The 71,070-nt window shown below is 51.7% G+C and overlaps 1 protein-coding gene and 1 pseudogene across 1 annotated transcript; both read left to right on the forward strand.

Moving 5' to 3' along the window:
* Nucleotides 1-3,520: 3,520 nt before the first annotated feature.
* DPT (dermatopontin) lies at nucleotides 3,521-33,472 on the forward strand. The gene is made up of 4 exons (XM_004779253.3): nucleotides 3,521-3,872; nucleotides 14,155-14,280; nucleotides 30,958-31,065; nucleotides 33,203-33,472. Exons 1-4 carry the CDS (start codon nucleotides 3,568-3,570, stop codon nucleotides 33,267-33,269), a joined length of 606 nt encoding a protein of 201 aa, XP_004779310.2. The 5' UTR covers nucleotides 3,521-3,567; the 3' UTR covers nucleotides 33,270-33,472.
* A 33,065-nt stretch (nucleotides 33,473-66,537) lies between these two features.
* LOC101677478 lies at nucleotides 66,538-68,410 on the forward strand (annotated as a pseudogene).
* Nucleotides 68,411-71,070: the final 2,660 nt, after the last annotated feature.

A 71,070-nucleotide genomic window follows, 5' to 3' on the forward strand; every position in this document is an offset into this window, starting at 1 on the left:
GAACAGTCACAAAAGACCACAGGATTCTGTCCACATGAAGTGTCCAGGTTAGACAAGTCTGTAGAGACAGAAGGTAGATCAGTGGTTCCCCAGGGTGGGGAGAAGTGGGGAGTCACTGCTAATGAGTACAGCAGTTCTCGTTGGGCGACAGGAGTGCTCGAAAACTGGCTGTGGTGATGACGGTACAATGTGGTTACAGCAGGAGCCATGGACTCACGTGGCTTAACTGACGAATCGTGTGGTATGTGAGCCGTATGTCAGCAAAGCTGTTCGAAGGAGCCGGAGGAAGAGGAAGAAGAGGAGGAGGAGATGGTGACTCATCCTCACCCTCACCATCCAGGCTCTGGAAAGCTCATCAGCTGAGTTTCTCCAGAATAGCTCGGGTTCATTACTACTAGGAAATGCGATAGTCCAGTCATTCCTGTGTGGGCTCTAGAATAGGACGAATGGTTTGGACTCAGACGGGCTTCAGCAGCACTCAGGACCTCATGAACCCTTTGTGCAGCGCGAAGTGCCGACGTTGAGTCCGTGACTGCGGTTCGGACAGAATAAGGAAAGGAAGCCCAGGATGGGTCCGAGCGACCGGCAGGTCGGACCCTCCCCGCTCCAGAGATCAGCCCCCGGCCCCAGATCCCTCATCTGTGGAAATGAACCCAGCGACGCCTCACTGATAGACGTTATAAGGTTGTGAGAGAGATAATAAGATTCCCTAGTTGAAAGTGCACGTTAACGTGCACATGGGTTTAACAGGTGCCTAATGTCCACTCGGGAAAACCATTCTCTGTGAGGCCTCCAGCAGCTCGCTCAAAGCCCTGGGCAGTTTCTGGACCCCCCGAGCCATCGCGTACGCTGGGACACTTTCAGTTCCACGCAACAGGGTTCGACACCAGACTGGCCTAAACTATCAGGATGTTTACCCGCACGTCGGGGGGGGTCCAGCCGGGGTGTCTCTGAGCGGCGAGGCGAGAGTCTGCCCAGAAGAGGGAACAGGCAGGCCCTGGAATGGCTGGGAAATGAATGTACCGTCACGGAAAGTGCTTCGTGGGCTTGCGCTGCCTCTGGGAGTTCTTTAAGGGTTAGGGTTACTCAGACGTCATATCCAGAATGCAGGAGAGACCTCTGAGCAGCAGGACGCTATAATTCAAAACCTCCAGGGGAAAGGGATGGAGGAAAACCGATCAGTCAGTCGCTCGATCCTCTCTGGTAGTGGTTCTCAAAGCTGGCTGCGTGTGAGACTCGTACAGGAGCTGGGGCCCTGCTCAAAAGCTTCTGGTCCGAGTGGTCTGGGACAAGGCTGAGACCCTGGTGTATTTTACAAGCTCCCCAGGTAGTTCTTGAGTGCTGAGTTTTGACAAGCGTGAGAACAATTGCTCCAGCATATTGAAAATCAAAGGAGTCACCCTAAGCTTGGAGGACCCCAGCGGCCAGTGGTGAGCAGTTACTTAGGGATGACGCAGTGAGGAAAGATGATGCTGGAAACAAAACTGAGGCCCCTTTCCCTGTTCAGCCCAGAGCCTCTTCCTCTCCCTTTGGTAACCATAACCTCAGAGCGAGCTGCATGCCCAACACACACACACACACACACACACACACACACACACACACACCCCTGCTCTCCTCCTGTGTGGGGTGTTCTTTCTCCTCCAAGGTCATCGTGATTAATCTCGCCTGAATGCCATCTGGTGAATGTGCTGTGGGTCGGACGTGGGATTTGGGATTTGTAGTGAGATTTCTTTTTCCCCAGCTCCATGTTCCTTTAGGAAAGTGGTTCTTTGACTTGATTTGAACAAGAATCACCTGGTAAACTGTTTTTAGCTGTGGTACTTGGGCGGCCCCTGTGTCTACTGCGTTCTGGGGTGGAGCCCAGGAATCTGCATCTTAACAAGCTTCACAGAGGGCCGACGGAATCATTTAAAGAAACTGCTTTAAGAACAACCCTGATGAAAAATGAGATACACTGTGCACCGGGAGACACCCAGGGGGCTCAAAAGATCTGAACAGCTAAGTCACCGAGAAGACATACGGTGGCTGATAAACACATGAAAAAATGTTCAAAATCCTCAATCATTAGAGAAATGCAGATCAAAACCTCACTGAAATACCACTAGAAACCTGTTACCCTATTAAAATGGTTACAGTAAAGAAAAATGGCAGTTTTCCAGGAGGTATAGAGAGAGCGAGCGAGCACAGGCGCAAGCAAGGGGACACGCAGGCAGAGGGAGAGGCAGGCTCCCCGCTGGGCAGAGAGCCCGATGCAGGACTCGATCCCAGGACCCTGAGGTTGTGACCTGACCCGAAGGCAGAGGCCTAACCGACCGAGCCCGCAGGCCTCCCTTGAAAGCACTGTTCTCAGGGAAAGGGTCAGACACAAAAGACCACTGGGTACGACTGCATTTACTGGGCGTTCTGGAAAGAGAAACTGTAGTGACAGAGTAGATCAGGGAGTCCCAGGAACAGAGCGCTGGGGAAGACTTGACTATCAAGGGGTATAAGTGGGATTGGGGGGCGGTGGACCTGTTCTATGTCTCAGTTATGGTACTGGTTAAATGACTGAATCCTAAATATTTTAAAAGAGGAGTTTCAGGGGCACCTGGGTGGCTCCATCGGTCAAGCCTCTGCCTTCGGCTCAGGTCTTGATCCCAGGGTCCTGGGTTCGAGCCCCACATCGGGCTCCCTGCTCAGTGGGGAGTCTGCCTGCCGCTCCCTCTGCTTGTGCGCTCTCTCTCTCCCTTTTTCTGTTAAATAAACAAAGGAAATCTTTCTTTTTAAAGATGAATTTTATTTTCTGTACATTATACTTCAAAGAAAACCACAAACATGGAGGAAAAGAAAAACTCTGAGGGACGAATTCAGAGGACTCGGATTAAAGTCACTACACACTTGGGAGCAGAGCGCAGTTTGTAAATGTGGCCAGTCCCAATCCAGCAGCTTAGGAGGTGCCTCAAGGGCAGAGAGCGTCCCGAACGTCCCCTCCCGCGGCCCACAGCACCTCCGTGTGTGACGACAGCTCCCAGAGCAGCCGTGCAAGCCTGCACGCCGTCTACACGCTGGCGGTCGAGAGACAGCGGGCCGAGAGCCTAAGAGAAACCAGGCCCCTCGCCCTGCAGAAATTGTAATGATTCCTTCCCTTCACGCCACGACGCTGCTGTTCTGGAATCCCTCCGGTGTCTGGGGGTCCCGAAGGCGAGTTGGGAGAACACAGGAGGGGCTTGCCGGGGGAGGGGAGCCCTCCGCGGGGGTGAAGCCTCTGCCAGTATCCTCTGTCTGCAGAGCCTCTGCCAGTATCCTCTGTCTGCAGAGCCTCTGCCAGTATCCTCTGTCTGCAGAGCCGGTCTCTTTCCAGGGCGTTTCTTTCATGTGCACGTTCTTCCGTTTTCCTAGAATTCCACCTTAAAACGAGCCGGATGGGCTTGCGGCCGGGATCTCCACGCCGAAGAGTCCTGCCTCAGCGATGACAGAGCAGCTGGAGCCCGTTCACCCACATCTGCCGGCCACATGTCGGCGGCCGCCGCATAAAACGGTCAGCCCGGCGGCCCAGGGGTTCAGTGCTTGCCAGCGCCCGGCAGCATGGACCTCGCTGTGCTCTGCGTGCTTCTGCCCCTGGTCCCCGCGGCCTGGGGCCAGTACGGAGACTACGGGTACCCGTACCAGCAGTACCACGACTACAGCGACGACGGCTGGGTGAACCTGAACCGGCAGGGCTTCAGCTACCAGTGTCCCCACGGGCAGGTGGTGGTGGCCGTGAGGAGCATCTTCAACAAGAAAGAGGGCTCGGACCGACAGTGGAACTACGCCTGCATGCCCACGCCGCAGAGCCTCGGGGAGCCCACGGAGTGCTGGTGGGAAGAGATCAACAGAGCCGGAATGGAGTGGTAAGGGCAGCCTGCGTGCGGCGGGGGGCGCGGCGGGGGCGGGGGGCCCGGCGGGGGGCGCGGCCGTGGTAGCCGTCCCTGCTCCAGCCTCTAGGGCCGGGGGCCGGGAGCTCGTTCTCTGGGGGGCCGGCCTGCTGCCCAGTAGCCTTCAGGACAGACAGAAACCCAGGACGGGGAGTGCCCGCAGCAGACGGGCTCCTCTGAGGTTCTGTTCCTTCCAGAATCAAGCCCTCCTCTCTGTCTGGTCGGGGACGGCCATGGGTCTGCGAAATGTTTCCTAGCCTGCGAAAAGATAAGTACAGAAATGGACACTTTACAAATTTCTTTTTCTTAAAGACTGTATTTATTTGACAGAGAGAGATCACAAGGAGGCAGAGAGGCAGGCAGAGAGAGAGGAAGAAGCAGGCTCCCTGCTGAGCAGAGAGCCCGATGTGGGACTCGATCCCAGGACCCTGAGATCATGACCTGAGCCGAAGGCAGAGCCTTAACCCACTGAGCCACCCAGGTGCTCCAAAGACACTTTAAAGACAACAATTTTACATTGTTGTGATGTCCAAATGGCGTTTTAATTTGGCAGTAACTTATTTACTGTTTTACGATGGTATTGGTCTGAGAGACTGTGGGGACAGTGACCAACGGGACACAGACAGTCTGAGACGCACGGACTTGAAACAAGTGACTGGGGAAGAGTGGACAAAGAAGCTGAGGCCAAGAGAAGGGAAATTAAGTCTCTGTTGCCCCAGGAAAAACTCGCTCTCTGGGTTGTAAGAGCTGAGATCCTCCTCTCTGTGAATTTAAAGTGGGTTTCACTGCCAGAGAATAGTTTCCTAAAGACTTTCAGGGAGAAGTGCTGTCCTCACCCGAACGGACTCTGCCACAGTCAGTGGTGTGAAGTGGTCCAGGCTGGGGCTTCGCTGTGGGTGTGACCGTCCCGGCCCCAGAGCTTGGTCAGGACCCGTCCCAGCACTACTGCCTGCAGGCAGCTTCGGGGGAGGGCCGGGGCCCCGGGGGCGGAGGTGAGGGAGGGGTCTGGGGGAGGCAGGTCCAGGCTGCAAAGCAGGGCTCTCTGAGGGTTCCAGAAGCACGTGGCGGAGAACGGGTTGGGGGTGGTCGAACCTGGGGGATCACGCAGCCAGCAGACCGCACCATGACGAGACACGGAGAGGGACAGGCGCCGACATGCCTGTGGAGGGGCAGGCAAGAGAGGGGACTTCTGAGTCGTCCAACGGCCGCCGTTCGGGGAGGGCTTACCCTGGGCTAGCACTGTTATCCCCTCAGCGCTCAGAACAAATCCTGAGTCGTTATGCGCAGCCAGACTGCGGTCTGCAGACCCCGGGGTCCCCTCAGCCAGCAAGTGGCCGAGCCGGGATTCAATCCAGAGCGTCTTAACCCCGAAGTGCATGAGCTCGGCCGCGGTGACGAGAATCGTGACCGCCTGCTGCCCCCTTGCTGTGGGCCAGGGGCCGGCGCTGGACCCAGGGAAGGGTGTCCCCCGGGGGCCGGGAGCTGCGAGGTCGCAGAGGAAGCTGAGGCTGCAGGAGTGGAGGCGGCGTGGTGACCGTGACGGAGGAGGGGCCCAGCCAGCTCGGGGGCGGGCAGGGCGCGGTCAAACACGCGGCAGCAGGTGTGGCCCTTTTCTGGGCTTTCGTTGTCTGCCCGACTGTCTCTGTTCAGTGGATTTAATGACCCAGACTCCTGTTAGGAGTCCCCCCGGCCTCGGCGACGCCCACAGCCAGGCCCACGGCTCGGCCTGGTCCTCCCAGCGGGGGCTGCTGTCTGCGCGGGGCCCCCTCTAATGCCCCTTTCTAGAGCCGTGTGGGAAAACAGCGCTCAGAGATGATTTCTGGGCTCTGAGTCAGAAGGCCTGCGTTTGGGTCCAGGCTCCAAGACCACGTGACCTTGCTCCAGGGGTTCAACTCTCTGGGCTCAAACCGCATGTGGAAAATCAATGTCACGCTGCATGACCTCAGAAGAATCCACAACCGCCGTAGCCCACGCTCGTCTGGCCCCGAAAGTGCACTTGGATTTCTCTGGCGCTCTGACCCCGGCGTCTCCCTGCTGGGAGAGAAGGCAACTGGTGCTTCGTCTGAAACGTGCCAGCTGCGTCCGGTGCGCGGAGCTCCCAGGCTGCTGCAAGAAAAGTGAGAGCGGAAGGGAGTGGACGGCCGGCGGGAGTCGAGGGACAGGCTGACAGACGAGGCGGGCTCCCCTGCCCCCACGCCGGGCCGACCCACGCCGGGCTGCCCGCCCCACGCCGGGCCGGGCCGACTCAACGGTTTTCCTCCCCCCTTTCTACCCTCCGCTGCCTCCTACTCGGCTAATCACAGAGTGAAAAATGCCCAAACATGAAAACCTCTGCTGCCCCAGGTCTGATACCAATTAGCACAAAAGCGCTTCTGAGATGATTATTGGTTTGAGTTTTGGCTCTGGTCTCAGTGAAAAGTCTGGAAGGAAAGGATTTGCTCCTCGGCCGACGCGCCGTCCCACTCGCCCTGGGCTTGTGATCTGCTCTGGGGGCAGAGCTGCGGCGGCTCCGGGACTCTGGCTCGGCCCCGTCCGGGGTCCCCTGGCGGGTCTGCTTCAGGAGGGAGAGGAGCCCAGGGGCCGATCTGACAACAGGACACAGGACCCGCAGAGACGCTTGCGAATGGAAGCACAGATTTAAAACGTGCTGCACAGGGTGGCCGGTGGCTCCGTCTCTTAAGAGTCGGACTCTTGGCTTTAGCTCAGGTCATGATCCCGCCATCGTGGGATCGAGCCCCGGGCCAGGCTCTGCGCTCAGCCCGGAACCTGCTTCAGAGGTTGCTCTACCCCGCTCACTCTCTCTCTCAGGTAAATAAATAAAATCTTTAAAAATAAATAACTGAATGAAAAGGGTGTCGAGCGTGGCTGAGCGACTCATACCCCTGCCGTTGGCTACAGTTTCTCGGGAGAAAACTACCTCTTCGGGTGCCGGACTCTGGGGCGCCGGCTGTTCCCCGGAGCCCAGGAGCGGAGCGCGCAGGACCGGAGCTCGGTTCCCGTCATCTGACTCTCCGCGAGACCAGGGCGCTGGACGTGCAGAGCGATCCCCCCGATCCACGGTTCTGAGCCCTCCGGGCCCACAGTGCCGCCTCCTCTGAGACTCTCAGACCACCTGGTCCAGACCCATGTTTGCCGCCTTCTAACCCCGACCTGCTCGCGGTTGCTGCGGAGGCCCCGTCATCACCTGACCGGTGTTTGTGGGCTGTCCGTCTCCTTCAAACAAGCTTTACGGAGGTAGGGACTCTGTCTTGTTTGACACGGCCCAGAGTATTCCCCAGGGCCTGGGGCATGCGGCGCACAGTAGGACCAGTAAATGCGGCCGCACCCCTGCATCGGACTAGCCAGTGTTGAGAGCGGTTCGACCCAGCCAGTGTCCGCACCTTGCCCAGCAGAGAAGCCTGCGGGTGCACCTGCGGGGAAACCGTTTGTTCGTAGTTTCGGCTCTCAGTGTCCTGTTGCTTATAGGGCCCGGCTTTGCTGTTGGCCTCACATTCTGGCTAGTTGTGTTGGTTGCCCTGAGACTCCCTGAGGTTCTCTGAAACATGCACAGAGGACGTCGGACTCACTCACCTCCGATGAATTCTTTATTGGATCTCCATGATCCCCAAACCTTACTGTCCCGGTAAACGTTCAAAAGTACAGTCATGAGCTCTTTCTCTCAAAAACCACAGGGGCCGAATGCCACATTCTGGTGTGGATCTTGGTGCACACACACACACACACACACACACACACGGAAGAAGACATTCGTGGGAAACATGAAACCCAGATGCAGTCTGGCACTGACATTTGCAGCGATCGAAACTCCTCGGCGCAGATCAAGGAACCAGAGTTCTGAGATACGGTCAGGGGACAACTCTTCTGTACATCTAAGATTACTTCAGTCTGAAAGGATTTTACAAACAAGGCCCCACACTGGTAGTTAAAGGCAAACAGCAGCAGAACCAAAGAAGCTGAGCCCAGGAGAGGCCTGAGAGTCAGCGCAGCAGCGTCCTCACGTCACGGAGGAGGAGCGAAGGCCCAGGGAGTCGGCGACGGAGAAACCCGTGAAACAGGTGTGCTCCGTGTGGGGCTACCAGCCTCGGCCTGGTCTCGAGGTGCGGGCTGGTTTATAAACATACGCTCCTTTGGTCTTTCACTCACACAAGATGTTTATCACAGACTTTGCCGGACTCCCAGAGCGTGACGAACGGCATGCGGTCTGTGGCCTTGAGTCACTCGCAGTCTAGTCTTACTGATCGTCACGGTGCTGCGGGGAGGCAGCACCGCATACCCCGTTGGCAGAGGAGGGGTGTGGCTCCGAGCATCGGGATGCCTGGCCGCTGGGAGCGGGTGAGCAGCAGAGGGAGAGGCTCAAGCCAGACATTTCGATGCCCCAGTGCTGCTGGCCGACGGGAAAGGTTGGCTTCGTTTCTGTTTGTGGACAAAGCCAGGCTCAAGAAGATATCGCAGCCCCAGAAGAGTGACTTCTGAGGGCAAGAAGGCAAGTGTGGAGAAAGGTGATGGCCGCTGCGGGGTTCTTGCCGACTGCCCACCACGGCCACCCTTCTTCGGAGTCCCAGGAATCAGCTAATAACTGTCTGGGGGACTCGAGTTTTGCAAAAATGGCTCTTGGCTGTGCTCATAAGGATGGCAAATGTCCACTAATCCCAGGAGAGGGTTTGCCTCTGCGGACGTGCCTGCCAGACATAATCTTGTCCTTAAATAAGAGGCTCCCCAGAGTTACGAGATCTTCCTCTTAAAGTAATGGAAAGATGATTTTTGCAGCCCAGCAGGACAGTGCTCCAGAGGCCACCGTACTGCCGCGGAGGCGGGCTGGGTCATCTTCCGAGCCCGTTTCTCCCTCCACAAAGACGGAAGGAAGTGATGTAACATCTAGGCGTTACCGGCAGTGTGTCCCTGAGAAGATCACGTAATGTCTCAAGTCCACGTTTCCTTAAGGTCGCACACCGGTGGCGGTGGGAACTGGCTAGGCAAGCCCGTGCCATGAGACGGTTTCGGTGACTTGAAGTCATGAACGGGGGGTCACGGCGTGGAGCATACACCGTGCGCGGCAGGTCCCTGACAAAGGTTACTTGTTTCTACTCTCGACCGCTCTGTGGAAACTCAACTCAGATATCACAGTCCATTGAAGAGCTGGAGATGAGATGTGAATTGGTCCATTACAAAGGCCCCTGGTGTTACCATTTTGCTTAGGGATGTGTAATTCAGCTATGATCTGTGAAGAGTTAACGTGCGTTATGAGTGTCTTGAATATCGCTCACATTTTCAGAGATGTTGAGGCACCATTTGATCTCTGGGTTAGCAAATGTTGTGCTAATTGATGTCCGTGGGCTCCTGTCCCCGAGCCTCAGATCCCCACCTGACCTGGGCTTGCTCTCAAGCCATAATGGACCTCAGGACATTAATATGTCACACAAGATCATCTGGATCTTCTCGGATGCCTTTGGGATCGTCTCTACTGGTCGCATTTTTCCAAAACGGGGCAGGAGTTTGTATTTTGAGGAGAACACGCTTTTATCCCTCTGTCCTGCTGTGTTTTTTTCTTTCATCCAGAGAAGCTACTCAGCAGGTCCTTGTGCGTCACCGTCTGGAAACCTGGTAGACAGGCAGGTGGACTCGAAACCAGACGCAGAGAAGACAGGAGAGTCTTCCTCAGAGGCGGGCGGTGCCGCGCGCTTCAGGCCGAGCGCTCACGTCCCCGCTGTGTGGCGGAAGGTACCTCCAGAAACGGCACCGGCACGCCTTACCCCAGACCGCCTCTTGCCGCTTCCCCTTGCCACTTGCTGTCCCCAGGTCCGCACCTGGTGTCTCGCTTCTCTCCTCTGGCTACGGTGCCGGTCTTCCTCCGACACCCGCATTGCCGTGGCAGGTGCGAGCGGGCACCGGGCCACGCACAGAACCAGGCAGAGAGTAGTTCCGATGAGGGTTTGCTGGAAGCTTTAATGAACATTCTGAAGCCCTGTGGACTGTGTTCTTTGAGTTGCACTCAAAGGCTTGTTCTGGGGAAAAGAGAATTAAGAGGCATCAAAACTTGATTCTAAAATAATGAATCTCTTGGTGGAACTTAAGCCCCCGCCAAGCTGGATCAGGAGGAAAACTGGGGAGAGTGAGGAGGCTGAGTCACACGGCGTCTGTCCCCCAGTGGCTCTTACTGCACCCCTGCCGGCCGGGTGGAGACCCGCGGACGGGCCTGGAGCGCGGCGCACCTCTGCGGGCCTGGAGGAAAGAGACCGCGCAACCGCCGTTCGATGTGACTGTGGAAGCTTGACCCAGAGGGCGCTGCTTTACCCTGTCCTGGGACAGCCCCGTCGCTCGCTGTAAGAGCTTGGGCTTTTTGTAAGTTTGGGCCCAAGCCAGCCGAGACTGTGAGGAGGGACTAACACCCCACAGAAGAGCTCACCAGCCCGACCAGACATGGGCACCCCCGCCGGTCCCAGCCTCCGTCACTCGGCCTGACGGACAGCCCGGACCCAAGGAGGACTCCAGGAGACAGAGAAACCCCGGCCAGGGGAGGAGCCGGAAGCAGAGGACGGTCTTGACACAACGCTGGGCCCCGAGAGCTCCCGTGCAGAGATTCGGCCTCAGAAGAAGCGGCGTCCGGGTCCTGCTCTCGGTTTCCCCGAGATGGGGCTCCGGTGCGGCTCCACGGCGGGGCAAGGACAGGGCGCGGGTGGGACCTGGTCGGCCGCTTCCTCGACGGGAGGCCGCCCTCTCATGGCAGGTCCCCGCGTGCTCTCGGGGAGGGCTCCTCGCTGCCCGTGACCCGCCGTCTAGAAGGTTTCCTCCGTCCGGTGGAGCAGGGGTTTGTGAAACCAACGAGCCTTCGGCGTCCGAAGGGCGGGAGCGGGAGCGTCTGCGCTCGGCCGGGCCACCCCGGCTGGGGAGTCGGCGCCCGGGACGCGGTTCTGCGGGCGCCTGTGCGGCGGTCCGGCCGGTCGTGCAGGAGCGCCGAGCGGCCCGAGACGAGGGCGGAGGCTTCAGCCAGTCTTCTCGCCACCAGCCCCTTCTTAAAAATGGAGTCTGAGTCGCCTCACCGATGCCGGCCCTCGGCCGCCCCGCAGCCCCCCCTCACGGCCACCCTCGCCCGCTTCGCTCCTGCGGGCCCCCCTGGTTGCGGTCCTGCCGCTTGTGGCCACGTACGCGAGCGAGTCTGGTCCAATAAGGAGCTTTTACAGAACAGTGATCGGAGGGGACAGGCGTGGAGCAGGCTTCGTTCCTGAGGGAGAAGGTGATGTGGGGCGAGCTTCAGTCACTCTGCGTCCTGGAAACTTCTGGGGGGAGCGGCAGGGCCCTTTCTGGATCGGAGCAGGGGCTCTCCTGTGTCACCCGTGCCTCTGGGGACGGCAGACTTCTGACCAGGCCCCTGTCCGTCCGCTCTCCCGTCAGACTCCTGCTAGAGCTGCTGTGCGGGGCACCGAGGGCGGGTTCAACCTGAGGTCGGAGCGGACTTTCCCCTTAGGGTCTTCACCATCCACTCACGTCTGCGCGCTGCCGCGGGCATGTGGGCTGGCAGCTCCCCGGCCTACCTCCGGGAGCTTCGTGCTGGGCGGTCAGCAGCTCAGGGCCACACTGGAGTCCGCCGGCTTTGCTCCGACTGGAGACGTTTGAGCAGGCAGCTCTGGCCCAGCTTTCACAGTCGCGGCTGTCGAGTGGACGAAATGAAAGCAGGTCACACTAACAAATGACGCTTCGAGCGCCAGGAGTCATGTGCCTCGTCTCGTTAAACGAGTGTGTGCTCTTATTATGACCGTTTTACAGAAGAGAAAACTGAGGCCAACACGGAGTATAAATCCTACACCCAAGACAACAGCCAGGGGTGACTGCAGCCCGGGCCAGCAGCACCGTCCACACTCTTCCTGCGTGACTTCCTGCGTGGGCCACAAGCCCTACCGAGCTCCGCGCTCGCGTGCGCTCCCAGAAGGAGAGGCCGCGGGACAGAGGCAGGAGGGGAGCCCCGCCCGGTTTTCTGGTCTTCACGGGCAGCGCCATCGGAGGTGGCATGCGAGGGAGCGACACACACACTCCCGCACAGGGTCGCGGGGCCAGCGGCCTGGCTCTCAGCCGGCGGGAATTCACGGAGCTGGGCTTGTGCCCCGTGAAACAGCTCAGCTTATCTTGCTACACTGATGTTTACTTAAGGGAACTCCCCCCCGGGAACACGGTCCCCACAGGACAAACCCCGACAATGGGACAAGAGCCACAGGGAAACCGCAGCCTGGCTCGGTCTCGAAGGGCTGTTTGGAGGAAACCAGAATTGCTGTGACGGTGAGGAGGAGGAGGCAGAAGCCGTCCAACACCTCCCTCCTGAACGGCTCGCACTCGCCCTGCTAGAAGGACGCGGCAGGCTGTCGGACCACACGCTGCCCCACACCTGAGCATCCGTTCCAGTCACAGTCCCAAGGGGGGCAGGTGTTTTCCAAAGTGGCAGGATGAGCCGTGAGCAACGTTAGAGCAAAGAAGGTTAGTGGGTCAGGGCTCGGGTCTCACCGCACGCTTGAACCCGCACTCCTGATCCCCCAGCGCTGTGTCTGGGGTCCGCCAGAACCTCTAACATCCCAGGGACAGGCAAGTCCGGCTGAGACGCGAGGCTGCCCAACACCAAGCCACTCCTCAGTGCCCTCAGCACGGCCGCGTGGTGACTGTGCAGGACCGCCGGGTGGTGTGTGGAGCGGATGGACGAATGCGTGCGTGTTTGAGTGCGGCTGTGCACAGACGAGTGAATGAGAGGTCAGATGCCTTCCGCTCAGAGACAGGAAGTATATTTAATACCAGTTCCGGCAAATCCACGGGGTCGTTTCCAGCGATTGCAAAGAAACCATCACTGGTTTTATAGTCTGTGTCTCAGCAAAGTCCCTCTCACCGATGAGCAGGAGAGAGACAGCAATTCTGGATTCCTTATTCTTACACTATCTGCTGTATCTTCCGGGAACTTACCTGTACTTGGGAAATGGGGCTGTGTTCCGGAACCGTCAGGCCATCACACGCAGACACCGTCCTGAGCGCGAGCTTGACCAGTGGCTGGGAGATGGGAAACACGAGAACCTGACGGAGCTGAGGGCTGGTTTCGGAAGGACTAGTGAGAGATCCCACCCCGCACCAGGCCGGGTGGACACAGCCTCCGCCCCGTCCAGCAGGAAGTGGCAGCCTTCAGACACTGGTGGGATTTGGGCCGGAGCCGGGAGAAAGCAGTCGTGGAGGAGGGTCGAGGGAAGAAATGGTCGCAGCGGCCGCAGCCGGACCGAGGAAGGTGCCGTGCGATGGCCGGGCCAACGCCCAGAGGCCTCAGCAGACCAGCTAGAAAGAAAGAGGAGGGTCTGTGGACCAGAGAGAAGGGTTTCCCCTCCTCAAAGAAACAGAACAGAGCGTCTAAGACAGGGAAAAGGTCCCTACAGGGAACTTGAGGCAGTCCGTTGGCCTGTCACCCTGGAAGAAGTGTGCCGTGTGCTGGGACCCACCGTGGGCGCTGGGGATAACTCCAAGCCAGCCCACCCTGACGACATACAGTCTAGCGGGTGGAAAGAAGATCCCTGCTAAGTGCCGAGAACCCGGGCATATAGTCCAGCTTCCCACGGGTGCCCCGTACGACGTGCCATCGTGCCCACCTGGGCTTTGGGGGTGCATGGGCTGGAGTGAATGGGTGTCCCGTGCAAACTCCTGGGGCTCTGTTCTTGAGCCAGAGAAACGTTGTTTGAAGTTCATCGATTCATTGTTTCTCTTTGTTTTCTTCTTATTTTAAATGCAAGTAAAATAAAGGGATTTCTGTTTCAAGTGGCAGGAATAACGTTGTGTTATTTTGTAAAAGATGCTTCTCTGTCCATCCATGCATGCACTCTTGTAAGTATAAGTTCATCGACGTCTCAGGAGCCAGGCTCCCCCGTTTCCTTCAGTGGAAATACTCTGAGTCGTCGGAGTTGTAATGGTGACCATATGTTATTTCAACAAGTACAGCAAAGTCTTTATCATCTGCATTACAGTGGACAACTGGTGCACCTGCGTGGCCTGGTCACGTAAGCATCCGACCCTTGATTTTGGCTCCAGCCATGCTCTCAGGGTCCCGAGACTGCGCCCCGTGTCAGGCTGCACACTGGGTGTGGAGCCTGCTTAAGATTCTCTCTCCCTCTGCCCCCCACCCAAGAGGCACGAATTGCTAGGAGTCTAGGTCATCAAAGCGGAGGCTGCCCCGGGAGCTGCGGGCACGGCGGGAGCGGGGGTCGTGGTGTCCTGGCCGTTTGCTCACTTGTTCCCTTCTCTCCAGGTACCAGACATGCTCCAACAACGGGCTGGTGGCCGGCTTCCAGAGCCGCTACTTCGAGTCCGTGCTGGACCGGGAGTGGCAGTTTTACTGCTGTCGCTACAGCAAGAGATGTCCCTACTCCTGCTGGTAAGCCTGGCCGCCGAGCGTAAGCCCGGAGACTCCTGGGGCTGCAGGGGAGCTTGGGAGGGCGCGGTGCGGTCCCTGTTTCTGACGGCAGACAAGCCTGGGCCGTCACGAAGGGTTTGGAAGGCAGCGGGCAGCAGTGGAAGGAAACGAAAGCGCAGCATTCACGAGAGGCTGGAACATTTCCGCTGGGAGGGACCTCCCGGCTCATCAGCCAGTGCCTCGACACCCCTCTTTTGGCAGGAAAGAACCCTACAAACCCACAGAACAAAGAGGTCACTCGTCCAGAGTTACGCGGCGTTCCATGGGGGCCACCCCGCCGCTGGGATGTGCTGACTCCCGGGGCAGTGCTCTCTCCCTCCACCACAGTAACGTCTCTTCGCAGCCGTGTCCTGGCCGGGAGCTGATTCTTCCCTTGTCACAGGTCAGAGCAGCAAACGTGGTCTATAATTACAGACCCGAGAGGAAGGCTAGTGTTTTCTAGACCCATTCGTAACTCCAGCCTGTATAATTTTGCCCCTTTTGTGCTCCCTGGGCTGAGGCCAGACATGGCCGACCCAGGCTTCAAACTGACGGTGGGGGCGGTGTGAACATATTTCTTTAGCGGGAAACTTCCAGCGGGGGTTGACAACACAGCTCGTCCCAAGTTCTTCAGTCTGAACATGAGCCGGGCATTTCTGCCTTGGACCGAGGGGTCCCAAAGTGTCCATGTTTGAAGTCTGGCTCCTCCAGGGACTGGGCTCTCTGCAGTGTGGTGCTGGAGAGGACAGCCTCGTGGGCCACACTTTCTCCTGCCACCAGACCGCGTGACCGCAAGCTGCCCGAGCAGGCGCCCTGACACTCAGCGTGGGCAACTCCAGAAGCTAAGAGTTTTCTGTTCAAAGTAACGAGAAACAGTAAGCGCAGAGCTCGAAGCCCCCGACACCAGTAGCTGTAGGACAGAGCCAGGCCTTGCCATGAAGTGGTCCTCGTCCCACGGGAGCAGGCGTGGCGAGGGTGTCAGGACCGCGACAGGTCCCAAAGCAAAGCCCTGAAGCTCGCACGTGCTGGGTGGGGTGGCAGAAACTCCGACGGAGGGGCACCGAGGAGCTGGAGCTCCCGTCTCGGCACTGACCCCTCCCCCTCCCCCTCCCCGCCTCCTGTCTGGCTGTAACTGTGCTAGAACGTCAGCTCCCTTCTCTTTGGGCCTCGAGTCCCAAGACGGCCACCTTTGCTGGGTCTCTGAGACTCTTGAGAATCCGATGAAAGCTGTAGGTCTTGGCCTCCAGGGAAAGAAAAAGCGCGTCACCGTGTTCAGACCAAAAGCGTACACAGAATCTCCAGGAGCCCTCAAAACCCCTGAAGGCCATCAAAAGACCTTTGAGGTTGTTTGAGCCCTAAAACTTCCTTGACGCCAAAGGTGCTTTTGTAAGAGGCAGTCCAGACACCAGAACTGCTTTCAAAGATGGGGAGAAGGTCCGTAAGGTGCCTGGACCCCACTGAGTGGGGAGGCGGTAGGAGCCTGCCAGCTGCCCCGAGAAGCACAGATTTCCCGGATTCCTGGATTTTCCTGTCCCCGATCTGCCAACAGGAAGCCCCTCCCCCACCCTCCGCTCCCAGGGGGAACCTGCCTCCCTCGAGGAGAGGCAGGGAGAGCCAGTTAAAATGAAAATGAATTCTCGGAAGGGTGAGAGTAAGCAACAGACTAATAGTCCGTCACCCCATTAGCAAGACGTCCCCTTAGGCTCCGGAGGAAAACATCTGGGCCTCCGTACCCCGTACCCCGGGTGGTCCAGAGGAGCAAGTTCTGGAGACCAGGGATGCGGAGATCAGCCCTGAGCTGCTGCGGGGGCGTGGGGCACCGTATAAGGGCAGGGGGAGGACCGGGCGTGGGGCCCTGCCTCTGCCCCTTATGGATGTCTGTCGGTGCTGGACTCGGACTGGCTGTAGACTGGGGGCATCTGGGCACACGTCGACTGTGCGTCCCCAGTGCCGTGTGTCATGCTCGGAACGTAGTGTCTGCTGGGTAATTACGGAATGAGTATTTGCAGACGGGATTCCGAAGGGCCGACACAAACAGGAAATATGATTCACTTAATTGCTCTAAAAGTTTTTTGTATTTTTTTTTAATCGCACTCTCCCACCCCTGTCCTAGAGTGTAAGCTCTGTGCAAGCAAAGACCTTTGTGTGGATTTGGTCCAGCCCTTAACTTGTGCCAAGCACTTCGTCGGCGCTCGGGAGCGTTTGTTGAACGAGCGATAACTTTGGCCTCTTCCTAATTCCATGAGGATAAAGCGAGATGATATATGTCCGGACGTGGCGCTGGCTGTGATCACACAGAGCTGACCCGTCCCCTGCGACCTTCCCAGCTCCAGGGTAGACCCAGCCTCCTCGCTAAAAGACAGGCCTCTCAAAGGCTGACTCTGCCCAAGGTCATCGCCATTGGGGTGGGTCGCAGAGCGGTGACTGGAGCTGGTTGAGCAGAGAAGCAAGAGACGGTCCACGGGGTAGTCTCCGGGGGGGGGGGGCGCACCCCTTGCTCCCCCGGCAGAGGAAGGGGGAGCTGGGGGAGCTGCACATCCCTGTGGGGACAACTTCTCTCCAAGACGGACAGGAGCATCGGCCCCTCTAGTGGTCACCCAGGCCCTGGCCCTGGCTTCTAGCCGAGCAGGGCAGCAGGGGGGAGTGGACTTAGGGCCACGGCTTTTGGCGATAAGGCAGGTAAGAAACAGTCTCACTCGTGTTGGAAAAATTGTCCAACAGCCGAGGTGGGAGCGAGTGGAGGTAAGGGGGCGCGGAAGGGAAACACCTCATCTTCCCAGAGCCCCGTATTCTGGGGCGTCTGGGGTCTGCATCCCTGTCCCAAACACCGCCTGACCTTCACCTGTGTCGCGGAGAGCCGAGACCCAAAAGACACGCAGGTCTTTACGTCCCAAGATGCCGGTCGCTCTCTGAGGCTGCCCCCGCCGTCTGTGGTCACCGGGTCCGTGGTCCCCTGTGGAGAGGTCCCAGCCCCCACCCGCTCCCCGCCACCGCCGGCCGTCCCTCCTCGCACGGCCGTAAGAAATGACCGTCAAGGTCCCCCACGTGCGCCCGCCCGTGGCGAAGACACGAAGAGCTGCGTGAGCCTGGAAACGCGTGTGGGAACCGAGTCCGGAGGTGAAAGATGAGCCACGTCTGCTCGGTCACCCGGGACACTCAGGTCCCTGTGGCAGAATGTCCCCAAGCCTTGGTCTGTGGGGCCCCCCTCGCCCACCGCTCGGCCACCGAGGTGTGTCACTGACGTCAGCAGAAGCCAGTGGGGAGGGCGAGGAGAGAATGACTCAGGAAGACGCGCGGCCGACTCGGAGTCAGGCCTCCTGAGGAGGACGTGGCTGGGCGGCCTCTGGCTCTGGCCACAGGGCGCTAGAGCCGAGGGCCACCGCGGTTGTCCAAGGAAACGGAGCTTTCTGGAAGGGGACTGGGAGCAGCCGCGGATGAGCCCGCTGCACCCCGGTGCGCAGCGTGTGACTCGCTCTCCCTCGGCTGTCTGGACGCGTCAGCGCCGTCGTCAAACGGCCCGTCATGACGTCGCATGTCCCTCTACATGCGGGCGAAACGGAGGTCTTTCTGCAGCGTCTCGGCCTTCCCGAGCCTGACCGCGCTGCTCCCCGAGAGCGACGCCGCAGGCCTGCAGGAGCCGTCGCGGTGTGGACCCACCCGTGAAGGGGACGCTTCGGCAGTGACAAGGGTCTCCTGCCAGCGCCGCTCCACTCGGTCCCTCCGACGGGCCCTCACGGTGCTCCCTGCGCCTTCCCCCTGCGGAAGCTGCCACCTGCGCGACGCCTTCCGTCCCGTCACTTCACCTGCCTGAATTAGCTCCCGGGGACCCGGCGGCGCAGCAGGGGGACACGTTCTCTCCCCCGCCGTGAGCCACCCGCGGCTCTGAGCCCGACCGTGCTGTGAGCTCGCTGAGCGAGCATCTGTCCCCCCCGCGTCTGCAACACTTGGGGGACACACCGCACCGCCACGCAGGGGGAGAGGACAGATCGCCCAGGCGGCGCCCGGGTGAGAATGAGGCTGTCGCTTGATGGGGACCAAGGTGCTGCCCTCACTTCGGGCGGTGAAGCTGCTCCTGGATGGTCTGTCTTGGTGGGACCCTGGCAGAGGCCGGATCTTGGACACACTCAGACGTGCTGTCGCCGAACAGGCCGCACCGGGCGGGAGACATGCGGGAGACACACGCTTACTTGTGTGTGAGGATTCCAGGGCTCGGTGCCATCACCTGCAAACCACAGACCCGTGTCACCGAAGAAGGCCCCCCCCAGAGCCTGCTGGTCCCGAGTCCCCGGTCCCCAAACAGCTGTGGCCGTGGCCGGCCCTGCGCAGACTGTCCCCGTCAGCGTGGGTGGCCGGCTGCAGACCCTGGTCCTGGGAACCGATGGTTGCGAATCGAGCCCCGATTTCCTTTTCCATGCACGGTTCTTCTCCAGACCCGTGGCCTTTCATCAGATTCTCTCCAAGTCATGTTTTGATAGGAAGAAAAAACGTTACTCTCCGAATCCACAGAGTCCCAACTTGGCGTCCTGTGGCCTTACGGGTCACTTTCTCCAGGGCCCGTCGTCCTGCCTTCCTGAAGCTCAGGTCTTACACCAGAGAACACGGTTCTTAATTCCTGGGTAGCTCTAGTCAGCGACGACAGAATCAGCGAACGAGAACAGCCTCCTCTCTCTACCCCAAAGCCTCAACCAAAGCTAATCTGTAACTCCTCATCTCAAGGTTCAGACTTTGTTTTTTACTTGTATATATTCTCTGGATTACTTTTTCTTTTTCTTCAATTAACATATAATGTATTCTTCGCCCCAGGGGTACGGATCTGTGAATCGACAGGCAACACACTTCACAGCACTCACCATAGCACTCACCGTCCCCAGGGTCCATCACCCCACGGCCCATCCCTGCCCCCCAAGCCCCGGCAACCCTCAGTTTGTTCTGTGAGATTAAGAGTCTCTTATGGTTTGTCTTCCTCGCTGGTTCCATCTTGTTTCATTTATTCCCTCCTTACCTCCCGCAACACTCTGCCTTCTCTCTCCAATTCCTCATAGCAGGGAGATCACATGATAATTGTCTTTCTCTGATTGACTTATTTCGCTCAGTGTAATCCCCTCTAGTTCCATCCACGTCGTTGCAAATGGCTATTGTGGACATTGCTGCTATAAACATTAGGGTGCATGTGCCCATTCGGACCACTAAAATGTCTATCTTCAGGGAAAATACCCAGTAGTGTGATTGCTGGGTCATAGGGTAGCTCTGTTTTAAACTTTTTCAGGAACCTCCATGCTGTTTTCCAGAGAGGCTGCACCAGCTCACATTCCCACCAACAGTGTAGGAGGGTTCCCCTTTCTCCGCATCCTCGCCAGCATCTGTCATTTCCTGACTTGTTGATTTTAGCCATTCTGACTGGTGTGAGGTGATACCTCATTGTGGTTTTGATTTGTATTTCCCTGATGCTGAGTGATGTGGAGCACTTTTTCATGTGTCTGTTGGCCATCTGGATGTCTTCTTTACAGAAATGTCTGTTCATATCCTCTGCCCATTTCTTGATTGGATTATGTGTTCTATAGGTGTTGAGTTTGATAAGTTCTTTATAGATTTTGGATACTAGCCCTTTATCTGATAAGTCATTTGTGAACATCTTCTCCCATTCTGTCAGTTGTCTTTTGGTTTTGTTAACTGTTTCCTTTGCTGTGCAATAACTTTTGATCTTGATGAAGTCCCAATAGTTCATTTTTGCCCTTGCTTCCCTTGCCTTTGGTGATGTTTCTAGGAAGATGTTGCTGCAGCTGAGGTCGAAGAGGCTGCTGCCTGTGTTCTCCTCAAGGATTTTGATGGATTCCTGTCTCACATTGAGGTCCTTCATCCATTTTTAGACTATTTTCATGTGTGGTGTAAGGAAATGGTCTGTATATGACTGTCCAATTGTCCCAGCACCATTTGTTGAAGAGACTGTCTTTATTCCATTGGACATTCGTTCCTGCTTTGTCAAAGATTAATTGATCATAAAGTTGAGGGTCTATTCCTGGGCTCTCTATTCTGTTCCATTGATCTGTGTGTCTCATTTTGTGCCAGTGCCATACTGTCTTAATGAGACAGCTTTGTAATAGAGCTTGAAGTCTGGAATTGTGATGCCACCAACTTTGGCTTTCGTTTTCAACATCCCTCTGGCTATTCGAGGTCTTTCTGGTTCCATATAAATTTTAGGATTATTTGTTCCATTTCTTTGAAAAATATGGATGGGATTTTTGATAGGGGTTGCATTAAACGTGTAGATTGCTTTAGGTAGCATCAACATTTTCACAATATTTGCTCTTCCAATTCATGAGCATGGAATGTTTTTCCATTTCATTGTGTATTCCTCAATTTCTTCCATGAGTACTTTATAGTTTTCTGAGTACAGATTCTTTGCTTCTTTCGTTAGGTTTATTCCTAGGAGTCTTGTGGGTTTGGGTGTAATTGTAAATAGGATGGACTCCTTAATTTCTCTTTCTTCTGTCTTGCTCTTGGTGTATAGAAATGCAGCTGATTTCTCTGCATTGATTTTATATCCTGACACTTTACTAAATTCCTGTATGAGTTCTAGCAGTTTAGGAGTGGAATGTTTTGGGTTTTTCACATAAAATATCCTATCATCTTCAAAGAGTGATAGTTTCACTTCTTAGCCAATTCAGATGCCTTTTATTTCTTTTTGTTGTCTGATTGCTGGGGCTAGGACTTCTAGCACTATGTAGAATAGCAGTGGTAACAGTGGACATCCCTGCCATATTTCTGACCTTATGGGAAAAGCTCTCAGTTTTTTTCTATTGAGAATGATATTCACTGTGGTCTTTTCATAGATGGCTTTGATGATATTGAGTTATGTACTCTCCATGCCTACACTGTAAAGAGTTTTGATCAAGAACGGATGCTGTATTTGTCAAATGCTTTTTCAGCATCTATTAAGAGTATCATATGGTTCTTGTCCTTTTTTTAAATTAATGTATTGTATCACATTGATAGATTTGCAGATGTTGAACCAACCTTGCAACCCAGGAATAAATCCCACTTGGTCATGGTGAATCATCCTTTTAATGTGCTATTGGATTCTCTTGACTAGTATTTTGGTGAGAATTTTCGCATCTGTGTTCATCACGGATATTGGTCTGTAATTCTCCTTTTTGATGGGGTCTTTGTCTGGTTTGGGGATCAAGGTAATGCTGGCCTCATAGAATGTGTTTAGAAGTTTTCCTTCCATCTCTATTTTTTTGGAATAGTTTCAGGAGAATATTTATTAAATGTTCTTTAAATGTTTCATAGAATTCCCCTGGGAAGCAGTCTGGCCCTCGGCTCTTGTTTGTTGGGAGATTTTTTTTTTTTTAAATAGGAACACATTTTAATATTAAGAGTCTGCTTTTACAACTACAGATTTCCCCAGGGAAAGACTTTTTTTTAATTTTTTCAATTTATTTATTTTCAGAAAAACAGTATTCATTATTTTTTCACCACACCCAGTGCTCCATGCAATCCGTGTTGGGAGATTTTTAATGACTGCTTCAATCTCCTTACTAGTTATGGGCACGTTCAGATTTTCTAGTTCTTCCTGGCTCAGTTTTGGTAGTTTATATGTCTCTAGGAATACCTCCATTTCTTCTAGATTATCAAATTTGCTGCCATATAGTTGCTTATAAATATGTTCTTATAATTGTATTTCTTTAGTGTTGGTTGTGATCTCTCCTCTTTCATTCTTGATTTTGTTAATTTGGGTCCTTTCTCTGTTCTTTTGGCTTCTATTTCATTGATTTTTGCTCTGGTCCTTATTATTTCTCTTCTCCTGCTGGGTTTAGGCTTTCTTTGCCTTTCTTTCTCCAGCTCCTTTAGGTATAGGGTTAGATTGTGTATTGAGACCTCTCTTGTTTCTTGAGAAAGGCTTGTATTGCTATATATTTTCCTCTCAGGACTGCCTTTGCTGTATCCAAAAGATTTTGAGCAGTTGTGTTTTCATTTTCATTTGTTTCCATGATTTTTTTCAATTCTCCTTTAATTTCCTGGTTGACCCATTCATTCTTCAGTAGGATGCTCTCTAGCCTCCATGTATCTGAATTTTTTCCAAATTTCCTCTTGTGATTGAGTTCTAGTTTCAAAGCATTGTGATCTGAAAATATACATGGAATGATCCCAATCTTTTGGTACCAGTTGAGACCTGATTTGTGACCCAGGATGTGATCTATTCTGGAGAATGTTCCATGTGCACTAGAGAAGAATGTGTATTCTGTTGCTTTGGGATGGAATGTTCTGAATATATCTGTGATGTTCATCTGGTCCAGTGTGTCATTTAAGGCTTTTATTTCCTTGTTGATCTTTTGCTTGGATGATCTGTCCATTTCAGTGAGGAGGATGTTAAAGTCCCCTAATAATATTGTATTATTATCAATATGTTTCTTTGATTTTGTTATGAATTGGTTTATATAGTTGGCTGATCCCATGTTAGGGGTATAGATATTTAAAATTGTTAGATCTTGTTGTTGGACAGGCCCTTTGAGTATAATATAGTGTCCTTCCTCATCTCTCATTATAGTCTTTGGCTTAACACTGAATTTGTCTGATATAAGGATTGCCACCCCACCTTTCTTTTGATGTCCATTAGCATGATACATTGTTTTCCACCCCCTCACTTTAAATCTGGAGGTGTCTTTGGGTCTAAGATGAGTTTCTTGAAAACAGCATATTGATGGTTTTATTTTTTTTTATCCATTCTGATACCCTGTGTCTTTTGATTGGGGCATTTAGCCCATTTACATTCAGGGTAACTATTGAAAGATTTGAATTTAGTGCCGTTGTATTGCCTGTAAGGTGACTGTTACTGTATGTTGTCTCTGTTCCTTTCTGGTCTGTTATGTTTAGGCTCTCTCTTTGCTTAGAGGACCCCTTTCAATATTTCGTGTAAGGCTGGTTTGGTGTTCGCAAATTTTTTTTTTTTTTTTTTTTTTTTGGAAACTTTTTATCTCTCTTTCTATTTTCAGTGACAGCCTAGATGGGTATAGTACTCTTGGCTGCATATTTTTCTCATTTAGTGCTCTGAATATATCATGCCAGTCCTTTCTGGCCTGCCAGGTCTCTGTGGCTTGGTCTGTTGCCAGTATAATATTTCTACCCTTCTATGTTTCAAACGTCTTGTCCCGGGCTGCTTTCAGGATTTTCTCTGAGACTTGTAAGTTTTACTATTAGATGACAGGGTGGTGACCGACTTTTATTGATTTTAAGGGGAGTTCTCTGTGCCTCCTATTTTGATGCTTGTTCCTTTTGCCAAGTTAGGGAAATTCTCTGCTATGATCTTCCCCAATATACCTTCTGCCCCACTCTCTCTTTCATTTTCTTCTGCAATCACAATTATTCCAATATTTTTCTGTCTTAGGGTATCACTTATCTCTCGAATTCTCCTCTCACGATCTAGTAGTTGTTTCTCTTTTGCTCAGCTTCTTTATTCTCTGTCATTTGATCTTCGATATCACTAATTCTCTCTTCTGCTTCATTTATCCTAACAGTAAGAACCTCCTTCTTTGATTGTACCTCACTAATAACTATTTTGCTTTCAACTTGGTTACATTTTAGTTCTTTTATTTCTCCAGAAAGGGGTTTTATTTCTCCAGAAATATATTCTCTAATATCTTCCACGCTTTTTTCGAGCCCAGCTAGTGCCTTATTGTCATCATTCTGAACTCTAGCTCTGACATATTACTAATGTTTGTATTGATTAGGTTGTTAGGCATTGATACTACCTCTTGTTCTTTTTTTTTTTTTTTTTGTGGTGAGTTTTTCTGCCTTGTCATTTTATCCAGGTAAGAACAGAGGAATGAGAGAACAAAATACTGAAATGTAGCAATGACCCTAGAAATCTATACACTAACCAAATCAGAAGAGACCTGAAACCAGGGGAGAGATGGGGGGGGGATTATGTGTGTGTATATATGTATATATATGTGTGTGTGTGTATTAGACTGGTGAATAGAACACATCCACATACTTGCTTTGGGTTTCATTTTGGTTTTAGAAGAAACCACCTCCCAAATTTTTAAAAAAGAAAAATTTATGTATATACAAAAATAAGGGTAAACAATATGAAGGGATGGATTATGACTGTAAAGATGAAAATTTTAAAAGATTCTAAAAAATAAATTGATAAGAAAGTTGGTTGGTTAAAAAAAAAGAGAGAGAGAGAGAGAATGTGATCATGCTGCAGATTGGAACAAAGCCATGTGCTAGATTTAGGCTATATTTTGACCTATTAGAAGAAATTGTATTCCAAATTTTTAAAGAAAAAACCTATAGGTATACAAGAAAATAAGATTAAATATGATGAAGGAATAGAATATGACTATAATAATGAAAAATTTAAAAGATTTTCTTAAAAAGGTATTAAGTTAAAATAATTAAAAATGTTAAAATAGGAAAGAGTTGAAAAGTTTAAAGAGTAAAATAAAAATATTTTAAAAATTTAACTTTGAAAGACTAAAGAATCACAGGAGAAAAGCCATGAATTCAATGTGCTACAATCGCCTTGCTCTGGAGTTCCTCAGTCTCCGTCAGTGACCTTGGTCTCGGCTGGACGTTCCCGCTGACCTGGGGGCGGGGCCTCTCGCGCGGACTCTCAGGCGTCTTTGCCGCAGGCGGAACCGCCCCGCCCTTGCCAGGGGCCGGGCTGAGCCACGTGCTCGGGTTCGCGCTCGGAGCTTTGGTTCCCTGAGCGCTTTCCGTACCGCGGTGGACGACGGGAAAGAAGATGGCGGCCCCCGTCTCCGCCGGAGGAGGCGAGAGCTCGGGCAGCTCCGCAGTGCGCCCTGGGGGAGACGCCGTCGGTCCCTCCGGTCCCCCCGTCTAGGCGGCGCTCCGAGCGCCCCGGCCGGTGACCGAGCGGTTCTGTCTCTGGCGCGGCCCGTGCGGCGCCTCCGGACCCCGCGGATCCTGCCGCGCGGCCTCGCCGCTCCCCTGCAAGAGGACGGAGGGTCCCCCGGCCCCGCCGCTGTGGGGTCCCCGCTGGCGACCCGTGGCCCGACGGCGCCTCAGGCCGCGGCTTACGGCAACCCCGCGCTGAGAGCCCCTCCTCGGCCCGTCTCTGCCCGGCCCCGGGAGCTCTGCCGGACTCCGACCCGCCGTCCTCCGGCGACCCCGAGCGACCCGCGACCCCGACTCTGCGGGTCCCGGTTTCGCGCTCGGGGCTCCCGCCTCGCCGGAGCCGGCCCTTCCCCGCGGCCGCGGACTCTCCCGCGTCCTGCCGTCCGGGACGCGCGGACTCTCTGCTCCCGGAGCCGCGGCTGCAGGGCGGGGGTCGAGGCCCGGCTCGCTGGCCTCCCGCACCGGCTCGCTCCGTGCCCGGCTCCGGTCTGTCGTACGGGCGGCGGCGTCCGCACACCCCGCGCAGAGGGACAGGAGCGACCTCACGGCTCCCCGGCGTGTCTCTGCCGGGCCCACCCCCGCCCGGGGCTGCTCGGCCTGGGCCCGACGGTCGGGGAGCGGAGGGGCTCCGGCTTCCCCGCGGGTCCCTCTGAGCGAGGCGGCGGCTGCGGTAGAGACGCGGACACCGCACGGCGCTCACCGGCCGCCGCGCGAACGCGGGTAAGGACGGTCAGTGATGCCGCGCCGTAGCGGTCCTCGTGCTGACGGAGCCCCTCGCGTGTGCTCGCGCGTCGCCGCGCTTCTCGCGCGGACCCGGGAGCTTGTCCCGACTCTGCCAACCGCGTCTGCCTGCCTCCCGCACAGACCCGCTGCACAGACCGAGCTCTCCGTCCCGGGCGGAAAGTGCGGCCGCGGGAGAGGAGCAGGCCGTAGGCCTCTGGAAGAAAACGGAGAAGGGGAGGAGAGATGCTGGAGGTGGAGCTGCCCCGGGAGCTCAGGACAGGGGTGACCATGATGTAACGTGGCTGACGAAAGCCAGTAGGAATGGGAACATGTTGGCTGAGCAGCCCCGGGCACGGGTAGAGAGCCAGAAACCCGGTTCCAAGAGAGCCATTTGGAAAATATGTAGAAGTTCTCCTCCTTGGAATTTCAGTCAGAGATCTCTCGAGGACTGTTCCCTGTGTGGTGACACGTACTCGGGCCGTTTGAAATCCAAATCGGCAAAGTACTGCAAGGAGACAGACAGGAGCTTGGGAGGTCCTCTCTCCTCCCCGCCCAGGGTCTAGGGTCTCTCCACAGAGGAGGGCTAGGGGACCTGGTCATTCAGCCCCGCGGGCCCAGTTCCCCAGCAGCCTGGGGGCCAGCCAGGTGGCTGCTCCTTTGCAGGTGCTTTCCTTCACGCATAACTGCATTGGGGTCTTAATTTTCTCCTTTGTGCAAAAACAGTTCAAATAGGTTCTGATGCAATTGCTATTGGGGGTGCCAGGATGAGATTAGTCCAACCGGAAACAGGCTAATTCCTGCGAGCGTCCCCGGAAGAGCGGTGCGCGAGAGGATAGGTCGCGGACAGATTCTGCTTCCTTACAAACGTCCCACTGACTTGCCTGTCCGCGAGGGACATACTCCCTGTAGCTGGAAGCAGACTGTGGGGCAGCCTCAACACCTCCACTCTACAAGTGCTGAATCTCTGGTCCAGGCCGCCGTGAACGAGACCATAAGGTTATGTGCTGCCAGCGGCCTCTGACCCCTTAAGGAGCCCAACAGATCGGTCATCGTCGTGAAAAAAGATGCTTTCATTGGGGGTTTTGTTTTGGTTTGGATTTTGGTGGTTTTCTTGTTGTTGTGTTTTGTTCTTTGGTCCGGGGCGGAGTCCCATTCTGTTTTTTTTTTTTTTTAAATCAAGTGCTACTTATTTGGTGCCAACAAGAACAGGACATTAGTGTAATATACTTAAAATAAGGTGGTGTCTGGGACATGGAGAAAATACGAGCAAAACAGAATTAGAGATTGGGCTGACCAGAAGCTTCTCGAAATTGTTGTTTGAATGTGCGTTGCTCAAAGAATGGGTCAGAAAACAGCCTTGGTTAATACTCGTTTAGAGAAACGCTGAAGCTTCCCCCCCTCTGGTTTGTTCATGTGGAAATGATGGGTGTTCTCGGAGTTCCTACAGCACGGAGGCTGCGGGGTGTGTCTCTCTGGTGCCCCACGGCGCGGGGTAAGGTTGAGAATGTGATTCTCGCTCACTGTGATCCAGCTCACTCTGCCCGCAGATCAGACCCGTGCTGTGAAGTTTGACTTTAGGTCTAACCACTCCGTTATCAATAGTAGCAGTGGACTTTGATACACTTTTACACTGAGTCACTGTCTTCTGAGGAACAGATTTAAAACCCTTTCTTTCGACTATTAAAACTGGTCCTCAACCAAACCTCTGACAACATGTCAACTTGCCTCTTTGGCCAACTAAGTTGTATCTCCACTCCCGTTGTCAAAATGGGTGCGAGAGGGACACCTGGGTGGCTCAGCGGGTTAAAGCCTCTGCCTTCGGCTCAGGTCATGATCTCAGGGTCCTGGGATCGAGCCCCGCATCAGGCTCTCTGCTCAGTGGGGAGCCTGCTTCCTCCTCTCTCTCTCTCTCTCTGCCTACTTGTGATCTCTGTCTGTCAAATAAATAAGTAAAATCTTTAGAAATGGGTGGGAGAGTGTCTCTCCAGGCCGCCTCTGTCCTACTCCCCCAGCACAGGAGCCGGGCGCTCTCCCTGGGGCGCTGCAATTCTGCCGGCAGCCTGCTCAGCAGCCCTGTCTTGATTCTAGTCAGATCTGTTGGTAACTTTAGTGCTCAGAGAACCTTAGATGAGAACATCTTCTCTTATAAATCGCCTCTGTTTGACCGGGTTATCTTCAGCTCCTAAGATTTATTTAACTTCCTTCTGTCTCATTCAAGCCCATCTGAGAAGCTGCACGAGTGGTTCTGTGTTATCACGTCCCACGGAGCTTGTCAGGTCTCACCTTTCTGCAGGTGACAGAAAAAGTGTTATGGGGTGAGAAGGTGTACCCAGTAGTCACTCATCTAGAAGTGATGGGGGGACCACACACACACACGAGTTCTTCGTAAAGGGGTACGTGAGGACCCCACAGAAGAGCTTCCGTATGTACCCGTTCCAGTGCGCTGAGTAAAGGGTCCTTCCCTTCATCTGACCAAGCTGAGGGCTTGTCCGATTGTTGTCGTTGGTCTAGGAAGGTGTGACCGTGTTCAGCAGGAAGTGTGCTCTGCAAAAGCGTGACCTGGAGTGACCTGGTACTCACACGGAAGCTGGAACCACGCGCAGCTCTGCTTCCTCGTAGCCTCGTTAAACCTCCTGACAAGGTCCTTTGTCTCTATCTCAGTGTCTAGCTCTGACAGTTCAAATTCCGTTTCTTCTCGGAGGAGCCAATACTGGGGCTTTCATTTACTAAGACATTTGGCGTGTGCCTGATATCATCGAGAACTAACTGAACGGAGACGCATCTATCTGATCCTAAAACTCAGGGTCCTGGATCATATGGAAACAGTGGTTCCCTCTGTGGATGGTCCTGGGAGGTTTGCTTTCTACTAACGATTTGGGCCATTTCCCTCTCTGTTTTTGGGTTTCATAAAGCAGGCATAATTTCCATCAATGTCCAGATTCCTTCCCTGGCCCCCTTCACCCAGGGTTCTGTAAGATGGTATAAACTTACCTCACAGTTTTGTAACAAAACCACCACCACCACCACCACCACAAATCAAGTAAAACAAAACCTGGGCTGGGACCTACATGGAAACGTACCGATCACCACGTACCAGACCTTCTCCAGGGCACTCTAGAAATCTGCTGGGTGGCAGGACCCCCAGAGAGGCCTCCAGACAAACTGTTAATGGGGGGTGGGGGCTGTATCTGATCACTACCAAAGGTAAATTATTGAATAAATTGTTCCCTTTTAAAGCTTAAAACTTCATTTTTTTACATGCAAGCCTCTCTCTTCCACTTTATTCCAAGTTTGTTGAACTCACCAAGTAATCGGACATCAAATCAGCAAACACTTAAAGAATAATTATCAAGACTGATTATTTCCAAATAATTTTGACAGTTGGACCTAGCATAGTGCAGGACTGCCGTATGAAACTTCTGCCTTCGAACAGAGAAAAATGGCAGCTAGCTTTTACATACTGAATCCCAGGAGTGCTTCAAAGTTCTGGAAAATATTTTGTATTCTCTGAAGTAAGGAAAACACCTCCCACTCCATTTCTTTTAATCCTAATCTGCATGATTCACGTTTACAACCAATGCCTCTTTTTTGGATAAACTTTAGTCTCACACGTGTGAGAATCCTCAGGGATCACGAGTCAACAGGATCCAAGTGAGGCCCTATTCAGTCCATTTATGAGTCATTTCACACTTTTATTAGAAAGAGGAAGTCCTTGTTCTGGGTCTCTTTAGAAGCACAAAGTGGATTTCGGAATTAGCAGAGCCTTATTTCCCTTCATGAACACAGTAAGTGAAAACACATGGAACCCACTCTGGGCTGGGCTTGGCATCCTCCGAAGCATCACTACGTCTTGAGAAAAGTCCCAGAACAAGCACAGCTGTGTCATGTGGAGGAGCAGCCATAGGCCTGGAGAAGGGGCTTCCAGGGCGCCGGCTAACTCCAGGCTACCGTGAGCGGACCGTCGAGCTTGCTGCATCCAAACGCTGAGATCCTAAGTGACCTCCCACGTTATAAATCAGTCTTTTTAGGATTTCAGGATAATCCTCGCAATATGGAGTAGAGTGGGGCATCTCTCTATCGTCAACATGTGCGACAACAACATGCAATGACCTCGTGAACCGAAATGAGCAACTGACACGCGGTAACTGGCTTAGAGATACAGGTGAAGACTGTGGCAGACCCGTGTCACTGGGAAAGGACTGTTTTGGTCCCAAAGATCCCCTTATGAGAATCAGGAGATTCTAGATTTATTCCAGAAAGACCACAGCAGACCTACTTACAGGCCTGGGATTGGCTTAATCTGGGAGAGGAAAGAAGGGACAGGAGAGGCGGGAAGAAGACACAAACCGCTGGTAGGATTCAACTTCCGCCGTGTGCGCGTCACGCACATCTGCACTAGTCCCACTGACCAACCTGTAAGGCTCTTCTGTTCTTCTACTGACCAGGAAACGAAGATTAAGGGACTCTCCCAAGGGTATTTATTCATTCAGCAAATACTACGTAGCAGGAACTATTTCAGGAGCTATTTTGTTGCCACAAAACAATGGTGAACAAAGAAAAGGCAGATTCTGTGGGGATTAAATATTACTTTGATATTTTCATACACTTTAATCATGACTCAAAGTAAAAAAATACATAATAAATGACCACAGCATGCATTATAAATGCACATACACAGTACATTTGAAACGAAGGTTTTACACACGTACATGAGAACTTACCTGATATGTCTCTACTTTTTCTTTTTCAAAGCTCATTTGGTAGTGACCAATGAGACTGATTTCATGATCCACTAACAATCACAGCCCACAGTTGGGAAGCCTGATTCCAGCAGACTTGAACGGCGTGGACTAATATCGATAGTAATATTTCCTCAAGGCCTGGGCACTCACCTCCGTCGTTTTCAGCGTGTAGTTTAGCGACGAGAAGAAAGGAGAAGCCGGAGGAAGCCAGCGGTTTGGCGGAGACCGTCGAGCTCCGGCTTGGGCTTCCCGTGAAGCGCCAATGCCGTCTCTTCTTGGTAATAATGTGTTTTATCCTTTTCCTCTAACCCTTTTCATTCTTCCCGCGTAGGCTGACCACGGAATACCCCGGCCACTACGGGGAGGAAATGGACATAATTTCCTACAATTACGACTATTACATGCGAGGCGCAACCACCACGTTCTCGGCAGTGGAAAGGTGAGCCTTCCCAGGGCAAAGACCGCGTCGGCCGGGGTCTCCGGGATTTTCCCTACTTCATTTCTACGTGGTCTAGAATAAGCGGAGAGTCGCCTGGGGGTTGGAAGGCCCTGGGCGGGGCGCTGTTCTCACAAACCCACTTCCCGGAGAAGCTCAGCCGTGGGGAGGAGGGCACGCCTCAGCGAGGTCCCTAGTGGTCTAAGCTCTGCCCGTCGCTCAATCTCAAAGAGCACATTTCTGACCCAGTGTCGGGAGGAGAGGGCAAAGCTGGTCGAAGGAGGATCCACTGTCTAACTGGACCCCGTGGCCTCCGACCCCCACCTGGGGTTGCGGGAAGGGGGGGGAGGGACCCCCATACTCGGAAAGGAAAAGATTTACATAACCTGAAGGCGGGCAGAATTCCTCCATCCCGCCCAGTCCTACCCCAGCCACTCCAACAGAAAACAGTAAGACCACGCGACGTCTTCTCCCAGCTAGTGTAGACGGCGCCCGCAGAGTCAGGGGCTTCCCGTCAGGAGAGCCCGTGAGCGCGGCATGGAAATCCATGAAAAGCCACCACAAACCTTTTGCAAACGGCAAAACTTACCTTCGCTCATTAAATAATGGACTTTGATGAATGTGAGCGTGACTCACCTCTCAGGGATATTTATGTTTGTCAATGAAATGACATCGCACTAACCAAAGTTAGCATGGCCCAGAATTTAAACAACCAAAACAATAGAAAAAACAACATTAAATAGCTCTGAAAAGGCACCCGACATGGTGCAGGCTCCACAAAGACCTGTATGTTTACCCCCAAGGGGCCCCTCATTTCTCACACATTAGTCCCTTTTATTGTACATCCGTTTCTAAGTAGCTTACTCAGCTGTTTTCTAGAAGCAGAACCCTAGAAACTGAACAGGGAAGAGCAGACATAAAATGGAACTCGTCAGCCGTGAGAACAGCGAAGTGACCGAGCCCTCGCAGAATGTATTTAAGAAAAGGAAAGACTTAAGAACTCGAAACCGGGGGAGCCTGGTGACAGTGAGCAGGTGTGTCACCCCCAAGGGCAGATTAGGGACAGTGCTGGGGGCATCCAGCATTCCTAACGATGTCTCCAAGTCAGTAAGAGTTAGTCCTGCATTGGCTGGTTAAGAAGGTGAGAAGGAACATAATAAAGGAAATACCATCCAAAATTATGACTCTCTTTCTCTCTATATAATGTATAAAATAAAATTATGACTATATGTAAAATAAAATTATGACTATATACAGTCATAATTTGGGGTGGTATTTTCTTTATTATATACATACGCATATGCCTGTCAAAATATCCAGTTCCCATTCGCTTGAAATTTTTCAGTTACGGGGAGTAACCCAGAACCTTGGAAAACTGAGATGCCGTGTCACGTATTTGTTGAAAATGAGCAGGCCTGTGCGGTTGTACTGCTGTCAGTAACAGCCGGTGGCTTAACGATCCACAGCACGTGTCCCTTCAGCTCTGCTGAAAGATGCTAAGGCCACCGGCTTGGAGAAATGGCACCAGCGCAGGACCTACTGGGAGGGAGTTTTGCGCATCCAGTGGGTTCCTCCTGGCACCCCGTCGCTCAACCTGAGCGCTACTGACAGAGAAGTTCTCTGCTGCAGAGACGACCCTGTCATTCCAGATGTTTAGTGGCAGGCTTGGCCCCAGTTGCTGGCTGGCAGTAGCAACCTCCCCTCCCCCATAGTTGTGACAACGAAAACTGTCCTGGGGAGCCAAAGCGCCCCTGCTTGAGAGCCACCAAAGAGTGAGTGTGACTGGGTCCCTCGGTCCTCTTAGGACCACATCTAAAACTTGCTCGGCAGCGATCAGTCTCTTACAGGAGACAAGGCTGAATAAATGCTTGTATTTCAAGCTGTTAACCTGTGTGTCCTCGAGGTACCCGTGGACAGAGCGGCGCAGCTGACCCCAAGGGACGGTCACCGGGTGCCCTGGGCCGGAAGGTGTTGAGGTTACGCCCCTCACCGAGGAGTGCCTGATGGTTTTCGAGAGGCTTCCTAGAGAACCAAGTGAGATCAGGCGCCCCTTAAGTTCCCAAACCCTCCGAAGGTCATTCAGCACTTAACGGGCAGCAGGGACCTTTCTCACTGGCCTTGGCTTTCTCTGTCCCCACAGGGACCGCCAGTGGAAGTTCATAATGTGCCGCATGACGGACTACGACTGCGAGTTTGCCAGCGTGTAGGTCCGCCGCTCGCCGAGTGCGGGGACACCAGGGAGCCGGGAGAGCCGCGTCCGCCCGCCCCGCCCGCCCCGCCCGCCTTCCCCACTGCCGGACCCTGGTGCGTCTTCTGCTCTGTTCTTCCCCCAACCTGGCTGGCGGCCACCGCGCCAGCTTCCCGGGCCTTCCTAACAAGCATCACGCTTACAATAAAATCCACAATCAAAGCGCGTTCTCACTTTCAACCTGTTCTGTAGGGACCGAGGTGTGTGACTGACCATGGCTTCCTTGCACGTCGCGTAGACATGCGCGTCTCACAGCCAGAAAATGGCCGGGTTCCGGGAGCCCCGGCCGGAGCCTCGCTACTGCTTTTGCCGCCAAATGAGCTGCAGGCAGGCCTGGGGCCGAGCAGTATCTGTAGGAGGTTCAGGCTAGTGGAGTGAGCGGCAGAAATTGGAGAAGGCGGCAGTGGGCGTTCTTTGCAGGCCCGTGTGTTTGAATGGAACCCGGGGGTCCTCACCAAGCCTTGAGGGGACCCGTGCCCACTGCCCCCCACCACATCAGCCTCGTCTAGAAGTCCCCAGTGCAGGGTTCTGAGCTCCGGGAGGGTGCAGACCGGGAGGTCGAATGCAGGGAGACAAGGGTCTGGGCAAAGCTGGACGCCTTAGCGCGGGAAGAGTGGCCTAACTGAAGGAAGGTTCTAGGCACCAGGAATGCCAAAGATGCAGAAACCTATGCAGATGCGGCTCAAGTCAGACGGGAACATGGGAGGAGAGAGACTGGGACTCGGGTTAGGAACCTGGGGGCAAGGAAAGGGCAGCTGGGTGGCTTTGGGAACAGAAAAGGGCTGGGTCCCGGGCACCTGGAGGTGGTCACAGGCTCCTGGAGGTGCTCCCGGGCACCTGGAGAGAGTCATGGTTCCTGGAGCCCTGAGAGTCACAGGCAAACTCACCTGCATCGGTGCCCATTTTCTGGCTGGGAAAGGCCGCCCGAGACTCCACTCCCCTTCTCTGCACAGTTCAGGGTGTTTTTTGCGGCGGTGACACTGCCCTTCCTCCTCCGCTGATGTCTCTGTCCCCAGCCCTCTGTGCCGTCTTCATCATAAAAGGAAGAGAAACGTTAACCTTCACTATGCTGCCAACGTGGAGGGTCAGTTTGTGCTCTCGGCCCCCCCCTTCCCATTATTCATCTGGAAAGTGGGGCTTAGCGTTGTGCTCTGGGCCAAGCCCCGGGCCTCAGTGCAGCGGTGAGGACAGAGGATGGTCAGCAAGTCAACGACCGAAGCAGAGAGCGCCCACGGAGGACCGACGAGAGGCAGAACCGCAGTTCGGGGCGTGGAACCGAACCTGATTTGCCGCCAGCCTCCTCCTACCCGCACGCCACGTGCATTTTTTAAAGATTGTTATTATGTCCCGCGGGCCAGCGCAGGGTGCGTTATTAGCTCTAGATGGAGCGTCCACGGCGCTTTTTGACACGGGCCCGTTCCCTTGATCCTCACAGTTCACCTTCTGTTTTCCAATCCGGCCGCCCTCCCCCCCCCCAGTGGACCCAGGAGAGCAGGGGCTGGACAAAACCCCGGGTCACCTCCCTTGTCCTGCAGGTGGCCGAGATGGCGGACCCTGGGCAGTGCAGGCGTCTCCCTGGCGACATCCTGGGGCGGTGACGGGAAAGGCGGGGCTCCGAGGTCTTTCCTCCTCTTGGCCCTGTAAGGCCATTTCTCACATTAGGGCTTTGCTCTACCGGCTCCATTTCAGCACCGGCCGCCTCCCTGGCAGTTCTAATTCTCAGCAACCTTTCCCGTGTTACTGCTCACAAAGGCAGCCATGAATATTCCAGCGTTCACGGGCCGGTGCAGGATGGCAGCCAGGAAACGGCCTCAGCTGGGCCTGTGGAGCACCGCTGAGAGGCAGCCCTGAGGGGAGCAAAGGGCTGGTGAGAGGGGCACAGGGGGAGGCGGTGCGGGCTGGAGGGCTGCGGCTGGGAGGGGCCGTCCCGGGGCCCGCAGGAGAGCAAAGCCCAAAACACAGCCGATCAAGCCATCCGGTAAGTGCCTGCACCAAGGACCGTGAATAGGTTTTTACTACGAAAAAGCTACCCTTTGCACGGAGGCCAAGGAATGACCGTCAAGACGTCCTCGCCGTGGCTCAAATCTGAGCGACGTACGCTCTGTATGGCACGTCGCCCGGAAAGAGCCACGCGGCGGCCGGGGGCTAACCCCGCGCTCTCGCTGCCCCGGAGCCCGGGACATGCCCCACCCCCATCAGTGAGGACATTTATTCAGGTAACCCTGGTGGTTTCTTGCAATTCTAGAATTCTGTACACTCTGCTGTGGGCCCCAAACTGTTTGGAAGGACCCTTGCCTAAGGGATTTTCTTCCAGACTGGAAGCCCCAGATGAGAGTTGAAAAGTGGAGTCTGACCTCTGACCCTGACAGGGGGTGGCCTCGTCCAATCAGACGCCGCCCCAGGCCGCCGTTTCCTCCTCTCCCCAGTGCGGACGGGAACCCCTGTCCCGACAGCTTCCCGAGACGGAGGCCACACAAAGTGGGAAGAAGAGACGCAGGATGTCCCCTCCCGGGGACTACGGTCCTGGAAGACGGACGATGTAGGAAAGTTCGCTGAGGAAGCGAGGTCTCCGCCTGGCCCCGAGGGAAGGGGACTGCGCAGGTAAGTGGACGGGCACGTGGGGCTCTGTCCGGCCGTCCAGGCACAAGTTCCCGCTCCGTGACTTACCAGCTTCACGACCTTGGCCCGGTCACCCGCCTTTCCCGATCGACTTTCTTGCCAGCGGAGAGTCACGGGGCCCGCAGCCTGCTGGGCTCGCGCGTGAGCGCCCGGCAGCTCCAGCAGGAGGAGCGGCGCTATCGCTGCGCGGTCGGAGGTAACGCTCCTCGGTGGGTGGATGTCAGTACGGTCAGCAGTGCAAATAGTTTTCCGGAGAGACGGAGCGCCCTTTTTGCTCTCGTGGACTTCTTCCCGTCAACGTGGTCAGTGGTCATCACTCGCCAGTCACTGTTCCAGGACCTCCCGGCGCGCCGGGCGGCCAGAGGGTGCGGGAGCCCGACAAGCGCGCCGCCGTCCTGTCCGGGTGGAGGAGTCAGGGACAGGCAGCACGTCGGGACAGAGGACAGGGTCGGGGGCGAGAAGGCGCTGAGGCATTTCAGGCAATGGGAGCGACGCGGTAGAGACACAAAAACACGGACGGGCTCGGCAAAGCTTCCCGAGGAAACCCTGACGCCAGCAGAGTCCGGCCAACACGCCGTCATGACGACCTAAGGAGGGACCAGGGGCGCCCGGAGCACCATCGCGGGTTCCACTGTTTGGGCAAATGAATGGCCATTTGTGGTGTGTCTGGAACTCCGTTTCGGCTGGGGCCTCCTACACATCCCGGAGCGGGAGTTCACCCCGCGCTCCCTCCTCGCCGCCCCCATCCACAGTGCCACGGCCCGGGGCCCCCCTCCACGCTGGGGCTTCGTCCCCACGTTCCGTCTTTTTGATCAACTGTCTTGACCCAGACACGAAACTCAACACTCTTTCAGTTCCTTCAGAAGACTGTGTCCTTACAGAAGCATTCGTGAACGCAAAACCCAAAACGGTAAACCCAGACAGTGCCTTCTTCCGTGGTTTTTCCTGCTCGCGCGTGAAGCCTCGCTACGCGGCGCTTCCTCTCTCCAGTTCGTCTCCGTCTGGCCCCGGCCTGCCCGGCTCGCCTCACCCTCCCAACCCTTCTCCCCCGTCAGCAAGGTTGCGTGGTGCGGCGCACACCCAAACAGCCGGGCCAACGCAACCGAAGTCACACAAAGCCAACAGCATCCACGCTCCCTACGAAGCCTCAGGTCAACGTCAGCGAACCCCCCCGGGCCGAGTTCCGTCACGTTAAAACCCCGTGCTGAGCAGTGACGGCTGCACCCGGCGGCCGTGGGGTCCGCGGCCAGGGAGTGAGGGAAGCCGTCACACAGCGCTCAGCCCGAGTGGGTGTGTGAGCCTTTGCCTCCTCAACTGCTGGGTTTCTTTTGATCAGTTCACTCCTTTTTGCAAAGCAAGGATAAGAAACACGCCGACTTCCAGAGCCATTTTTAATGACTGATCATACAGTCACACAGAGCTCAGATTTCACGGAACTTACGACTTCGGCACAGAGTGGAGATTCTGCCAAAGAGTGGGAGGTTTGTCCAATCTGTCCCCGGTCTCCTTAAAACTGAAAACCAGGCAGAACTCCTCACGTGCTTCAACCGCAAGTGTCAGAGCCTGCGGTGCCTTGTGAGCGCCGGAAACCTCCCGCCGTGCGACCCTCCTTCCTCCCTGGCGCGGCCGCAGGAGCCGCTATCGGTGCGAGTGTGCGTCTGCGTCAGTGAAAATCACAGACCCGAAATACCGGAAAATGCAGATTATTACGTCGTCTGCACTGTGGCATCTCTGTGTTTCCCACTCCTCTTCTGCCTTTCTCAACTTTAAAGACAATTGCCACTGACTGTGTTCATAGTCAAAAAAGAAAAGTAATTTTAATCATATCAAACAAAAACAGTCACCACGGCCCAACAGTTCAGCCCCAGGACCTCGTTCCGGCCAAAAGGTGAGCATTCGGTGGCTTCACGGAAGAGATCACGGAACCAGACCCTTTCATCTAACCAGCCGCCTGGTGGCTTCTACTTTAATATGCAGAAGTACCTGCTCTTTCCATGGCTGCTCACCACCCCCAGGGACAAGGGAACAGATGTCTGGTCTGTCAGGTGGCCAATGGAAGACGGTCACTGAAACGTCCTCCACTCACCAAAGTCCTTGGCGTCCTTCAGGGCCAAGCAGACACGCGGCTTCCTCAGAAAACTTCCTCCGCCTTCTGACATCGGCCCAGGGTCCTGTCCCTGCTCCCTCGATACCATCCGTCTCCCGTCTCTCTCCCGTCTCTCTTGTTCTCTGGCAGGTTCCTAATGCTTCGTGAGGGGTCTTACATAGAGCGGACATCCGAGACATGGATTTTAAAACGAATCTGCATTTCTGTCAGTTTTTATGAGCAAGACCTCTCCCAATGGGGGTTGATGCATCTCCCACTTTCTTTTTCCAGCAGCATTAGGTGACAGTTAATCTTACCCTTTAAAGTGCTCCTCACTAATGGTGAGTTGGAAAACATCCCAATCTGTCCCTGTTGTCACTGACACATTCAGAAAGTGGATGTCACCATCCTAGGGCCCGTGAATGCCAATTTTGCTGTTGTTCTGACCCCTGAACCACACGGAAACCAGCACGTGAGCGGTCGGCACCGGATGCACGTTCGGTGCTTGGCGTAGGGCCTTGCTCGCAACCCTGAGGTGACTGGGGTGCATCGGTTCAGGTCAGTTACATAGGAGCGGCCCTGTATGAACTCAGATGCTGTTCCTAAACCCGATGACAGTGTACCAGCCCCGGGCAGGTGGAGTCGTGATTTCTGCTTAATGTCCCTCCCAAACATCGGGTAGTCAATGAAGAGACAGAAGCAGACATGACCCGAGACGAGCCCCGACACAGACTGTGACCGCACGCATGTGGACCACGGGACCCCTGCTGCTGCCTGTTACTCCCACTAAGAGTTTACTTGTGGAATCTCACCCGAGCAGTAAAACTGGTTTCTCAAGAGTCAGAGGGTTTCCTGTTTCTGTGGCCGCCCGGCAGGCGATCACAGCCCACGCCGCGGTCGGCATCTTCCCGGTCTGGGGCCGGTGGATTTCCGCTGGTCGGAGTCTCCAGGGCCTCCTGTGTTGGCAGACTCGGAGGTGAGCTCGTTGGCCCTACCCCAGGAAAGACGCCAAACTTGCTCTGAGTCACATCTGCCTGTCCCCTACAGAGACCGTACAGTGCCGCACAGATTGGCTCTGCCCGTCGGCCTCCAGGACAAAGGAATGGACAATCTTGCGGGGCCACAACAGCACAGCTTCATCTGGAGAAGGACTCGCTCAGCCCCATGGGAATTCAGAGCGAAGCAGCTCTTCGTGCACACAGGTCGGCCTGCGAAGCAGCCTTTCTGGGCAGAGGGCTGTGGGTGAACCAGTAGCTTATTGGTGCAGAGGGCACGGCTCTTCCCGGAGTGGGACTGGTCGCTCCTTGTTCTAAAGTCAAAAGCTCACAGCTCTGCGCTCTGTTTACCTGGGGCTGTCGCTGGGACGAGCTGTCACCTGTCCCATCAGCTGTTCGCCACCTAGACCAAAAGAAGCCGGAGCGCACAGTGCAGCCCTTACTCTGGGAGACTCGTGGTCCCGATGGGGCGACAAGAACCAAAACGTGGGAAGGTTCCTAAGTAAAATAAGGCCGCCTGTGCTCCAGCGCACAGGGAGAGACGCAGGAAGCCCGCCGCTGCCGAGACAGGACGGTCTTCCTGGACGGACGGAGCAGGAGGCTGCGGGGCAGGAGCGAGAAGGCCGGGCTTCAGGCCAGCAGTGAGCCAGGCCCGCGGTGAGGGTGTCCCCGGGGCCTCGTGGGTCTTGGGGACTGTGCGGCCCCGTCTCCCATCTTCCCGACAGGGAGCGAGAGCCCAGCGAGGTCCGTGGGGGCTCACGGCCGCCCCAGGCGTTGGGGCCGGGCGGGTCTGGACTCCGGCTCTTGGTGGCGCGTCTCCCGGTCCGGGCGCCGCAGGCTCTCCTGCGCCTACGCGGGCGCGTCTACGGACACTAGAGGCGGCCTCGGGGGCTTCTGAAGTCGGAGGAACTGGCCCGAGCTCTCCGGCCGGGAAGTGGGTTTCGGACCCAAGTCTGGTGTCGAAGCTCGGGCGGCCAGGGTCGCTCGGAGGGCGCGGAGGGGCGGCGTGGACCCCGGGCCGCATCCCCGCCGGCGCCGAAGCCCCGAGCTCGGAGCGTCCCAGGCCGCAGCCTCCGCCCGCCGCGTCGGCGACCCCGTGCCCGCGAGGGCAGCACCGACCGCGCCTCCCGCGGCCCCGGAGCCGCTCGCGTCCGCCTCCGGGACGTCCACGCAACACACCCTCGACCCCGGGAAACCCGCGTAACCCCGCGAGCAGGACCGCCCGGACCACGGCCGCGTGACGGCTCCGCTGGGCCCCGCGGCGACCCCGGGCTGGCCGAGCTCTGGGCAGCGTCCGGCGCGGCGGGGGCGCGGCTCAGCGTGTCCCTGTCCGCCCTGTCCGCCCCGTCCGTCCCGTCTTGCCCCGTCTGCCCCGTCCGCCCCCGTCTGACCCTGCTCGACCCCGTCCGCCCCCGCCCGACCCCAGCCCCTGCCGTGTTTCCCGCGCTGCGCCGCGCCCCGACCCCGCGACCTCACCCGCTCCGAGGCGACATCAGCCGCGTTCGCCGGAGTCCCCGGGAGCGGCTCCTGCGGGCGACCCCGGGGGACCCGCCGGTCGGAAGCGGAACGAGACCCGTTTCCGAAACGACCAGAGCCGCGGCCTCGCCCCGCGGGCCCCGAGGACGGAGGAGCCGCCGCTGGGCCGAGCCCCGCAGCCCTCGAGCGGCCGGACACGCGCGGCGGAGGACGGAGCCGAACTGGGCGTCCCCCGCGTCCCCCGCGGGTCGGCCCCGGCCCTCCCGCGCCGTCTGGGCGCTCCCAGCTGACCTCCGTGCGCAACGACAGACCGAGACGCGTGGATCATGTTCTCGAGGCTCCACACCGCACACCTCAAAGCGGACTCACGCTTGGCTGCGTCCAGTATAGACGCTGCCCTGCCGCCGCCCCTGGGCCGCCCCCTCCCGCTGTCCCAACCAGCAGGGGCACCAGGTCACCTTAAGGTTGGGGTCACCAGAGACCACCGGGCCAGGACGAACGCTCCCCGCGCTCCCCTGCCCTGCCCGAGCAGCTGTGTACGGCTGGCGGCTCCTGCGTGTTTGTGACTCCCGTGGTCGGTGACCCCGGCCCAGGTCTGAGGTCGTTACTCACCGGTTCCCTCCCGCACGCTTCACTGTCCCAGTCACGCCCCTCCGCAGCTGTCCTCAGTCGCCAAACATCCCTGCCGGGGAGGCTCCTAGAACGTCTATCCCCCCGTGGCTCAGGGTCATCCTAATCTCATCGCCCACCTTCCCCCTTTGCACAGACTCACGCCTCACCTCCTGCTTTCGCGGGGATCGTGTTTTTGCCGCAGCCCTCGCAGGCCGGCCGTGTGCTCACAGGTGCTCTAACTGCTGTGGACTCGTCAGGATCCTTCCTTCCTCGTAAGCAATCCTTGAATTCGAGCTCTTTCAGACCCTCATCACTGCTCTGCGTCTCCTCGGCTGGACGCTTTTCTCCAGGGACTCCGCGTCTTTCTGAGCACAGATGCAGTATGCTGCAGTCCCTCCTCAAAGTCCTTCTGTAACCCACAATAACACGGTCAATTGGTCTTGGACAAGCAGGAGAGAATATGCAATGGCAAAGAGACAATCTCTTTAACAAATGGTGTTGGAAAACTGGAAAGCAACGTGCAAAAGAAGGAAAATGGACCACTTTCTTTCACTGTGCACAAAAATAAATAAAATAAATGGATTAAAAATATAAATGTAGACAGGAAACCATAAAAATCCTACAAAAGAACACGGGCAATAACTTCTCTAACTTCGGCCATAACAACCTGTTTTTAGATCTGTCTTCTGAGGCAATGGAAACAAAAGCAAAAATAAACTATCAGGACTTCATCAAAACCAAAAGCTTCTGCATGAAGGAAACAGTCAACAAACTAAAAGACGACCTACAGAATGGGAGGAGGTATTTGCAAGTATATATCCAATAAAGGGTTAGTATCCAAAATATATAAAGAATTCCTATAACTCAACAATCAAAAAAAAATCCAATTAAAAAAATGGGCCAAAGAATGAATAGACATTTTCCCAAAGAAGACACCCAGACGGCCCACAGACTTAAAAAAGATGCTCAACGTCACTCACCATCAGAGAAATACCAAGTCAGAGAAATCACAACTACAGTGAAATATCACGTCACAGCAGCAGAACGGCTAACGTCGGTAACAGCGAGAACACATCACATATGTGATATCACACACGTACATGCGCACATGCGTGTGTAACAGAACTGTTGTTATCACGCACACACGTACATGTGTGCAGGCGTGTGTAACAGAACATTATCACGCACACACGTACATGTGCACATACGTGTGTAACAGAACATTGTTATCACGCACACACGTACATGTGCACATGCGTGTGTAACAGAACTGTTGTTATCACGCACACACGTACATGTGCGCAGGCGTGTGTAACAGAACATTGTTATCAGGCACACACGTACATGTGCGCAGGCGTGTGTAACAGAACATTGTTATCACGCACACACGTACGTGCACACATGCGTGTGTAACAGAACATTGTTATCACGCACACACGTACATGCGCACAGGCGTGTGTAACAGAACATTGTTATCAGGCACACACGTACATGTGCACAGGCGTGTGTAACAGAACATTGTTATCACGCACACACGTACATGTGCACAGGCGTGTGTAACAGAACATTGTTATCAGGCACACACGTACATGTGCACAGGCGTGTGTAACAGAACATTGTTATCACGCACACACGTACGTGCACACATGCGTGTGCGTAACGGAACACTGCTGAGCCACAGAAGAGAATGAGGTCTTGCTGCAAGGACACACATGGGGCTGGAGTGCATTATGCGAAGCTAAATATATTAGTAAAAAATATATACATATAATTTCACTGATCTGTGGCATTTAAGAAACAAAACAAATGAGCAAATGGGAGAAGAGAGCGAGGGAAGCAAACCAACCAACAGACTCTGCTACAGAGCAGACTGACGGCCACCAGAGGGGAGGCGAGGGCCGGGCTCGGGACTGCCGGGGCTGCGGAGGCGTCGGCGGGAGCACGGGGTGTGGCGCGAAGCGCCGAGTCACTGCACCGCACACCTGAGCCTCAATCACACCGTCAGCTACTGGGATTCAGTAACAACTGAAAATCCTTTCCTAATTCCTGAACACACTGAAGCCGCACTTCCGTTTCCCCAGGGTCGCGGCACCCTCCACACGCCGCCCCGGGGTCTAGACACCAGCCATGCAGAATGGGCCCGTTTGCCCTACGAGACGCCTCGGTGACGCTGAGGTGGCCCCGCATCTGCACCCCCTCCCTGCGTCGACGCTGCGCTGCCATCCCCGGGGCCCCGCTGCTGCTGCACCAACACAGAGCGGCGCCACCTCGCAGGGCGCGTCCCACTCGTGCGTTCTCCTGCTGCCACTGCGACCAAACGTCCCCTCTGTCCCTCTTACCCGGCGACTGGCATCAGTACCCGTGGCTCCCCACCGACTGTTCAAAGACGGAAGGACGGCCCTGCCGCCCCGCACAGCGACTGCAGTGGCACCACCGTCTCTCTCCCTGACCACCGCCCAGCTTTGGGCCTGGGCTCCTCCTCGTCCCCTTCCGAGCCCAGGCTCCCACGGCCACCGGCAGGAGCCGGCAGTGGCCCTTCCTCTGGCCTCGCACCCCGCGTTCCCCCTGCGCGGACGGAAGGTCCTGTGCCCTGCGTGCCAGTGTCCTCGGCCTGTCCCCGCCACATTTCCCTGCCTTCCTTGGTGCCCTGGGCAGCGTCCAGAAGCTGCGCAGGGACACCGTGTGTGGCCTCTGCAACGGTGCCTCACGGGGCCATTTAAATGCGGATCCCAGCGCCGGACAGTGAATCCCTCTGGGACAGGAGCTGTGCGGGTTTCTCACCGGATCAGCGGCGGCCGGCGCGGGGCTGGCTGGGGACCGGGACTCAGGACAGCTCGGCGGGCAGGACCAGCCGTGAAGGAAAGTGACCTCTGGGCCGAAATGCGGCGCTCCGCGGCCGAGAACTCCACGTGTGTCAGGATGTTGAGGAACTTAACATTCTCATCAAACGTCAATGGAGGACCATGTTCCATAAACACTCTTCGGTGCAAATGGAAAACTGATTATAACAAAAAATAAGTAGAAAATAAAAACGCAGATCATCTTCATAATGTCTTCTACTCCGTTTCCTCACCAGTGACACACAGCGGTCGGGGCACGACAGCTGCTAATGGCATCTGACGGCGCCCGATGTGTCACTGTTCGCCTGCGACAAGCCCCAGCAACTGCCCACAGGCCACCAAGTGTGGAGTCGAGACTCCCTGTGAGTGCGTTGTCGCCCTGAGTGGGGACTGATGGTGTCGGCTCCGGACACTCGGCAGCTCGCGGCGCATCCGGGTAGAACAGAGACGCCGAGGGCAGGACGGTCCGTGGACACAGAGCCCGAGAGCTGGCCATGGGGACCCGAAGCCGAGCCCGGGCTGCGGGCAGAGCGGGGACAGCTGAGGGCGGCAGAGAGCTGGGAGACAGCAGACTCCCCCGGGACCCGAGGGCCCGCAGCCGCTTCACGCGGGTCACCTCGTCAAATGCCCAGTCGTCTCCACCTCTGAGCACCGCCTTAGTCCCGGTCACACGTGCTTTGTTCATGGGTGTTACCACGAGCACCAACAAGACACTTCGAAACAGAGCAAGCAAGCGGAGCTAGAAAGTCCCTTTTAAAATAGGGTCATGGGGGGTGGGGGCGCCTGGGTGGCTCAGTGGGTTAAAGCCTCTGCCTTCGGCTCAGGTCATGATCCCAGGGTCCTGGGATCGAGCCCCGCATCGGGCTCTCTGCTCTGCAGGGAGCCTGCTTCCCCCTCTCTCTCTGCTGCCTCTCCGCCGACTTATCCAGCAGGGCTCTTATCCAGCAGGGAGCCTGCTTCCCCCTCTCCCTCTGCACTACCCCCCCACCCTGCTCTCTCCATCTCCCAAGTAAGTATATAAAATCTTTACAAAGTAAAATAAAATAAATAAAATAGGGTCACGGGCACCTGGGTGGCCCAGTGGGTTACGCATCTGACTGTAGATTTCAGCTCAGGTCAGGACCCCAGGGTCATGGGATCGAGCCCCGCATCAGGTCACAGCAGGTGTGGAACCTACTAAGTTTCTCGGTCTCTGCCCTCTCCCCCTTGCCCTTCCTCCCACTCTACACACTGTGTCTCTCCAAAAATAAGATAAAGTAAATAATAAAATAAAACAGGGTAGCAAGGCCGTAAGAGGGGAGGATTTGATGCAGACGCTCATCAGGGGACAACAAAGTCACCGCCAGCTGCAAGCCTTCAAGCCGGCCTTACCCGTCCTCACCCTGACAGGCGAATCTCTTGCCTTCTTCACTCGGAAAGGAGCCGCGGAGATCCGACAAGGTTCAGTCCCCCGTTTGCATCATTAATCCAAGCAATCCCAGTGAGCCCAGTTTCACAGAGGACTACGTGTGAACTGGACACGTGACATCTGGCCTTGTAACTCTGCCCCTCTGTGTCTTCCTCGGAACACCGGTCAGCCTTCTACCTGGTTCTGTGTCTCCTGAGCTGCAATTCCCATCACCCGCATAAGTGCCTGACAGCTTTAATTTCCAGGCGATTTTCTCGGCGTCACAGCAGAACCATGGGAGATGACCATACAGCTCCTCACAGACCCGCGTGGCGGATGTTACCGCCCCTATTTTGCAAACGAGCAAGTGGGCCCCCAAGACTGTGACTTGCCCAAGAACATAGCTACGAGACAAGACTAAAACTTGAATTCACATCTTCTGACCCCCAAGTCCAAGCTCTTCCTAGTAGGGTGCAGGAGGCAAATGTCCAATGTTGCCAGAAAGTATCATTAGTACTTCCATATTCCTTCCTGCATGAGAGTTTATGGATGAAACCTGTTAGCGTAGATTTCGTTACATATGTCAGACTACGAAATCTACAATGATCTCCTCCAAAAAGTACACCATTCTCTCCAGACGGGATTTACAGACACCATCAATGCTGCCGTAACCCAGCCTTACAGCTGAATTGTTCCACCAAGCAGCCCATCGGGGCAATGAACAAACGAGCAACACATCTGATTTATTTGACCAAGAGACTTAAGCACTATGGTTAAAACGCTTAAGAGTGAAACAAAGCCACAGTCTTGGCCAAAATAAATATTACCGCGTTCCTCCAGGGTTACGTAAGATGCTGGATGCTGGTTACAGACCTCACTGTACCTTCATTAAGCTGCATTTTCTGTGTTAGAGAGTCCATTAAAATATATTTCTGCCATGTGGAAATATTCATATTAGTCCCTTCTGGCTCCCTTCCTGTCTCGACACTCTTCCACAATACCCTATTTTGATTTTTAACATTAAATTGCTGGATGGATTATTGCTATGATGTGAGCATTACATACTTACTAAATGTTCACAGAATTCTCCACTTTTCTATGACACTCGAGGTATGTGTTATTTCTTTTTTCAAAGTATATCTTAAACTATGAATCTGAATCACTAAAAAGAGAATCTTTGGGAACTTCTAATTTTCTTTCTTTTTTTTTTTTCCTTGACTGGAAGACAACATTCACTGTTTGAGGCAAATTTTTAGCTTTCATCCAACTCTTGTATGGCAAATCTATGTCCCCATGGTACATCCCTAGAAAGTCAGGGACTGTGGCATGCTTCTTCAAAGTGCCAACATTAGCAACAATAGTTCTGAAGTATCACAACAAGAGAAAGCTCCTGAGTGCCACCGGGGCCATTAGCCTCTTGGGCCTCAGTGACTCTGTGGAATCCACCAGCTGCTTCTACCTTACTGCGACTTCCAAGCCTGGGCCCCCGGTGCAACTAGATTCCAGGACAAACATCCTCTCTGAAGGACATTGTCCCTTAAAATGCAAACAATCTGCCCGTAACCAGGACCACAACTCTCAGGTATGGTTAGTGCAGATAAGAAAAGCAGGAAAGGAATTTCTTCACCGTGAGAGTTCCTGCTTCAAAGACAACGGATGAGGGGCGCCTGGGTGGCTCAGTGGGTTAAGCCTCTGCCTTTGGCTCGGGTCATGGTCTCGGGGTCCTGGGATCAAGCCCCGAATCAGGCTCTCTGCTCAGCGGGGAGCCTGCTTCCCCCCCCCCCTGCCTGCCTCTCTGCCTACTTGTGATCTCTGTCAAATAAATAGATAAAATCTTAAAAAAAAAAAAAAAAAAAAAAACGGATGACAGCCTTACAGAGGAAGTTTGGTAGGAAATCTGCCACCCACCTGGGAAGGCCGCAGGGCAGCATGGCAGGGAGAGCGTGGCATCGGGAGCAGGACACCTGGTTCTCATTCTGCCCCTACCACGTTCAGTCTGCACAACTGTGCGCGAGTGACTCAATTCGCATGAGTCATTCCTTCTCTGTGGAATGAAGACAGCCACCATAATTCCTCCCTTCCTTACTGAGGTGTTGTGAAAATCAACTTAGTCCCGGTAAAACATATCATAAATACCATATGCTGATTCAATTAGCATTAATTCCGCGTGCATACCTGTCCTTTGGGATTGCATGAGTAAGTCCCTTTAGGATTCCCCACGAGCCCTCAGCTTTGAAGCAGGGAAGAGTCGTGAAGCAGGTGTTCACGGAGCGCCAAGTGTGGGCCCCGTACTCTGACAAGAGCTACAGGGTAACAATGAAGACGAAATGTATATGATGACCCTAACCTTAAGGACTTCATAATCTAGTCATGGAGAAGATATGGATAAAAAAGAAATAAATACTGAAAAAATCAAGATGACCTAGATTTAAAGCCATTTAGGTGAGACCTAAGATGATTCATACATCACAGGGGTGAAGGCTGGGTGGCGCCGAGGCGAGGCTCTGTGGGGCAACGCCCCCGGGCTGGGTGAAGATGTGGGCGTCTGGAGAAACCGAACTTGGGGAAAGCTCCTCCCTTAACTGAGCCATTCTTAAATTGATTGGTGTTCAAAGAAACTGAGGCATAGTAAAATTTTTACGAGTTTGAGCAAAAATTGATTTGAACCGACCAATATCTGATCTCCAAGGACCTCTAAGGAACTGGACAAAAGGAAAGACTTTTACAGACACAGGGGAGTGGGAACAGGGAAATGATGCGGGAAGAAAGAAAAAACTGGGTTGGTCATAACTAAGTTACTCTCCTTCAGGGGATGGCAGGGATCCGTCGGGCAGATTGCCTAACCACTTCCAATCGGGTGACTCCTGATGGACCAGATTACAACTCCATGTCTGGGAGAGCTGAAACTGTAATCGAGTTACGTTTCAGCTTGTAATATGGGGCTCAGCATGCCCAGCTCCGTCTTGGACCCGTTGTCTTATTTTTACTGAGAAGAACGACAAAGTAACAGGAGGGACCCCGAATGGTGGGATCCAAACTCCAGATCCTAGCACAAGGGTTGCTCTCTTCTTAGACAGAGGTGGACATGTTGGCGAACGTATAAGGAAACGTGGTCAGTGAGGCTTGCTGCAGGGCAAGGATAGAAAACTCTAGCTGTTTTGGCCGACGAGCTTGGTCGAGGAGGGGCCTTTGACGAGGAACCACAGTGAAACACCGTGCGTGCAGTTCAGGAGAGAACATCCTCCTGGACCACATTTCATGCTGGCAAGTATCCAAGTCTTTAAAAATGATGAACATTTTTGAATCTGTAATGTACAAAGTAAGTACACTCGAAAACATAGAATCTTTACAAAAGTCCTCTACTTTGGTAGAACGCCCCATATGTCTCCAGTTTCCAGGTATAAAATTAGCGCACGAGAGCGGTGGACTCACTTGCCCGCATAAGCGTGGAGCTACGATTCTAAGAGGCAGACTTCAAACGTTCTTTTTCTTTTTTTCTTTTCGTGAGCTACTTGTTCATTCAAATGCTGACGGCTTGCAACATTTTTATGGCAGAAATGGCTAACATTGGAGATCCACTCTGTAATTCTGTTTTCTCTACGAACTGGAATGTAATCTTCATCATTCTCTTTTAGCAACAGAACACTTGAGAGCTAAACGTGTCCTGGTGGGACGTGCAACGTCCACTGTAGGATCTTGGTTTGAAAACCACTGTAAAGCAAGTCAGAAACTTTGAGAAAGGCAAGAACAAGGATCCTTGTCTGGCACCAAGAACATTCCTGGCAGCAAATTAACTGGCTTCTCTAGCAGTCTTGCAACGCTCAGGGTTGGGACCCCAGGGAGCACCAAGAAAACAGCTGTTGGACTCCTTGGGAGGCTCCGTCAGCATTAAAGACAGTTGGATAAAATATGGTTTTAACAATTGTGACATTGTTTTTTAAACGTCGTCTTGATTTCCAGCTGGCAGCTCTGAACATTTCTGCCTCTGTTTTCATCACAAACTGCAAATCTTCCAATGTCAAAGGTGAACCACTGGGCCCCCCGACTGCAGCAATCCCTGTCCCTGAAGGATGTGTGTGGGCTACGAGGCTGAGCTGCCCACAGGATGGGGACAAGGCGGCCACAGCTCGGAGGCTCACGAGACGACATCTTCTCTTTCCGTTTGACCCAGACTCTGTTTCTCATCCCTGGAGGTCCTGTTCTGTTCCAGAAATGTGCTCGTAGGTCATGGTGCAACTCAGTGTGGCTGAAATATTACTCAGGAAATAGATGTGCTTTTCTGTTTTTGTTTTGGTTGCTTAGTGTTGTTTTTGGAGAAATGTTGAGGGTTTTGTAGAAACTTTCTGATTTTGCCAGGAAACATCTTAAAAATGAGTAACATCGAAAAGTGGGGAAATTTGGACAGTAGGTCTTTAAGGCAATGTCTACTTCCCCCAAGACCAGACCAGAGGAGACATTAAATTTTCAAAATCCTGAAATAGGATTTACTACAATCCCAAGAAGTCCCCCATTTCAGGCTCTTTGTTTGTGGTTTGCTTGTTTCCTTCTGAGCTCTAAGCCTCTCAGTTGCAGGCAGCTGTGGGAAAATGGACCTAGGGGGCAAAATGTAGCCCCTCACTCAGCTGAATTAAAAGGTTCTGGGGCTCCCAATGTCTGCTCAGACTGTGCACCTGCAGAAAGGGAGAGGGCAGAGCAGTGAAGGCTGAGTCATCACCGCAAGTAAAAAATAAGCAAAAAATGAGGGAAAAGATTAGAAATGACAGAGAATGCACACAGCAGTAGCATAAACCAACCACGTCTCCCAGTACAACAGCCCACCAGGGGGTCCCCCACGACACTCCGTTCTGACTCCAGGAGTGGAAGGAGACGATTTGGAAATCATCATGAGGAAGTAGGGGGGTTCAGTTCTGGAGTTTCGTTGTGAGGACCTCTGTTGTAGGCAGGCCCCAGAGAAATAATAAATTCCATAAAAGATGCGCGGGAGAGAGCAGAGATGATTCCTAGAGACCCAGCCAGAACTTCTTGGGTTCAGTGACACCTCTGAGGGAGAAAGCTGGTGCTTCAGACACTTCCTATTCCTTGCCGGCCTCAGCGGGAGGATTTCGGAGGCCGCTCTGGCTCGGAAGCACAGGCCCTTTCCTTTGCATATACCCGTGTGCGGAAGGGAGCAGTGATCACATCACCCGTGGCCCCTGCCCACGTCTCCATGGTTTCAAATTACCTACGATGATAATAACCCTCTTTGTCCGGATTGTGCCGTCCCCTCAATTCTCCATTTCCATGGTGCAGGTCATGGGCACCCTTGACTTTCGCCCCCAAAATAAACAGCCCAAAGTGTGCTGAGAGGGAGCCACGGAGTGGAGAGAGAAGTGGATGCCCTGGGAAAGTGAGCAGACACCGTTGTGGCAAATTTGGAAGAGGAGCCTCAGCTGTGCTTTCTACTGGACAAGAGCGTGGCCCTTTTGGCGCATAGGGACCTCGTGTAGCACAGGACGGCCAACCATCTCAGCTTGCCCAGATTCCTGTTCCAGCACCGAGCCTCTCTCCTCTCTCCGGGGGATGCAGAAAGGCCCAGCGGCCATGGATATGGAAAAGTGGGGGGAAAGTACAAAACCCATACAACAGCCCCAAACATCGGGCTGAAACTATTTCTCATGTCAAATGACTGCCACGCAGGTCACCCAGCTTCTGGGGCAGCTGCTGGTGCTTATCGCCCCATGATGCCACCTTAGCCTGGGCCGCTGTCACAGCCGCTGTCACAGAATGCCACACGCTGAGTAGCATATGAACAACAGGAAGTGGTTTCTCACATGTCCTACGCTAGGAGCCCAGATCTAGGCACTGGCCGATTCTGGTTGCTGAGAGCCCACTGCCCAGTTCAAGGACGGTGTCCTTCTTCTGTCCTCACGTGGCCGAAGAGGAGAGGGAGCCCTCCTGGGGCTCTTTGGTAAAGGCAGGAAGCCCACTGGGAAGGAAGGGCCCCGTCCTCACATCCTAAGGACCTCCCAACGGCCCTGCCTCCTCATGGCGTTAGCACGGGCGGTGGCCTGCAACGTGTGTGTTCGAGGGGGACACAGACACGCAGACCACAGCAACTGCTGGTGCCGGGGCGGTCGCCGGCAGTTCAGCACGCTGGATGGGTCACTGCTGAATCACTGCGAGCGACTCGTGAGCAGTCCCGACGCCCCGTAATTGCGAGCCTTAACAGTCCCCTTTTACTTTGCCCCAGGATCAATTATTAGAATAAACCTCGCTTGATTTTTTCACATTGTGATACCGTGATCCGCTTTCTAAGAGTTCAGGTAATGAAAACGAGAGTGATTCCAATACCGACTGCAGCGGGACACGGAAATTGCTAGAAAAGAAGGTTAAATGACTTGTACCTTAAGGACAGACGGAAGGACAGGTACAGTGGGAGGGGGTGCCGAGTAACCCGTGCGGACGTGCGGGGCACAGTGCACCTGTGCAGGGCTGACGCGGAGACCAGATCGCCTGTGCTCACGAGGACGCAGGCACGCGTATCTCTCCGCGAAGAGACCGTTTTCTCCAGGTCCCTAAAAGGACACCAGTGCTCTGCTGACTAACAACCGCACAAATGAGTAGACATTGTCCTGTGTCTCTCTCAGCATCACTGTGACACCGAGTAGTCATATGTTCTGACTCGGGCTACAACCAAAGTGCCTATTGTTGAAAAAGAGGAAATTTCCATGACAGATGTGCTGGCCCCTTAGAGTGTAGACTTGACTCCGTCAGATCTTACCGATGCCCGTGCTTTCCACCGTTGAGGGGGTGCTGAGTCAAACGGAGGCAACAAAAGGTGTTCTTTCTTGCTCTCCAGAACTTTGGTTTGAAAAACGAAATTTCCAATCATTCTCTTGAATTCTGTGAAGATTTTAAAGAAACCACAGAAAACAAACAAAAAAAAAAGATTCTTGATCTCTGAACACAAAGTAGACTGAGCAAATCTGCCTGTTTTGGCAGACGCTGCAAATGTAAATCTTGGTCAGTTCCATTCAGTCTCTGTGGACTTGTGAACTAGAAGAAAGACTACCTACTTCCAAGACACGATGGTGGTGTAGGTGTAGGGTAGATGTTCTTACTCCAAAAGGGAGAAATTGGAAGGAACTGAGGGGCCACTGGCCCCAGTAGAGCTCAAAACCCAAGGGGGAAAATTCCTTTAGGTTTCAAAACCTGCGAATTGTCCTCCGTGGGTTAAGGCTCCTGCCTCTGGTCACACAGTCAACTCCATCAGCTCCTGCCCCCACAGCAACCCCACTGTCCTCTGCACCCCCAGGAGCTGCTCCCATGTTCTCAGCCCCTGGGCTTCCATCTCCCTCCTGTTCCTTGAAGAAGAGTGCCTGTTTGCAGCCTTGCAGCTCATGTTTATTGACTTTTGGAAAGCTGACCTTTTTTGTTCTTTAATTCTGTTCAGTTACTGTCCTTCCTGTTACCACATGGAAGTGTTTTCTGCTGGCATTCCCAAAAGCCTATGGTCCCCCCCCCCCATGTATGTCAAAGGGATCCATTCATTAAACAAGATTTCCCCTGAATGACCCTATCCCTATCCCAGAATCCTTCTGATGGCTAATTGGATCCAAGCCACACACCTGATCTCTTCAACAAAAGCTTTTCCAGCCATACCCTTGGCCTTCTTTCCGGAACGCTTTTACTCAACAGTGAACTTCTTAATTCAGCATCCTTCGCAATCTGAATAGTTTGAGAACCTCTCAAATCATCAAATGTTGGTTCTTTTTTGTTTAACGTTTTTCCCTCAAATTCTCATTCTTCTCTCATTTGACTATAAGCAACAAGGGGAAAACAGGCTGCAACTTTCATACTTTGCTTGGAAATCTCACAAAATATCCAAGTTCAGAATTTACACGTTCTGCTTTCCAACCAACAGTAGAATGCAATCCAGCCAAGTCCTCTGCCACTTGATAAAAACAACAGTTTTTTTTTCCCTCCAGTTTTAAATGATATGTACCTCATTTCCTTCAGAGATCTCGCCAGAAACACAATCAACTTTTGTCTTTCTACCAACAGTCTCTTCAAGGCAGTCTGGGATATTTCTATCATGTCCTAATTCCGCTTCCACACTTGTAAGTATTTACAAGTGACAGCAGCTCTTCACCACTTGGGACAAAAAAAAAAAAAAAAAAAAAAAGTATCGTAAGGTTCTAGAAGAGAAACAACCAATAAGACATATATATCCTGACACTCTGCTGTGGTCAACAGGCAGAATTTCTTCTAGATTTCAAGGAAATCTCAGTTTTGCTCTAAGATCTCCCAACTGATTCAATAAAGCCCACACATCATCAAAGATAGTCTTTAAAATCAATGGACTGTGGATGTTAACCACAACTACAAGGTGCCTTCACGATACCACCGAAATTTGTGCTAAATTAAATAACTTGAAACCACAGCCAAGCCAAGCTGGCATATTAAGCAGGTATGTCACTCGTGAGGTAGGAAGTAGCACAGAGGATTTAGTTCACTCTGACTTAAGTGGTCATTTATATGATAACATGAAGATATTGACTCACAACTTGAATATGTTAGACCACAGTTTGATAGAAAACATACTTAAAGAGAATCACCTATGGAAATGCAAACTTTATGATTTCCTTCATCAAAGAGTAAGAGACCCCACAGAACTATCACATATTTGCTCTTGTCATCACTTTGCACTGCTTCCCCGGCTGGCGAATTGAAAGAAGCGAGGAGGATAGGGCACAATGGAGGGTCAGCCCTGTTCTGTGCCTCAGTTGCTGAACTAGGGCCCACATTAAAATGTTACATTCTGGGGGGCACCTGGGTGGCTCAGTCGGTTAACCGTTAAGCGTCTGCCTTCAGCTCTGGTCATGATCCCAGGGTCTTGGGATTGAGCCCCATGTCAGGCTCTCTGCTCAGGCTCTCTGCTCAGCAGGGAGTTTGATTCTCCTTCCCGCCCCCGCCTTTGTCAAGTAAATAAATAAAATTAGAAAATAAAATAAAATAAAATAAAATGTTACATTCTGGGATGGGAAAGAAGCAAAGATGGCAGAGAACTGGCAGATTGAGATGACATCAGGTCGCAGGAGTTCAGCGAGACAGTTATCAAACCATTCCAAACACCTAAAAACCCAACAGGAGATCAAAGAGAAGAACAGCAGCAATTCTAGAAAGAGAAAATCGACCACTTTCTGAAAGGTGGGACATGCGGAGAAGTGAATCCGAAAGCACAGGAAGATAGACCACAGGAGGAGGGGCCAACTCCTGGCAAGCAGCAGAGCAATGGAGCACAAAATCAGAACATTTAGAAGTCTGCTCCACTGAGGGATGCTGTTCCAGAGGCTAAGCAGGGGTGGAGCCCTCGCAGGAACAGTGTGGTGTCAGGTCCCACAGGGTCACAGAAGGATGGGGGTGCCTGAGTGCAGCAGAGCTTGCAGGTATTAGAGCGGGGAAGCCGGCTACAGAGACAGAGCCAAGGTCTGAGCTCTCAGCTCCGTGCTACCTTAAACTGTGATCCGTGGCACAGTCAGGTCACTGCTCTCCAACAAGTGGCAGATCCAGGGAGACCTACCGGAAGAGCAGAGTGGCAGGAATCTGCTGGGTTTGGACACCAAATGGGGCCATGCGCCAGAGATAGAAATACTTGGTCACAGGCCAGGGGAGCTTGGAGCCTGGCTGGAGACCAGGGAGACAGAAGGGACTGACGGCGTTTCTCCGAGGGCGCACTGAGGACCGGGGTCCAGCTCTCAGCTCCTCCAGTCAGAGACTGGGCAGCCGCCATCTTCATTCCCGTCCTCCAGAGTGGTATGGAAAGCTCTCAGGGAACAAAAGCTCCCAGCACAACCTGGAGCAGTTCACTTAGTCTGGCCCCTGGCAAGGGCGATGCGGTTCTAACTCGGGCAAAGACACCTGAGAATCATGGCAACAGGCCCCTTCCACAGAAGATCAGCAAGAACATCCAGACAAGACCAAGTTCACTGATCAAGAAGTACAGAACTCCAGAGCTAGGGGAAGGCAACATATAGAATTCATGGCTTTTTCCCCATGATCCTATAGAATTGCAAAATTAAATTAAATTTATTTTATTTTTTCTTACTATTTTTTCTTAAATTTTCCTCTTTTAACTTTTGGTTTAACTCCTTTATCTTATCAATACCTTTTCAAAAAATGCCCTTTTAAATTTTCACTGTTATACTCCTATTTTATCACTTCATCGTATTTAACCTTATTTTTTGTATACATACAGGATTTTTTTTCTTTAAAATTTTGGGATATGGGGGCACCTGGGTGGCTCAGTGGGTTAAAGCCTCTGCCTTCAGCTCAGGTCATGATCCTAGAGTCCTGGGATCGAACCCCGCATCGGGCTTTCTCCTCTGCAGGGAGCCTGCTTCCCCCTCTCTCTTTGCCTGCCTCTCTGCAAACTTGTGATCTCTGTCGGTCAAATAAAGAAATAAAATCTTTAAAAAAAATTTTTGGGGGGCGCCTGGGTGGCTCAGTGGGTAAAGCCGCTGCCTTCGGCTCAGGTCATGACTCAGGGTCCTGGGATCGAGTCCCACATCGGGCTCTCTGCTCAGCAGGGGCCTGCTTCCCTCTCTCTCTCTCTGCCTGCCTCTCCATCTACTTGTGATTTCTCTCTGTCAAATAAATAAATAAAATCTTTAAAAAAAAATTAAAAAAAAAAATAAAAAAAATTTCGGGATATGGTTTCTTCTAACGGATCAAAATATAGCTTAAATCTAGCTCCGCCCTGATCACATCCTCTCCTCTTTTTTTTTTCCCAACCAACATCTCTTATCAATTCATTTTTTAGAATCTTCTTTAATTTTCATGTTTACAATCATACTCCATTCCTTCATCATGTTTACCCTTATTTTTGTATATATATAAGTTTCTCTTTAATATTTTGGGAGGTAGTTTCTTCTAAGAGGCCAGAATACACCCAAAATCGAGTGGGTGGCTCTGTTCTAATCACCAGTCTAATATATATATATTTTATTTTTTTATTTTCCCCCCTTTCTTCTCCCCCTTTTGGGTCTTTCCTGATTTGTTTAGGATATATGTTTCTGGGGTCTTTGCCACCCTTTTAGTATTTTACTCTCTCATTCATATATTCTTATCTGGATAAAATGACAAGTTGGAAAAACCTAAATAAAAAGGAGCAAGAGGCAGGACAAACAGCTAGGGACCTAATCAATATGGACACTGGTAATATGTCAGAACTAGAGTTCAGAATGGTGATTATCAAGGTGCTAGCTGGGCTCAAAAAAGGCATGGAAGATATTAGAGAATCCCTTTCTGGAAAAATAAAATCCCTTTATGGAGAAATAAAAGAACTAAAATCTAACCAAGTTGAAATTTAAAAAGCTATTAATGAGGTACAATAAAAAATGGAGGCTTTACTGCTAGGATAAATGAGGCAGAAGAGAGAATTAGTGATATAGAAGACCAAAGGATGGTGACTAAAGAAGCTGAGCTAAGGAGAGACAAACAACTACTGGAACACAAGGTGGATATTTGATAAGTGATACTGTAAGATGAAACAATATTAGAATAATTAGGATCCCAGAAGAAGAAGAAAGATAGGGGCAGAGGGTATATTGGAGCATATTATAATAGAGAATCTCCCTAACGTGGCAAAGGGAACAAACATCAAAACGCAGGAGGCACAGAAAATCCCCTCAAAATCAGTAAAAATAGGTCCACACCCCATCATCTAATAGTAAAACTTATAAGTCTTAGTGACAAAGAGAAAAATCCAGAAAGCAGCAAGCGACAAGATGTATGTACTGACAAGAGCTCTGTAACATACAATGGTAGAAATACTAGATTGACAGCAGATTTACCCACAGAGACCAGGCAGGCCAGATAGGACTGGCATGATATATTTAGATCATTAAATGAAAAATATATGTATCCAAAAATACTATATCCAGGTTAGGCTGTCATTGAAAATAGAAGGAAAGATAAAAAGCTTCCATGACAAACAGAAATTGAAAGAATTTGCAAACCCCAAACCAACCCTACAGGAAATATTGAAAGGGGGCCTATAAGCAAAGAGAGAGCCTAAAAGTAACAGACCAGAAAGGAACAGAGACAATATACAGTAACAGTCACCTTGCAGGCAATACAATGGCAATACATTCATATCTTTTAATAGTTACCCTGAATGTAAATGGGCTAAATGCTCCTATCAAAAGACACAGGGTATGAAAATGGATTAAAAAAACAAGACCCATCAAAAAAAAAAAAAAAAAAAACCAATAAAAAAACAAGACCCATCAATATGCCATCTACAAGAAACTCAAACTACAAAGACACCTCCATATTTAAAGTGAGGGGTGGAAAACAATTTACCATGATAATGGACGTCAAAAGAAAGCTGGGGTGGCAATCCTTATATCAGATATTTTAGATTTTAAGCCAAAGACTATAATGGGAGATGAGGAAGGGCAATATATCATACTTAAAGTGTCTGTCCAACAAGAAGATCTAACAATTTTAAATATCTTTGCCACCAACAAAGGAGCAGCCAATTATATAAATCAATTAATAACAAAATCAAAGAAACACATTGATGATAATACAATAATAGTAGGGGACTTAAACTCCCCTCCTCACTGAAACAGACAGATCATCTAAGCAAAAGATCAACAAGGAAATAAAGGCCTTAAATGACACACTGGACCAGATGAACATCACAGATATATTCAGAACATTCCATCCCAAAGCAACAGAATACACATTCTTCTCTAGTGCACATGGAACATTCTCCAGAATAGATCAGATCCTGGGTCACAAATCAGGTCTCAACTAGTACCAAAAGATTGGGATCATTCCCTGCATATTTTCAGACCATAATGCTCTGAAGCTAGAACTCAATAACAAGAGGAAAGTTGGAAAGAACCCAAATACATGGAGGCTAAGAACATCCTACTAAAGAATGAATGGGTCAACCAGGAAACCAAAGGAGAATTGAAAAAATTCATGGAAACAAATGAAAATGCTCAAAATCTTCGGCACACAGCAAAGGTCCTGAAAGGAAAGTATATAGCAAACAAGCCTTTCTCAAGAAACGAGACAGGTCTCAAGTACACAATCTAACCCTACACCTAAAGGAGCTAGAGAAAGAACAGCAAAGAAAGTCCAAATCCAGCAGGAGAGAGGAATAATAAGGATCAGAGCAAAAATCAATGAAATAGAAGCCAAAAGAACAGTAGAACAAATCAACAAAACTATGAGCTGGCTCTTTGAAAGAATTAATAAGATTGATAAACACCTGGCCATACTTACCAAAAAGAAAAGAGAAAGGACCCAAATTAACAAAATCATGAATGAAAGAAGAGAGATCACAACCAACACCAAAGAAATACAAACATTTATAAGAACATATTATGAGCAGCTATACTCCAGAAAATTTGAGAATCTGGAAGAAATGGATGCATTCCTAGAGACACATAAACTACCACAACTGAACCAGGAGGAAACAGAAAACCTGAACAGATCCATAACCAGTAAAGAGATTGAAGCAGTCATCAAAAATCTCCAAACAAACAAGAGCCCAGGGCCAGATGGCTTCCCAGGGGAAATCTACCAAACACTTAAAGAATTAATACCTAGTCTTCTGAAACTGTTCCAAAAAACAGAAATGGAAGGAAAACTTCCAAACTCATTTTATGAGGCCAGCATTACCAAAGACCCCATCAAAAAGGAGAAGTACAGACCAATATCCTTGATGAACACAAATGCAAAAATTCTCACCAAAATACTAGCCAATAGGACCCAACAGCACATTAAAAGGATTATCTACCACTGCCAAGTACGATTTATTCCTGGGTTCCACGATTGGTTCAACATCTGCAAATCATTCAGTGTGATATGATACATTAATAAAAGAAAGAACAGAACCATATGATATCCTCAACAGATGCTGAAAAATCATTCGACAAATACAGCATCCGTTCTTTATCAAAACTCTTCATAGTGTAGGGATAGAGGATACATACCTCAATATCATCAAAGTCATCTAGAAAAACCCACAGGGAATATCATTCTCAATAGAAAGATATTGAATAGGAAAAAACTGAGAGCTTTTCCCCTTAAGGTCAGGAACACGGCAGGGATGTCCACTATCACCACTGCTATCCAACATAGTACTAGAAGTCTTAGCTTCAGCAATCAGACAACAAAAATAAATAAATGTCATCCAAATCAACACAGAAGAAGTAAAATTCTCACTCTTTGCAGATGACATACTTTATGCAGAAAACACAGAAGACTCCACTCCAAAACAGTTGGAACTCATACAGGAATTCAGTAAAGTGTCAGGACATAAAACCAAGGCACAGAAATCAGTTGCATTTCTATACACCTACAGCAAGACAGAAGAAAGAGAAATTAAGGAGTCAATCCCACTTACAATTACACCCAAAACCATAAGATACCTAGGAATAAACCTAACCAAGAGGCAAAGAATCTGTATTCAGAAAACTATAAAGTATTCATGAAAGAAACTGAGGAAGACACAAAGAAATGGAAAAACGTTCCATGCTCATGGACTGGAAGAACAAATATTGTGAAAATGTCGATGCTACCTAAAGCAATCTACACACTGAATGCAATCTCTATCAAAACACCATCACTTTTTTTCAAAGAAATGGAACAAATAATCCTAAAATTTATATGGAACCAGAACAGGCCCCAAATAGCCAGAGGAATGTTGAAAATGAAAGCCAAAGTTGGTGGCATCACAATTGCAGACTTCAAGCTCTATTACGAAGCTGTCATCATCAAGACAGTATGGAACTGGCACAAAAACAGACACATAGATCAATGGAACAGAACAGAGAGCCCAGAAATGGACCCTCAACTCTATGGTCAACTAATCTTTGACAAAGCAAGAAAAAATGCCCAATGCAGGATAGACCGTCTATTCAACAAATGTTGGGAAAATTGGACATCCACATGCAGAAGAATGAAACTGGACCATTTTCTTATTCCACATAGAAAAAATAGACTCAAAATGGAGGAAAGACCTCAATGTGAGACAGGAATCCATCAAAATCCTTGGGAAGAACACAGGCAACAACCTCTTCCACCTCAGCCACAGCAACTTCTTCCTAGAAATATTGCCAAAGGCAAGGGAAACAGGGGCAAAAATGAACTATTGGGACTTCATCAAGATCAAAAGGTTTTGCACAGCAAAGGGAATGGTTGACAAAGCCAAAAGACTACTGACAGAATGGGAGAAGATATTTGCAAATGTCATAATAGAAAAAGGGCTAGTATCCAAAATATAGTAAGAACTTATCAAACTCAACTCCCAAAGGACAAATAATCCAGTCAGGAAATGGGCAGAGAACATCAACAGACATTTCTGCAAAGACATCCAAATGGCCAACAGACACATGAAGAAGTGCTCTATATTACTCGGCATCAGGGAAATACAAATCAAAACCACAATGAGATACAGCCTCACTCCAGTCAGAATGGCTAAAATTAACAAGTCAAGAAACGACAGATGTTGGCAAGGATGTGGAAAAAGGGGAACCCTCCTACACTGTTGGTGGGAATGTGAGCTGGTGCAGCCACTCTGGAAACCAGTATGGAAGTTCCTCAGAAAGTTGAAAATAGAGCTACCCTACGACCCAGCAATCACACTAATGGGTATTTACCCTAAAGATACAAATATAGTGATCAGAAGGGGCACGTGCACCCAAATGTTTATAGCAGCAATGTCCACAATAGCCAAACTATGGAAAGAACCTAGATGCCCCTCAACAGATGAATGGATAAAGAAGATGTGGTATATATACACAATGGAATACTATGCAGCCATCAAAAGAAACAAAATCTTGCCATTTGCGACAATGTGGATGGAACTAGAGGGTATTATGCTTAGCGAAATAAGTCAATCAGAGAAATGATCATCCCTGATATGAGGAAATAGAGAGGCAACGTGGGGGTTTGGGGGGTAGGAAAAGAACAAACGAAACAGGATGGGATCAGGAGGAAGACAAACCATAAGAGACTCTTAATCTCACAAAACAAATTGAGGGTTGTTGGGGGGTGGAAGGCAGGGAGAGGGTGGTGGAGTTATGGACACTGGGGAGGGTATGTGCCATGGTGTGTGCTGTGAAGTGTGTAAACCTGATGATTCATAGACCTGTACCCCTGGAGCTAATAATACATTATATGTTAATATAAAATAATTTTAAAAATAAATGAATAAATAAATGAATAAAAACTTTACATTCTGTACTTTACTGCCAGAATACTGCAGCTGAAGCATTCCTTTAAATTCTAACATACCAGTAGGAAGAGCATTTCCATATGTCCCAAATTATGGTTGGATGTACTAAATAATAATGGTACTTGTAGTTACTAGAACATTGCCTTAGTGGGCTGCTCTGTATTTTATTAAGGTGGTTTTCTAAGAGTTTTCCTACAAATTCTTTTATTTTCATTTGGTTATCATCAGTTTAAAATATGGGCTACATATGTGTTCCTCACAGAGTCATGTAAGTATCGGCAGGACTATGTAGAAGGAGACTATGACAACATTGGGGAAGGCCACTCGTCACTCGGGAAGCCAGCCAACTTCCCTGGAAAAAACAAAAACAAAAACAAAAAACCACACACAACAAAATGAGCCCCTTCCTCCAGGCAGCTGTGTATGCTTCAGGGCCCGGCTCCAGCCGCATCGGCTCAGAACATCCACTTCTTCAGTGTCCGGGGATTGGTTCAACTGAAGAAGCTGAGTGAAGGCTAATGAAGCTCACAAGAAAACACATTTATAAAGCCAGAATATCAAAGTATTAATGTAGAATAAAACCACACTGAGTGAACCAGATGTGGCTTCCACCCGACTACCCCTGCCTTTGCAGAAAAGCTTCCTGATTCTAATAAAATGCGATCAAGGGGAACTGAAAGAATCAAATGCTGAGTGGACTTAGGGCTTTTCTGAACTAATGCTTCCATTTCTGCAGCAGGGATTTACCTGTCAGACGAACCAAAGGCTTGCGTCCATCCATCTAAACCCCTTCTTCCCAGAGCGCGCTTGCATAGTCCGTTGCAAATACCAAGTAACAGTCCCATGTTACTAAGGCGGTTGACTTTCACGTACAATCTAACTGACATATTCTTCAGGGACATTAACTTTCTCAGTGTGGTTGCAGCCGATAGTCACGCTGGTCTGTGAGCCAGTCATTTTCTGCAGGAGGGACTAGGAGTCACTATAATGACCCACCTGAGCACATGCCCTTCATAGCCTCCTTGAGTTTCAGGAGATCATTTGACTAGTCCTGACCAGCAAACTTCCCGTGGAAGAGTCACGTGTCACTTGCAGATTGGAACATTTAAATTCCAGTGTGAAACTCTCCTCTGAGTTCCCTTTATCTTCCAAGATACCCAACTATAGCTCTAGAAAACGTCTGCTCCAGGTCCCGAGAGGAGGAACACTTACCCGTCCAACCACAGCCCTGATGCATGTACACTCTCATGTGTATGTATATGTATGTACACCCTGACTGCCACAGAAGATCCATTATTTCAAATATTTCCACACAATCATGATTGTTAAATAATCTGAAACTTTCAAATCAAGCTTCAGCTTCATTTACAATGTTCTTCCACCACGAGGACTAAGAAGGGTCTCATCTATGCCCAATTAGTATTTTATTTGTCTGTTGGGGTCCAAGAGATCAGTAAAGATTAGTTCCTCCTATCTTAGATGTGACATGGTTCCCTTCATCTCCAGCCACCAGACCTGACCATCAACCCTAATCCTCAAACACCAGGAAAGGTGTCCCAAATCCTGACCATCTCAGGATTTCTCCTCCAAGGAAGGAAAACTCTGTGCATGCAGAGAAGTAAGAAGGGATGCTTGAGAGTCTCTCCCCTTCTCCTCCCCCTGATGGCAGCTCAGCACCACCATCTTTTTCTCCTCTGTGACGAAAAACAAAACAAAACAAAAAAATGGGGAAGGAACTTTGGAAGGAACTTTCAGATCCAAGACTCTAATTCTGCTATAGTTGAATCAAGACACTGCTTTGACCCTTTTCTTTTCCCCCAAGAAAAGTTCAGCTCTCTGTATAGACAAAGGAAGGAGATGAGGCACTTTGGTTAAAGTACTTAAGACCTGCGAGCACTATAGAAATGTGATCTCTCTCTTTTAGGGACTTTGAATTCATAAGTCAGAAACGTAATCAGGATGTACTTCAGGAGCGCCTGGGTGGCGCAGTGGGTTAAGCCTCTGCCCTCAGCTCAGGTCATGGTCCCAGAGTCCTGGGATGGAGCCCCGCATCGGGCTCCCTGCTTGGCAGGGAGCCTGCTTCCCCCTCTCCCACTCCCCCTGCTTATCTTCTCTCTCTTGCTATTTCTCTGTAAAAAGAAATAAATTAAAAATCTCCCTCTCTCTCTCTCCCTCTCTCTCTCTCTATATATATATACACTTATACACACTTCAGTGTATAATTTTCAGTGTGATTGTATTTAAAGTCATAATTATACAAGGGAAATTAGCATCTCCTTTTAGCTCTTTGCTTTCCTTTGAGGTGACTTACTTACATGCTCCAGAAATTAAGGCTATAAATAACAATCACCACAGAAGAGAGGACTGCTGGACAGAAGGCCTTGGGGACATCGCCACCAAGTCACCAAGTCCTTCATCTGTGTCTCTGGTCAGCATCCCACGGACGCTGGCAGCCAGCAGAAGGCCCATTGCTTGTCTCATTACCATGCTGTGGCCTTTAAGAGATGACTCAAGGGTTATTTTAACCAATTCCTAGGGATCTATAGACTAAACACTATTCTTTCATGACTACAATACAAATTTAAGAGTAGAGTCAGCCAAAGATACAGAAAACCGTAAATTATGGGCAATTGAAAATCATCCAGATGGGACCTCTGGGTGGCTCAGTTGGTTAAGCCTCCAGCTCTTGGTTTTGGCTGCAGTCAGGACCTCGAGGTCGTGAGATCAAGCCCCACATTAAGCTCTGTGCTCTGTGGGGAGTCTGCTTGCGATTCCCCCCATGCTCCTTCCCCTCGGTCCCTCCCCCACCACTGCTCGCCTGTGTGCACTCACGTGCTCTCTCTCCCGCTCAAACAGATAAATTTTATTCATTATTTATTTATTTGAGAGGGAGAGAGAGCACGAGAGAGAGTGAGCATGAGTGGGTTGGAGGGGAAGGGCAGAGGCAGAGGGAGAAGCAGGCTCCCCACTGAGCAAGGAGCCTGACGCGGGACCCCATCCCAGGACCCCCAGATCACCACCTGAGCTGACGGCAGATGCTTCACTGACTGGCCACCCAGGCGCCCCAATAAAATCTTTTTTTTTTTTTTTTAAGTCATCCAGACTAGTCTCAGCCAGTAAGAAATCTCCACAGTATCCTTGATAAAGTGATGTGTTAAAGGAATCTTGCCTTCAAAGCAACAGTAAACAACCATAATGGCCATGATTTATTGAGTTACTATAAACTGGGGAATGCGTCCTCACCAAAATCCTACGAGAAAAATAACTTTAATGCCTCCCTTTTACCAATGAAGTCCTGGAGGATTAGAGGAGCTGAAGAATTTCTCTGAGACCTCCTATTACTCAAAGCCCGCTCTGGCACTTTCTAAATTTCATGATTATAGCCCTTACCTGACGTTGCTCCTAACAGGTAACTATTAAAGACTTTGAAGGTGAAAGTGATATAATGAAGCTTTTGTTTTAAGAAATAACTTTAATAGCATAGAAAGAAGAAAGTTTGCATAAAAAGCCAGAGAAAGCTCCACCATCAAAATGGGAGAGAAAACCAAACTAATGTGTCCTATCGAAGCCCAGGTGAGAAACCAAAAGGAAACAAAACCGGCACAAAGTCTTAAGATGAGAGTTCCGCCTGGGATGAAGAGACCCGACTGAGACAATATCATCGCTTTTTGGGATTCACTCGCCGTAGACCGTGTTTCCCTGCCTGGTGCCGTTCCTGCTGAGCCCATGAACTCGCGTCCGGTCCCGAGCCCAGTGAGGCCGACGCAGGCAGCTGTACGCGGACTAACAACTCAGCACGGCCTTCAGCTCTCTCTTGTTCTTCGGTTGCGCGATTTTTTTTTTTTTTTAAGCAGCATTCTGTTCACGTCAAGGAACCCAATATGGAAGCATTACTCTGAGTAAATATTAACTCACTTATATTTCCAAATGATCTTTATTTTACTTTAATCTCACAACTGCTGCGTGGAAGACAGATATTTTCTAACAATCAGCTTCAGCCCCTTCTCGTTGATGACAACAAGTAAGTTGGGAACATGGACAGAAGACAGGAGACACTGAGAATTCCCCGTCTGAGCCACGGGGCAGCCTCAGGTCGCACCAAGGCCCAAGTTTTCCAAGGACTTTATTTACTTTACTCTATTGTTATCCCTCAAACAGTTGAGCAAGTCAGACTCTGAAGGGCTGTTACACGTCCTTCTCAAATGTATATATCAAAGGAAACTAAGCAATCATAAATAACTCTGATCAGAAACGAATAATCAAATTCCTGGCACATTGTACCCTTTTACGTGAGGTCAGTATCGTCACCTTCATTTCAGGAAGGAAAAAGCAGGAAGCATCACATTCCCCGTGACGCCCAGTGCGGGTGCTAGGAACAGGGAATCGGCGTGGTCAGGTTTACTACCGAAGTATGGCAATGATCTTGCACGGTACCGGCATCGACTCTTTGGAAACAAAGACTGAATAAATGCACACTCTCAGGACAGAACGCAGTCAAAGCTTTTGGAACCACCGTGAAGCTGTGCGTCAGTCAATTCATACCTAAGTAACAATTTTGATGTTGCAGGCTGCTGTGATACCTTATAAACCCAGGAAGAAGAGCAGAAGATTATTTCTCTGACTGATGTCTTCTGAGACCCACAGTGTCCTAAGAAAGAAACAAAGTTCTCTCCACTCTTTCCCACTAAGAGGTCAAGGGTATGAAAGACTTTCTGGAACTGTTAGTTCAGCTAGGAAACGTTTGACCTTGTCCTCATGAACTCCTTGTTCTGTTGTTCTCACGTTTTAAAGAAAATATTTGCTTTTCCTAAATAAGTCCAAAAACAAATGGTTTATTGACCTGTTTAACTAACTAGTAAACTTAGCGAGGAAAACATTTAAAAAAAAAAGAAGAAGAAGAACACTTGAACAAGTAGTGAAGATTGTTAGGTGGGAATTATCCCTTCGAAACCCTTGCCGCATTCACGCGAGTATGAAGAAGTCAACGCCCGAGTACAGGAAACCACAGTCCCACAGGAGCCCCGTCCTCGCCGTCCCCAAGGCCCCAGGGCCTCAGACCCCCGTCAGTCGGCTGCTGCAAGTACACGGCGACCCCCGCTGATCCGTCCAGGGTGGGCCACTGCCTCACGCCCGTGAGTCTGTTTCTTGGATTTCCTCACGTACTTGGGACAAAATGAACCCAGTCCCTTCCAGGTGACCAACACTGTAATGCATAAACTAAAACACGGCCCACAGTCATATTTTCTCATTTGTGGAAAGACTGACCTGTGCTGACCCAGGAGAAAAAGGCTGATGTGTTGAGGGGGAAAGTAGAATTGAAAGAGAAGGAACCCTGAGCACCTTTCAGTCTTCAAATCCAGGGTCTCCTACGGGTGTGATGCCTTCAAGTCCTTGAATGGTTTTTGTGTTCTGCTTCCCCTCGTGACCTGTTAGATAACCCAGCGCGGCTGCAAAACACTCTCCTTTCAATTTCACGCATTTGCAAGTACATATTTTGTTGAAGTGCCTGAGAAACTTCAAATGGTTTTGAAATACAAAGTTCAGCTTTTGTTCTCATCTCTTTACTGTAGAGCCCAGGCCGAGGGAACAGCCACCGTCTCCCCGTCTCCATACTGCCGGTCATGGTGGCAGTGGGAAAGAGACCGTGGGAAGGCCTCACCTTGTTTAGCACTTGGGAGTCAGAAACAGTCCCGGACCACCCAGCTACCGAGCGGCTGCAAGCGCAGAGTGAGAGCGGGGAGCGCTGGGGAAATACCTCTCATGCCCAGCACACCCGCCCTCAGGGCTGCCAGCTGGGAGCTGGGATTATTTCCGTCCACTACACTGTGGACCGGAGCCAGAGAAATCGCCTGCGCTGCTCACGTTGTTGTGGGCCACGAGGTTCAGCCCCTCAACCATCCGGTCACTTTTGCTCAGGAACTCCGAACTAAGGTTTGCTAACTTAAAAAATAAGATGGTTTCTGCTGCTTCTCCAAGAAAACACCAGACGGCCGGGAACACCAGAGCTGCAGCAGGAGCCTGGGGTGGGAAGCCCCTGGGATGGAGTCCAGGGCTCCCTCGGAGCCTTCCTGAGGGCGCCCAGGCTGGAATAGGGGAGGGATCAGAGTGGGTCTGGGTAGGGCAGAGGCTGGGAGATCAAGAAGGCGAGGGTGAAGACGAGGAGTGGACCCCATCACCACACTGGGCCCCCTGGTGAAGGACACAAAGATCAAGTCCCTGGAGGGGATCTACACCTTCTCCCTGCCCATCAGAGAATCTGAGATCACGGACTCTTCCTGGGCACATCCCTCAAGGTTGAGGTTTTGAAGATCAGGCCTACATGAAAGCAGACCGTGCTGCCCAGCGGACCAAGTTCAAGATGTTTGTTGCCATCGGGATTACAGTGGACATGTCGGGCTGGGTGTTAAGTGCTCCAAGGTGGTAACCATTACACCCATGGGGCCACCATCCTGGCTGAGCTTTCCATGTGGCAAGCCTACCAGGGGAACAAGATCCGCCCACCCAACGCTGTCCCAGGCAAGGTGACCGGCCGCTATGGCTCTGCCAGGACGCCTCACTGTGCCCCCAGAGGTATGGTCTCAGCCCGTGTGCCCGAGAAGCTCCTGATGATGGCCGGCGCTGACGACCGCTATACTTCAGCCAGGGGCGGCACTGTCACACGGGGCAACTTTGCCAGGGCTGCCTTCAACGCCGTTTCCAAGACCTACAGCTGTGTCACCCCTGACCCCTAGAAAGAGACCATGTTCACCAAGGATCCCTATCAGGGATTCACTGACCATCTTGTAAAGAAGACCCACACCAGGCTCCTGCCATGGCCACCACATAGTTTTATACAAGAAAAATAAGGTGACTTTATGAATAAATAGTTTTAAGTTATGAGTTTTCTGTTTATTTGAGTGAAGCTAGTGATAAGGTTAAATGTGAAAGGAAATTGTTTCATTAGTTTTTGTGTTCTGTTGCTAAAGTGTTTAACATGTAGACAACACGTGGATGCTAAGGCTGAAAATTATGTAAGACACACAATTACCATTATTTTGGAATCTGGAAGACAAGAAGCAACTGTCCATCCACTCAGCCAATCCACATTAGATGTAAAATGTGAAAAAAAAAATAAAACTTTGTGTTTAAAAACATTTTGAAGTCTTTGTTACTTCAACAAAATGTACACTTTCTAGCGGATTCGGAAACTGAAGCTATTATCGGAGGCTGGAAGAATGCTAACAGTGTCGAAATATCTAATGAAAGTGCTGCCAATTACAACTGGGAAGGCAAATGAGCTCCCTCATTAGAGGGAGAAAATGCTAGAAGAAAGATGTTAGTCGGGAGACCTTGATGGCTCAGGCCCTTAAGTGTCCAACTCTTAATTTCGACTCCGGTTATGATCTCAGGGTCATGGGATCAAGCCCCACACTGGGCCCCGTGCTGGGTGTAGAGCCTGTTTGGGATTCTCTCTCTTTCTCCTTCTGCCTCTCCACCACAACCACCAGCTTCTCTCCCCTCCTCCCACCCGTCTCTCTCTCAACAACAACAACAACAAAGGCTGTTCGTGGCACGTGCTTATTTAGCAGGCTGAACTTGACAAGGCACAAGGAAAAGATAAGCCCAGAGAAAGAAACAGAGGATGTCCAGCCATTTGGGTGTGGTAGGGCTAGAAAAAGTACATTTCATTATGCTAAGCAGTAAAATATAAAACTGTGAGGATCTTTGAACCAACTAAAATTCAGCCTTGAGTAAAGGACAGGATCAAGGGTGTGACCACAGCACCCGTCGGTCGAGCCTGCAAACGAAATAAGGTGTGTTGGAGCAGAGACTCATGTGATCTCAGGGCTCCCCGTATACACCTGCCGCTGAGCAGAATGGTTCGGAGAGAAGAGAGTAGACGTGTGCTTCTCCCGCCGGAGCCTGCAAGACTGAGACGCTCACGTGATCTAGAACGTCATGAGATCAAGCGTGAAAGTATCCAGATGTACGGAGTGTCTGGGCAAGAACTGCAGGTGTGGTGATCGGCACGGAGAACCGAGCTGGGGCAGATGGGTAAGGATCTCGGGGAGTTTCTGAAGTGTCACGTCGCTGAAGAAACCATGAGCCTGGACCAAGAACGTTTACGGTATTTGAAGTTCGAAATTCACTTGGATCCCACCAGCCTATGACTGAGAAAGCTGCTCCGATCTCGAGAAGCACACGTTCTGAATACCATTTCAGGATGATAGATGAGAAAGATCTCCCAAGAGGTGGAGAAGCCCAGGAGACCATCAGGCTGGGGAACTACTCCAAGGGTACAGGCCAATCGAGAAGCGCTTCCCACTCCCAGAGTGGAGGCCATCACAGCATCTGCTGGGGCAGGGTTCAGATTACTACAGACCAATGACCGGAGATCCTCTCCTTCTTTTCACTCAGGAACCTGTATCCTCCTGCAGGATATGGAACACGGGGATGGGAGCATGTAGCGGGTTGAATGGTTGTCCCCAAAATATAGGCCCACATTCTAATCCCCAGAACCCGCGAACATGACCTTATTTGTGAAAAAAAGATCTCTGTATCAAAGAAAAATAAAAAATAACTGACAGCTTGAGCCGAGGGGGACAAAGACAGGAAACAATGAGAGAAGGCTGTGGGACTCCCAAAATTCTATGGTCCGGAACTGGGTTGCTAGAGCTACTCACTGCAATCGGGTCACCCCACAAAAAAGGAAAGACAGCTCCAAGGACAGAGCCGTAACAGGTGGCACAGAGACCCGTCGAGCCACCATGGGCCCAGAGGGGGGAGTCTTGCCACAAAGGGTTAGTCTCTGCGTTGGACCCAACAGGATTTCCCCTGCTGGATTTAGACTGTGCTCGGGACCCGTGACGTCTTCATTTTCTCCAGTTCCTTTTAGAACGGGAATGGCCATCCTCTACCTATCACACCTTTGTGTCTGGCGAGCATGTAACTTGTTTTCTGGCTTCATGAGTTCTTAAAGAGAGGAGTTTTCTCCCCCAGGATGAAGCATACTCCACGTCATTCATAAACACATTGAAAGGATTCGGGTCACAACAGTGGGGATTTTTTGAACTGATGACATTTGGATTGGTTTGGGACTTAGAGCTGATGCTGTTGTTATGGGCAAAATGTTGGAAAGTCTGGGGTCAGTTGAATGTACTTTGCTTGTGGACGGATGTGTGTTTTGGCCAGAGGAAAAGAGTGAGCTGCCTTCGATGTCCTAAAAGCTGTGTCCGTAAGCTAGTCCCTCAAACTGTGAACGTGACTGTCTTCCGGAGGAAGACTCTGCGGACGTAATAAGACTCTCGGAAGAAGAGGGTCTGGGTTACCGGCTGGGCCCTAAACCAACGACTGCGTCGCACACAGATGGCCGGGGAGATGCCACGTGGAGACGGAGGTGGAGAACGGAGTGGCCGAGTCACAGGCTGAGGCCTGCAGACGCCAGACACCGGAGGAGGCGAGGAGGAAGCCTCCCCCTCCCCTGAGTCTCTGGAGGAGCACAGCCCTCCTGACACCTTGATTTCAA

Source organism: Mustela putorius, unplaced genomic scaffold, assembly GCF_011764305.1.
Source record: "Mustela putorius furo isolate JIRA1106 unplaced genomic scaffold, ASM1176430v1.1 tig00001451_pilon_pilon_pilon, whole genome shotgun sequence".
Classification (NCBI taxonomy): Eukaryota; Metazoa; Chordata; class Mammalia; order Carnivora; family Mustelidae; genus Mustela; species Mustela putorius.

Coding starts and splice junctions, on each gene's coding strand:
- DPT (XM_004779253.3), top strand. CDS start 3,568: ATGGACCTCGCTGTGCTCTGCGTGCTTCTGCCCCTGGTCCCCGCGGCC. Junction 14,281..30,957: donor AGATGTCCCTACTCCTGCTG/GTAAGCCTGGCC, acceptor CTTCCCGCGTAG/GCTGACCACGGAATACCCCG. Junction 31,066..33,202: donor ACGTTCTCGGCAGTGGAAAG/GTGAGCCTTCCC, acceptor CTGTCCCCACAG/GGACCGCCAGTGGAAGTTCA.